Source organism: Eptesicus fuscus, chromosome 3 (assembly GCF_027574615.1).
Source record: "Eptesicus fuscus isolate TK198812 chromosome 3, DD_ASM_mEF_20220401, whole genome shotgun sequence".
Lineage (NCBI taxonomy): Eukaryota > Metazoa > Chordata > Mammalia > Chiroptera > Vespertilionidae > Eptesicus > Eptesicus fuscus.
Window position 1 is genome coordinate 27,542,973 of NC_072475.1, and position 72,089 is coordinate 27,615,061.

Consider the following 72,089-nt stretch of genomic DNA (forward strand, 5'->3'; position numbering starts at 1 on the left):
TTAGGATATAGAGATGCAACCAACACATTGTTTTGAAGATAGAGGGCCACAGGTACCTGTCCTCTTATATGGTACAAGTAGTTCTCCTCTAAACTGCTTTTAAAATCTGATGAGTAGGAATGCCTTAAATGGGAAAATGTCCCAAACTATTACCATTGAATTTCTTAAGATAGGGTTTCTGGGATCCAATCAAATTCACTAAAATTGACACCCTATGCATTGGACTGATACTAATAATGTGATACTTTACATTAGGACATTAAGACATAATAATTTAAAATTCTCTTCTTTCAAGAAATAGTGAAAGTTAAAGTAAAGTTTGAAAAGATAATTATAAGACATCATAGAAATGTTAGAATATTTCCCAGGTACTGAACAATATATTGAAATGTAATTCCATATAGCAGTGCTAAAGAATAATCAAGAAGCTTAGGTCTTCTGGAATTTAACACAATCTTTGGTAGCCTTAAATCTACTCTAAGAGAAATGAATAGCTACCTCTCTAACTGGCTTTAATGCCAGGTGGATTGAGAGAGAGAGAGGACATAGTACTTACTCTCTGTCTTTGAAATCTTCAAAAATCTAAAAGGAAAGAAGGAATAGTGTTCTGTTAGAATTCTCACTTCATATTTTGCACATGACTTCAAAGAGACAACTCCAAGGGAGATTATTAAAGTTTTATCTTTCATGGTTATGTGAAAATGTTAATTCACTTACCAAAGAGAATATTATACACACATTTGGTTTAAAATTGAAATGCCATAGCAGATGTTAGCATTTGTTTTTCACTCACTTATTACCTTGCACAAAGATAGTAACTTCAAAATTAGCATATTACAACATTGTAAAACAAAGATAGCACATTTCAACTAAAGAAAACCAGGAAAATATCTTTAAGAACAGTGGGAGAGGAAGAGTCCTTATGGACAAAAAAATGTTATTTTGTGCCTGGGGCTATAGACTAAAGACATTTGATGTGGTGAAAACCAAGTTTTGTTCCTCTCAAAACTCATATATTTCTTGGAATCATATTTTCTAGGGTCTGTTCCCAAAGGTCTTAATAGTATAATGAAAATTTGCATTACAGATATAAATGCAATTTTTTATATCACCAGTCACTTTTAGACCACAGCATATGGATCTGTGGCTATTCCTTTGCATTAAAGAAACAGAAAAAGAAAGAAGAGAAGAGAGAAGAGAAAAAGGAAAAGAAAAGGAATGTTATGTGCAAAATGAATCTGTCCATAACCATGTATCAGGAAAACAATATCACCATGAAAACTTAAATTTCATGTAGAAAAGAGGAAGAAAATATTATAGAATATGCAGATTATTTTCTGCCTAAGGTATAAAATATATTAGGGAAAAACTACCAAAAAGTTAGTAAAAACTCAACACCTCCTAAATTCAAGTTCTGCCATTCTCTTCATTAACTTGTTAAGAGAATTACTGTTCCTGAAGGATATCTGTGATAAGAAAAATATTTGTATTTTTTTGACATGGCAATAAAAAGTTGATAGAAATGTGTTTGGGTCCTAAGCACTTGAAGAAATCTTAGAGGTTGGTTTAGGCTGTTAAAGTAAAAATTGCAGTGAATAAAGTCAACAACCAGGAGACATTTTGTGCAAGACTACTACAATGGAGGATAGAAATTGAACTCCTCTGAAATAAAAGCTGAGGTGAGCTGGTAGAAAAGTACTGAAGGACATTGGGGAAGGGTTGACTAATAAATTGTGTTGAGCACACTGAGTTGTTGAAATGGCAAATGTTTTTCTTTATGATGAGGCCATATGTGTTTGGTAATTGGCTTCCATCAAAGTCAGGATCCTATCTGCCCAAGAGACTGGCCAATGAAGGCACTATCTTTTTTAATATTTAGATTCAAAGCAATCATTTCCAGGTGTTTGCAAAAGACATTTCCTGTCAAATAAATCTGGCAAGAGGTTGGGAGATTTACAGATATTTCAAGGGGCAGAGAAGGAATTAACGTTTGTAAGATTTCTAAAGTTAATGCTCTAAGAAATGGGAGGTCAAAGGCCTACAGTCAGGAAGACTTCTGTCCAAAGTTTTGTTATGCTATTGGAAGCATATATACTAATAAAAGGGTAATATACTAATTAGAATGGGAGACCTTCTGGACGTCCTTCAGGACAAAGCCATGGTGGCAGGGCAAAGGCAGATGGGGTTAGGGGCGATTAGGCTGGCAGGGGAGGCAGTTGGGGGTGATCAGGCTGGCAGGGGAGGGCAGTTGGAGGCGAGCAGGCTGGGAGGGGCGGCAGTTGGGGGTGAGCAGTCCAGCAGGGGGGGGCAATTAGGGGCGAGCACACTGGTGGGAGGGGCAGTTGGGGGCAAGCAGACCAGCATGGGGGTGCAGTTGAGGGCAAGCAGGCTGGCAGGGGAGGACAGCTGGGGGCGAAAAGGACAGTGGAGGGGGCAGTTCAGGGCAATCAGGCCAACAGGGGGGCAGGTGAGGGTGATCAGGCCGGGGGAGGAGGCCAAGTGGAGGTGAGCAGGCTAGCTGGGGGGGAAGTTGGGGGTGAGCAGGCAGGCAGGGGGGGCCTGTTGGGGACAAGCAGGCTGGTGGGGGGCAGTTGGGGGCGAGTAGGTTGGCAGGGTTGCATTTGGGGGCGATCAAGCCAGAAGGCAGAGTGGTTAGGGTTGATCAGACAGGCAGGCTGGTGAGCAGTTAGGAGCCAGCGGTCCTGGATTGCAATCCCTGTGGGATCTAGCCTAAATCGGCCGTCGGATATTCCCGGAGAGGTCCCAGATTGGATAGGGTGTAGGCCAGGCTGAGGGACACCACCCTGTGCATAAATTTTGTGTACCGGGCCACTAGTTAAGTTATCTTAGCCATGCCAATGACTTTGAATTTATATTCCAGGTTGAATTAGCTATACCATTAATATTTATCTCGTGTTTTTTTTCTTTCCTCTTTGATTAAAATTGAGAGTAGCTATTCTAGATAGATAATACATAGATAGATGGATGGATAGATAGATGATAGATTATATTTTTGGCATATTTATTTCAAGGATTTTAGAATTCTTAACAATATTATACATATTTTTATAATATACTAGAGGCCCGGTGCACGAAATTCGTGCACTGGGGGGAAGTGTGTCCCTCAGCCCAACCTGCACCCTCTCCAATCTGGGACCCCTTGGGAGATATCCGACTGCCTGTTTAGGCCCGATCCTCAGCTGTCCCCCCGCCAGCCTGCTTGCCCTCAACTGCACCCCCATGCTGGCCTGCTTGCCCCCAACTGCCCCTCCCACCAGCGTGCTCGCCCCTAATCCCCCCCCCCCCACTGCTGGACTGCTCACCCCCAACTGCCGCCCCTCCCAGCCTGCTGGCCTCCAACTGCCCTCCCCTGCCAGCCTGATCGCCCCCAACTGCCTCCCCTGCCAGCCTAATCGCCCCTAACCCCATCTGCCACAGTCAGATATCCCTTTCATAATTCAGGACTGCTGGCTCCCAACTGCTTGCCTGACTGCCTGATTGCCCTTAACCACTCCCCTGCCAGCCTTATTGACGCCTAACTGTTCCCCTGCCTGCCCGATCATCCCCAACTGCCCTCCTCTGACAGCCCGGTCACCCCCAAATGCCCTCCCCTGCATATTCCCTCTTTATTAGATAGGGTTTTTTCTTTAACGTATTGGACAGTGTACCTGCTGTGGTCTTGACAAACCAGTAAAAATGTAAACCCAAACTAAAGGTGTCATAAAATAAACTCCTTAAACAGGAATTTCATGAGACCTTGGAAAGGTGATATCATGTGGTTGTTGGGCACATATTTGAATAAGTAGAAGGTTTATAGGTGATTTCACACTTTTTCATATTTTCTAAAAGTTTCCTTTTCTTTTATAAACAATAGACATGCAATCAACTGTCCATCTTTCCCTCCAAAAATTATTTTGAAAGGGCAAAGTCAATTGGAGCCAAGTCTGTTAAGTAATGTAGGTGTCAAGATGGAAGGCTTTTTCACATAGAGGTCTACTAACACTGTACTTATCCATTTTCCCGCAAACTTTTGGCCCATTTTTTCCCTTCTGCTAGAAATACTCCTTCCAAGATGCCTTTCTTCTCCTCTTAATAATCTCAATCCTCTCTACCTATGAAAGTTCTACTGGGCCCTTTGAGGGTTGGCCAAGTCTCTGTGGCCCTCTCCCCATCCTTGCAGCCAGATCTGCTTGCTCCTTCCTCAGTGTTCCCACAGTGCCGTGGACACAGCTCCAGCACAGTCCACACATGCAACATGTTGTCACCATTTCCTAGGAATGTCCTGTCCTATTCTCTTCCCTTTTTAGGGGAATCAAGCTGGAGTTTTGCAGGTTGGGAAGAAACTGGCAGCGGCTGAAAGCGGAATGTGCCTAGAGGGGCGCAGACGCCTCCCAGCCAACAGGCCTAAGGCCGGGTCATGACTGGGAGTGGATCGCTTCGGAGAGGCGCACCCACAGCCCTGGCCACAGCTGGGAGCGGAACGTGCATGGGAGGTGCGGCTGCCTCTGAGGCCCACAGCCCTGGCCTAGGCTGGAAGCAAAACACGCTGAGAGTGGCACGGGCGCCTGCCAGGGCTGCAGCTGGGAGCAGATCGCGCCAGGGATGCACCGGCGGAGGCTAGTAGCAGATCGGTGCGGGGGCGTGGCCACCTCCCAGGCCTACAGCCTGGGCCGCACTGCTGGCTCTCATCGGCAGCTCTCCCTGGGACTGGGGGTCTCCGGCGGGCCTGAGAAGACTGGGTGCCGCCATCTTGTGTCTATGGGCACCACCATTTTTGTCATGGAGTGATGGTTAATTTGCATATTACTCTATTATTAGATAGGATTCTCCTGAGACTGGAAACCTCATAATTTGATTGACAATATTCCTCACTCAGTTACTAACAATATAATCAATTTATTATTTTTGTCTTCAATTAATTTGTAAATAAATTTTTTCCAATTGTAGCAGCACATGCCAATGACATATCAAAATGACTGTGTATTTTATATCACAACTGGCTTTAAAATGACTAATAACAATTTAATATTATTTTAGTAATTATATATTTATATACAATAAACATATATTTGTATTAATATCTACATTTATAAAATATATGTATATCTTACCTTAGTTTTTTTTATTATTTATTTATTTATTTATTTTTTAAAATATATTTTATTGATTTTTTACAGAGAGGAAGAGAGAGGGATAGAGAGTTAGAAACATCGATGAGAGAGAAACATCGATCAGCTGCCTCTTGCACACCTCCTACTGGGGATGTGCCCAAAACCAAGGTACATGCCCTTGACCGGAATTGAACCTGGGACCCTTGAGTCCACAGGTTGATGCTCTATCCACTGAGCCAAACCGATTTCAGCCTTAGTTTTTTTTTTTTTGTTTTTTTTTATAGGAAAGACACTTTATTTTATTTTTTTTTGTTTTTTAAACTGCTTTATTGAGATATACTTGACATTTAAAATGTTCAATTTGATAAGATTGACATATATATGTATATACATTTGTGAAATCATCATCACAATCAAAATAGTTTCCCACTATATCTTTATAATCCATTACTCCTAACCCCCATATGTTTTACAGATATATAAGGCATATAGATATATATTTTTAAAAAATTTAAATCACTTTGTTTAGGTACAATGACATACAAAAAGCTATAGATATTTAAGGTATACAACTTTATGAGTTGTTTTTAATGCTTTAATAGATGGCCATTATATGCCTACTAGAGGCCCGGTGCATGAAATTCATCCACCAGTAGGGTCCCTAGGTCTGGCCGGTATTCAGGGCCCATCGGGGCCTTCAGGCTGCTGGACTGGCCTCCCTTCCCCGGCTGCCAGCTGCCTGCTGGGCCTTCCTTCATTCCGCGCCTTCCTCTGGTGGTCAGTGCATGTCATAGCGAACTGCTGGTCTCCCGGTTGAACTCCCAATGGGACACTTTGCATATTAGCCTTATATATATATATAGATAATGCCTTTTTTAAATATGGCAAAATCTCTTTTTAACCCCCTCCTGTAATAATTCAGTAAATTTCTTAAGGTGATCTCTTGCTGCACATTAATAAACTCCTATATGTAAAAATGCATGTATTTGCATCTCTCTGTGTGCATGTCTGGGTGTATATGTTTAATTGTGGTGGTCTTTGTTTTATTCTTTGATAGTCTGAAAGTTCCACCAAGATTGTATTGGTAAACAGCACTATTGGTTTACCTTTAAATACCTTTAGTCAAAAAACTTTCATTTCCTATTTTTCTTACCATTCTAATTTTGAAACAAACTATAAAGAGAACACACAGCTACAACAGAACAATTTATTAACTGTTGAGTTTGACATCCTTTTCAGAAATCTTGGGAAGGTTCCAATTATTAGAATATTTTGCTAAAATGCCACAGCAGCAATTACGTTAAGATTTATCTGTGGAATTTAATTTCTGGGCCAGAAATTAATTACTTTGCCTTTAAAAATGATACCTTTCATATATCAGAGTATTCTACATCAAAAGGAGACTCAAGTGATTCCGAAAAATATAGTAGATCCTGAAGGAATGGCCCCTGAAATCCAGAAGGTGTAGGACGGAAGTGCTGATAATTCATCTATCATGTGTTTGCTTTTTTTCTTCACTTCAGGAAGAGGGAAGAAATGTCCATTTACAGCAGTACTGAAGTGATATCAAAACTGACTTGGCGTCCACTGTAAAATTCTAACAGCTAAAGCTGATAAAGTACCATGAACTTTGAGTGAGCATGGCAGACCCACACTAGCTCTAACCATGGACACACTTAGGAAAAATGAACAATGGGATATGCTTTAACCAACAGTATGCAGACCTGTAGACTCACTTTGTCCTATCTTGAGAGCTACTTTTCAATTCTTTTTGTTTGTTTGCTTTAAGATATTTTATTGATTTTTGGAGAGAGAAGAAGGGAGAGAGACACATCAATGTGAAAGTGAAACATCCATGGACTGCCTCCTGCATGCTCCCTATAGAGGATCAAGCCAGAAACCTGGACACGTGCCCTGACTGGGAACCAAACCAGAAACCTCACGGTGCACAGGATGATGCCCAACAACCGAGCCACACCCAGCCAGGGCTAGTTTTCAATTCTTAATTAACATAATCAACAAGTACTACCGTTTTCTGAAACTTCTCCCTTCCAACTCATCCCGTTTAGTGAATTACAGTAAATTTATTCATTAGATGTGGTCCTTGACCATGCAAGTTAGTACATGCAGCTTTGCAATTTTTAAGTTATAAAAATAATACAATTTGGCTGTTGAAAGTAGAAATATGTTTTTTTCCAATTGAACAATTTTCCTATGAAAAATGGACCATTTTTACTAATATTTCTGGGTCCAGCCAGGTTTTCTATCCCAGATGGTACATGATTTCTGACTGTAGACTTCTGCTCATCTACATTTTTTTTCTTTTTGGAGTTATAGGAAGAGTAATTTATATACATACATGTTTGGGGAGGTTAAAGGAGTGGGGATTTTCAAAAGAGCAAGAGTTGAAAGAATAAAGAATATAATTTGAGGATTCTAAGAATATATACTACTAAAATATAAAACAGACAAGTACTGCTTTTCTTTCTCTTAGTAGCAACATTTTATTTCTATCTAAGAGACCAAGCCTCTTATTTTAAGACTCCCTCCTGCTTTATGTTAAAAACAAAGGGATAGTTATTTTTGTTTCATTTTGTAACTCAGATTGACATTAAATTCATAAATTATTTAGGGGAAACAGTATTGTAAATTATAGTACCCAGTGTTTCAAGACCTCATTCATTCTAAAAAGGTACCCTTTTATGAGTGGTAAGGTAAAAAAATGCAACTCCAAACAGATACTTTTTAGAAAATAAACGTTAAAGTTTTTTGGAAAAGAAAAAGTTTGAAGCCACAAATCATTTAAATATGCATATAATTAATTGTCACACTTTATAGTGTGAGATTTAATTAAACAAGTTCTAGCCTTTTGGGTTTTGGAATGCTAGGTACAATGTTAAGTGATAGATGTGAGAAATCGATATTATCCTTCTGGCATTTTTGTTCAGCTATATAATAGCTTCTTACTAGGTGTGTAAGAGAGCTACTGGTATGTTTGCCTTGATTTACAGGAAAATGAACATTCTACAAAGGGTAAATCTATTAATTAGAGACCTGCACAGCTTTCTTTCTTGCTAGTGTAATCGTTAAATTGATTTTTCCAGTCCATCATGTAATTGTTCCAGCGATGGAATCCTGCTTTCCATTCTTGTTCTGCTTCATCAATATTTCCTGTAAAACAGGGAATAAATTGAATTAATGTAAATTTTATCTCTGTTTCTATTAATTGAAAAATAATTTTGATTGCAGTTGCCATTTTTTCCAAATACACTGTACAGCAATATTTTTATTCTTTGTTATTTATTATCAACTTTTCTTACTTCCCAAATAACTTTATTAAATTGTTATATATTATATAAAAATGCAAATAATACATTTGTTTAAAACATATACAAAATACAAATATTTATAATACATAAAATGCAAAAATGAATTTATATATTATATGCCAAATTATAATATATTACATATATTTGTTTTTGTTTCTAAAAAGATAAAGATAATATTCTTTTCTTGAGTCTCCTACTCATAACAAAATTTTTATTTAATGCATCTTACTTACATATGTAATTATACTTCAGAATATTATTCTTGATGAAAGTGTTTATATTACAATAACTATTACCATCAGATAACTTTGCAATTGGCATTCTATATAAATTTTGCACTCTTTCTATATTAATTATTTTAATTCCAAACAATTCTTCATTATTGAAAGCAGTTTATTAAAACTACTATAGGAAAGCAGTTTATTAGTCGCTTTGCAAATGAGAAAGACAACTAAGATAATTTATGCTTTCTAGTAATTTGCAAAGTGCATGTATGTGTCATGAAAGGGGTATTTAAGTAAAAAATGTGAGGCAATGAACCAAATTGGTCTTTCTATGTAGTACAAGAACCTTGAATTTTGATTTATTTGAAAGTGTATTAGATTAAAGAATAAAGTTTGTGAACAATAGAAACTCTTAAATTATAAACTTTTAAAATCATATATTGATGTTCCTAATATAAATAAATATGATAAGTCTAGAAGATGGTTTAAATCATTTAAATTTATAAGTATTATGTACATTTGTAGTTCTCTTATTGTTTTAAACTTCTAGTATGCCGAGTTGGTCATTGACTTAAACACAAAATTTTAAGTAATTTACATTTTCCTAAAAATAATAACTTAGAATTGTTAAAATATATAATTTTCAAGTAGGAATTTAAAATAACAATTATAACTTTGTAAAGTTTTAATTTAGAAAAGACAGTTCATGTGATCTCATACTATTTTATAATACACATGGAAAAGTGTCTTCCTTTTATTCATGCTATCAATAATGAAGCACATTCAATAATTCATTTTTAGTTTATATAAATATCAAAATATTTAAAACATTTGTACAGACATCAATATATTCTCTGGAATTTAGAGTAAATCTAGGTTTGAAATGTTCATACTGCTTGGAAAATGGACAAATATTTGAGAATTTATATTAAAAAGTCTCATTTTATATAAAAATGACTTAAAGGTCAATGACTATCATTTTTTGTGAATAATATAACTTTTCTATAGTCAAAAGCATTAGAGGTGAAAGAAAGATATTAAATATTATAACCAAATTATCATTCCTATGCTATTTTTATAACTAATGTTTTAAATATTACTTATATGAAATAAGGACCCTATAGTTCAGAAAGAACACAATTTTTGATATAACAAATATATCATTGGTAATTTAATATTTAGAACATAAATGCTAATACTTAGAGAAAATGTCCTAGCTATGATCTTCCTTTTTTGTTGTTGGAATAATTCCAAATCTATTGATTCATGTACATGCAAGTTTATTTCCTTATGTGACAAAATCAAACATGTATTGAAATACTTAAACTTTATATTGTACAAATGCTCTGCAAACCCAACTACATTTTTCATTTAGAAGTACTGAACATTGATTGAGACACTAAATTATAAAACATTTAATTATTTTTAACAGAATCCAGGCGAACTGAATACACCACAATAAGAAAATAACGCATTTTGAGTCCCATGACATGAATGAAAACCAAAATTAGAGCTTTATCTCTTCCTCCTGATTCACCTCAAAAAGGGGAAATTCTATTTAAACATCTATAGATTTACCATGTATGAGATGCTGATAACAAGATATTATGATGTAAAATAAAGAAAAGAACGCCAGTATAGATTTTGTAGTGACATGGATTGAAATCCCATCTTGACTACTTATTATATTAGTGACAGAAAAATTAATCACTTTTCAAATAAGTTTCCCACTATTTTGCAGTGTTACTGTGAAGAATAAATGAGATGATGTGTACATTATGAAATCAAACTCCACATACCTATTAGGAGCTACACTAATAAATTTAATGCCCTTGTCACAAAAATTTATTCCTAACTTTGGTCTTTATTGAATCTATGTACAGCTAGATCAATACCAGTAGTTCATAAACACATTGGCACATTTTTTTTCAGGACTTTTGTAATCTTTGTTTTGCCACATTGTTGTCTCACTAGGGAAAAAAAAAGTCAGTCTTTCTTACACAAAGAAGAAGAATAAAGCCATATTTTGTCTTGATTAAAAAACAGTAATATTTCACTGCAGCTAGTCTATTTAGTCAAGTCTGAGGAGTTAGGAGAGAACACCGAGTGGGAAGTCAACTCAGAATTGTTAATGAAGGTTAAGTCTGAAGAAGAGATTAAATTGATATTGAACTGTGCTGAGCATTATAATAAAAATATTTTATGTATTTTGAGAGTTCACTGAAACTCTCTTCTTACTACTTCCTTATTTCCATACTTGTCAACCAATTATTAAAATTTCAAAGAAATGCATGGCTTTTATGGAGTGTATCAGAACTTAATAGTTGTCCTGTTATAATTTTGAGTGTGTGATGAAATAGTAGAGTGAACAGGCTAGGTTTTGTGATGATTTCATGCTTTAAAAATTAAACTAAAAGATGATTTGACTTAATTAAAAGTTGCCCAAAGGTTTTTGTTGTAGTTGTTCCATATTTTGTTTTTCTTTTAATGGGAATAGAAAATCCAGAATATGAAAGTCGCAATTTTTTTTTTTCCTCCAAGCCAGTTTTCACTCTCATTTTTTTTTGGTTTCTATTCTTGCTAAATGATTACCAAATAGCAGTGTATAATTCTTCAGAGTGGTATCTCAGCTCTTAAATTTATATGTGGTCTTCTTTAGTTTGGGCAAGTAATGTGTCATGATTTATTTGAAGACCAAAGGAGGAACCACTGGATCTAATATTTGTTTTCTATTGGGAAGATATGGAAGTCTAATATGTTTTTTCTGTTAAATAAATGTACTCTTCCACTTTGGGTGAAAAATGTTGATATCTTATTGACATTGACTGGGTCATTTCTCTCATTGTTTTTTTCTTTTTCAAGTGATTCTGATATATTATACAGTTATATTCTTCATGAAAACTCTCAATTTGATAAAATTTGAAACCAATGTAGTACACTTTATTTCTTGCAGGTGCATGCAATAACAGCATAGGCAAGTACTAAATTATGGCTTGAAAGTTAAGTGCTAGAATTCATGTGTTTAAACAAGTCTTACAGGTTATTTTATTTAAGAACATCTATTTCTCAAACATAAACCATTGCCTTAGTGGTACTTATAAAGCTTATTGGGTTTCCATCTTGAGTGAAGTAAGCATTACATTTCTCCTTTTAAATAGTCCAGTCAGTAGTCCTTCTTTAAAATTTTCTTTTACTTGTAGAGCTGCATTTTAAAAAATAATATTTTCATAAAAAACTTCCACCCATGTCATCTGAAAAACTTCAATTTTCAAAACATCAAAAAATGAAATGTTTGACATTTTGCAACTTGAAAAACATAAGGTATGATAAGATCATGTACTTTTTTGTTACTATTTTTATTAATTTGAGTACATATATTTTATTTTTTCCCTTTATTGATTAAGGTATTACATATGTGTCCTTATCCCCCACATTGCCCCCCCTCCCCACGCATGCCCTCACCCCCTGGTGTCTGTGTCTATTGGTTAGGCTTATAGAACATGTGCTTTTAACCTTTTTAAACCATTCATTATTTATTATTTATAAAACTAAAATCATATAATTTTAAATTATTTTTGTGTGTTTAAATGTAATTTTTAAAGAAATTTAGAAATACATTGTTGATGTTCTAAAATCACATGGAACTATCCCAAGATCACATTACTAACCCAGAGCAGGTATGATATTTCCACACAGTGTTGCTCAAACTAGAAAGTTGTTCAGTACTGCATAGGAAGTGGCAGAAGCTAGCTAAAAATTTTGAAGTATTTTTTTTTATTAAATCTGCCTTATGGCAGTTGAGTATTTAGAGGTAGAGATTATGAAGTACATCTTCAGAAGTTGTGGATAGTCAAATTTTATTTTATCCACAAATAAATTGCAAGACACCATATGTGCCTGAATCAGAACGGTTCAGTTTGGCTTATAATAAATTCGTCATTTACAATCCCACCAACCCCCTCTTATTTTTTTCTCAAATTATGAACTTCTCATTTAAAAATATTTTAAGTAAAGATTAAGATTATGCAGTGAGTGGTATGTTAAATGGTACCTCTTCTGGTCTCTTGGCAGTTTAAACGTGTTACCTCATTGTTATTCACACCCAGAGGACACAAAGGCAGCACTGTATCTCTGCCAAGGAATGCAGAAGCCCATCTCTGGATATATATTATGTCACTGAACATTTGGTAATACACAGAGTGCTGGTATATCAGAAACATTTCCCAAACAGATGGAGCACATAATTATAATTTTGGTGAGTAATGTCTGATAATCAAAAGGCATATTAAACAATCAAATACAGCTCTGAGGTGCTCCTATTTGCATGAAACTGACCCCTTCCCACTCTAAATAAGAAACTAAAAATATATACTATATTGTGCTAGTTAATATGTAGTCTGAAAATTACAGTGTAATAGTGAACAGAATGGTAAAGTATAAAGGAACTGGCCAGCAATATGTCTGATTGTTGAAAGTCAATTACTTTTATTTGAGAAAATTAAGGTAGAAAATTGACTAGAAGAGCCACATGGGTTATAAACAGCTGAGCATTTTAAAGCCAGGCATTGAATGAGATATTCCATTTTTCTCACAAAAGATGTGGCCATTCAAGTAGGATTTTCAAGTTAATTTAAATAGTTTTTTTGCTCATGAATTTTGAAATAATATGATCACCTGAGCCAATTTTCTTAGTATTTCCTTATATAATCTAGATAAGAACTTCCAGAAGATTAGCTAACTAATTTAGTATCTGCTTATTGTATTAGGTAATATATGTACATGTGTTTAGATAAATATCTCCCTGTTCAGAATATTTAGAAATATTTGGATTGTGTTATTTTAAATGTAAACTTTTGAGTTTTTTCCTCTTTAGAAATCAAGAGTTGCACTACTTATCAATAAATTTGTTATTACCTATTTTTAGTATAAATTATATTTTGTTATATTTTTAGTTGTATGAATTATTTATTTTATGTATATATTTATTATCCATTGATTAATTCCAGGAAGATGCGTTGAATAGCAAGTAGTGCACTATTTTAGTTCTGCTACTGTTTTATTTGCGTCTAGGGAAAAATTCCAATTTTAGTTTTCTTTATTTAATTACTAAAATGATGTTCTTATAGTAATCCCTCAAAACATATCCAAACTTGCTGGAAGAAAATTGTTAATATATAGGACTCATCACAATCAAGTAATCATAAAGTCACAGATTAACACCATCTACATGCCTTGGATAGTCCAGCTTTTCCCCCTTTTACATAATCCACAAGCAATTATTTAACAAATTATTAAAAACACACACCTGTCATTTCCAAGACCTTGGGGAAAAACAGTGTCCAGAATCGGCATTGTTGAGCACGTAGTTTAGTATATATTTTTGGCGACTCGGTATTCAAGGTTAAATATTTCTGTTCAGTGCTTTTGAAGACAGGCCAACTTGTACTACTATTCTGGGTCCCATTTGGATTTCTAAAAAATTAAAGAAAGACATTATACCTCTACTGAAATCATTGCTACTTGACAATATTGTTCTCAAAAACCAATAAGCACTTTTTAAAAATTCAGGGAAAAAATGTGGATTTGTTTGATGATGTCAAGCATAAACAAGCTTGGTTGAATGTTTTCAGTATCTTGAAGAACTATGTTACTTAGAAATTGTTGGAAGTAAAGTTTGAAGAACTTTTTTACATACATTTCTGCATAACATACAAGGAGAAAAATACATTTTCTTTTCAATAATGCTGTGTTTTTTGTTTGTTTTTATAAAATATATTTTTTATTGATTTCAGAGAGAACGGGAGAGTGAGAGATAGAAACATCAACGATGAGAGAGAATCATTTACCAGCTGCCTCCTGCATGCCCCACACTGGGGATTGAGTCCTACAACTCAGGCATGTGCCCTGACTGGGAATCGAACTGTGACCTCCTGGTTCAGAGGTCAACGCTCAACCACTGAACCATGCCAGCCAGGCAATAATGCTGTTTTGTTTTGTTTTGTTTTGTTTTGTTTTAAAGATGTCTAAATGGTAGTGTCATTTTTGTTTCATCTTTTCCCCTTATCCCAGGCCTAATCTTTTCACAATTAACATTAATATCATCTATTTAATATCTGGTGCATCTATTTCATTCTATTTGTTATTCTTACTGACTGAGTCTGGGACCGATTACACATTTCCTTATTATGTAATAGCCTCCTTACTCTAGGAAACTGCCTTAAGTTTCACTTTTAAGCTGATCTTACCTTCTTGAAGACCTGTTCACTGCTTAAAATCATTTTAATAACTCCCAGTGGGTTTAGATAAAGGTTAATAAATATGATGCCACTCACATTTCCAAGCTTATTTTCAGTTATCTATTCATAAGCTAACCAACAGGAGTTAGGGATAGTCCCTTAGTAATATCCTCCTTTATTTTATTTCTTTGCCTTTGCCCCAGCTATTATTTCTGCTTGAAATCTTTTTATTCCTCAACATCATGTGTCTATGTTGATTAAGAACTTTCATATACTATTTTTGTACCAATATTTCTTACATCTTTCACTGGGGTTTCTTAATCAATAACATGACTTTTTTTAAAGAAATTTATAGTTTTGCATTCATTTACATCTTTGTGGCACTCAGTAATACATTATTACCTAGGTCAAACATTGCAAAAGTGACTCCAAGTAGAAAATCCATAGATTTTCCTTTAACATATTTTAAAGTTATAATTATGAGTCAGACATTGCTCTAGGCTCTAGAAATACAAATAATTATGAGAAACATAGTTTCCCACAGGGAATTTATAAACAAAAATATCCATGAAAAGAAGGAATCAACATTGTATGGTAGCCTAAACCAAATGTAAACAAAGGGACACAAATCATCATAGGATTGAGTAATCACTAAGTTTGAAAGGAAGTTACCTGAAGGAATGATACTGAAGTAAGGAGAGAAAATAAGGAACTGAACTAGAAAAAAAAGTTGGAAAACCTAAAGAGAGGAAACACTCAGATAGAGAGGAGGCAGGAGATTGAGCAAAAAAAGAAAAAGAAAAGAGAGCAATAACTCATGGACATGGACAACAGTGTGGTGATTGCAGGGGTGGGGGAGGAGAAGGAAGAGGAAACAGAATTAACATAAGCACAAATAATGAGTGTTCATCTTCGTTCAAAGGATTCTAGGGTAGAGGAGATCCTATTAGAGTTATAGCTTTAGGATATTAGTCTTATCACATTAAGACCCGACAGTCTAGAAAAATGGTTTGGACTTTAGCTTGTAGGTATTTACTATTCTTGAGGGATTTTTGACTAAATGTTTTACTGTGAACATAACGTTTTAGAATTTTTTATCTGCGTGTGATATCTAGAATAATCAAGAAACCTAGAAAGTAGTCACAGGTACTTTAATCATAAGCCGAAGACTAGAGTAATAAGGATTAGGGAGTCATTCCTTTCTCTTAGATTCATTCTGCCTTAAGCAAAATCATATAAGAAAAACTCCAGTGGAATGTGCCTAAAAGTAGAACACATAAAATTCTTCATTATTCAGTACCTTCTGTGAATTATTAATGGATAGAAAGTTGAGAGTAGTAATAGCAGATACAATATATATGCCTATGAACCCAGTAGATTTTGGAAAGACAAGCAAGCATTTGTCCAGCATGAATATTTAGCAGTAGATTTTGCCATCAAGAACTTGTATCAAATAAGCTCCATAAATTCATATTTTACCATAGAAGCCGACTATCCCACCACAAATTCAGAAGCTTTAGCAATAAATAACTTCTTGATGTAGTAGTTGATTTTATGTAGGAATTGGATGATTTAATAAGAACTATTAATAAGCAGAGGTATTCAACCTAAACCCATATCAAAACAGGATTGAAATCTCCTGCCTTAGGGTGTTTTTTGAGAGAGATCATGAAGAAAATTTCTCCAGCTCACAGATGGCACCCTTGTCTAGGTGAATTAAGGAGTCTTTTCCCTTTCCTTTAAAGCTTTGGAAACTAACAACTACAGCTGCTGGAGGCTGGATTTTAAACCAGAAGAACCGTTGGTCTGATTCGGTACAGCAATTCTTATGTCCCTAAATTGCTGGCTTTCCTTCTAATTCCACTCTAATTAACTTATGGCACCATTTTAACTGCACATTCATTTATGGCTTCTGCAAATGGTGACTTAAACAGAGCCGACTTGTTCTTGAGTTCAGGAGGGAGGCAGTAATGACACTGCCAGGGTTGATTTAACAAACTTTGTCCATGAAATAACTCATGACATTCCAAATTACAACTCAGCAATAATAAAATTCCTTTGCCTATGGATGCAGATGTAGTTTTCAAAAAGTGATTGAAATAGCTATTGAAGTGATGGAGCATTTTACTCTATAATTTGAAGAAATCTCCAAAGAAATTAAAACTTAACAAGGGATATAATGCTCTTCCTATCTGGATCAATTAAAAACTTTGTGAAAGACAACGCATTTTCCAGATATACAATTTTGAAACAGTATATAATTTTAATCTCAAAATTATAGATGCATTTAAATATCTTAACATCACAATTTTTCAAAAAAGTTATCTTCTTGTCACAAAAGAAAGGTTTTAAAGTGATGATACCTAAAATTTTTCATGAAGAGTAATTTTTGCTTTATTTTTACTATTATATTCATTTTGTACTTTGTGGTATATAAAAGTAGTATAAAGATTATCAATTATACTTTTCTTCTTATGTAGGTTTGACAAGTTTTAAGTTTTCTCTTGTTTAACCAAAAAAAAAAGGCAAATTATCTTTGAAATTCTGTGTTTCAGGAAATTACCTGCTTGTCATTGAAATGTAAGCCCAGATTTGAAAATTCACTTCATAAATAGATTTTTTAATGACATTAATTGACTCAGCATGCCTGATATGAAGTAGTATGTATTAAGCTCCATATATAAAGTGTTCTGAGTTTTATAAATCCTGATATTACCTACCAAAACTAACACTGAAATTAAGATTATTCTTGAATAAGAATTCAGAGACAACAATGTATAAGTAGGCTATACAGTTATTTTATTTTAAAGTGAATATATTTCAGTATGTTTTACAATCTAATAAAGTAAAGACATGATTAGTGGTTGTAAATTGAAAGACCACCTGGTATATTCTACTGTCATAAGAGGGCTAAGGAGTAAGAGTTTATATTGGATAATTTCTTAAAAATACAAATATCCATGGATTTATATTTTATGTCATATTACACTTCAATCAAATTGTATTTTAATTTAAAGAGTAGAATGTCTATAAGATAATCTGAATATAGAAAAAAATCATTCCTTAATTCAACAAATATTATTGAGTGCATACTATATCAGGCTTCTTTAAGTCACAGAAGACTTAACAAAGGCAAATTCAACAGAAATTTCTTACTATTGCAGTTTTCATTCTTTGAGGAAGATAGACAATAAACCAGATAAATGGGGGAAATATGTTAGACAGTAATAGCTGCTAGAGAAAATGAAGTGGAGAATAGGAATAATAGGAAATGACCAGTAAGTATCAGTGGGGATCGGCAATGGTGAGGGAGTGTGTAGTAATGAATTTGATTAGACACTATCCACAGTTCCTGTGAGCTAACATCTAAAACTTTGGAATTTCCCACCAATACTGATTATGTATGCTAACAAAGTGACTCAGGGTGGGCACCTGATGACTTTTGACAATGACATCATTCAAGGTGGGGCTACTCATGATTAGAATCTCAGGGAAGGAATGGCTATGGCTAAAAGACTGTGCATGTGATTAGAGAGGTTGAGACTTTGAACCACATATTAGCCTGACTTCCAGGAAAGGGAGGGGGCTGAAGATTGATTTCAACCACAGAGCCAGTAATTCAATCATTCATGCCTATATAATGAAACTCCAATAAAACCCTGAGCCTCAAGCTCAAATGAGCTTCCTGGGTTGGTGATACTCTAAGGGCACATTACCATGATTAATGGCATAAAGCAATGCATCTCCAAGTATACAGAAGCTTTGCTTTTGGAACCCTGTCCATACCAGGCCCTGTTCTATGTATCTCTTTCTTTGGTTCTGATGTATATCCTTTTGTTATATTAAAAATCATAATTATAATTATAGCACTTTCCTGAGTTCTGTGTGTCATTCTAACAAATTATCAAATATTATGGAGTCCACAAGGGCCCTAAATTTGTATCTGGCTTGTCTGAACTGAGGGTGGCCTGGGTACCCTACACATGCAACTGGTGCCAGAAATCTTGGGCCAACTTGGAAGTGTGAAGGACTGAGTCCTTAACGTTTACGTAAGCTAACTGGGTAAGAAAAGTCTGCAATATTTGGTAAGAAAGGGACTTTAAATGAAGACTTAAAAGAGTGGAGTGAGTCATGCAGTTTTTTTGGAGGAAGAGCATTTCAACAGAAGTAATAGAAAGCAAAGACTGTGAGACAGATGGTTGCCTGGAGTTTTCTAATAAAGAAGTAGAAGAGTGTGGCTAGAGTAGAGACAGCTAGGGAGGAAGTAGAGGTGAGGTTAGAGAGATGACAGGAGGGCCACATTATTTAGTGACCTGTAGGTCCTTATAAGCTTTTTACATCTACTCTCAGTGAAAGAAGCATTAATTGGAGGATTTGCACAAAGAAAGGACAAGGTCTCACATTTCTTAAAAGTTCATCTGGCTGCAGTTCTGGGAATAGACTACAAGGAATCCAAGGCCAGAAGCAGAGGCCCATTAGGAGATTACTGGAATAATCTAGGTTAGAGATGATAGTTGCTTGAACTAGGGAGGTAGATTTTGAAGATACAGCCCTTACAATCAATTGGCCAATAGATTGGACATAGAGAAAATGAGATTCTGGCCTGAAAAATTAGAAGGATGAATGGAGTTGTCATTTCCAAGATAGGAAATGCTGCAAGAAGTGCATGTTTGGAGGAAAATATCAAGCATTCAGCTCTTTATATGTTAATTTGAGATTCAAATAGAGACAGTAGGTAAGCAATTGGAATTTGGTGTTGGTTAATCTTTATTTAATTGAGGGAATCTATGCATTCTAAATGGATTCACAAGCTCTTTAATGCAGTATTCATCCACGAGCACTAAACATGTGATCAATTTATAAATGTCAATACATAAATGAAAATTAAAAATAATATAAATAATGCAATAAATTATTTTATCAGATATATAACACCTGTCCCCATCCAGATCGTAGCTCCTTGCCCTATGCTTTTCCTATCATATCTTCAAACAGGCCTTCTTGATGTCTCAGTTAAAATACTCAGTCTGTGTCCTCATATTAAAATTTATTTTAACTGTGCTTTTTTTCCTTCTCTTATTAGAGAGTGCTATGGTCTGAGCCCTCCCATTAGTTGATGGTAGTACAAGCTGAAACTTTTGGGAGATGTCTGAGTGCTGAGGGCAGAGCCCTTATAAATAGGATGAGTGCCTTTATAAAAGAGGTTCCGTAGGGATCCCTTGCCCCTTCTACCACATGAAGACAAAATGAGAAGAAACCAGCTATGAATCAAGATGGACCTCACAAGAAGGTGACGATGATAGGATCCTAATCTTGGACTTCCAGCCTCAGAACTGTGAGCAATAAATTGTGGTTGCTTATAAGCTACCAGGGCTGTGGTATTTTGTGATAGCAACCTGAATGGATTAAGACAGAGAGTAAGTTCCATGTAAACCATCATTTGATTGCTTTGTTTACAACCTGGTACTGTGTCTGATTTATAGTATTTTGCAAGAAATATGAATAAAAGAAATAAGAAATATCCTAACTGGTACTTCAAGTTATCTCATTTTCCATTATAGTAAATGTTCACATTTAAAAACTACCACCACATAGAAAATCATATTTCACAATCATTTATCCCATTTCAGGAAAATCAGCATTCTGAGTCAAATAATGTAAACTTTTGCTTAAAGTAGGTTTTTTTTTTTTTTTTTTTTTTTTTTTTTATGGCCATAAGACATTATGGGACAGTTTTAACATGTGCATTACATATAAACTATTTTTTAAAATTCATTTTTTTATTGATTAAGGTATTACATACAAGGTATTACATATAAACTCTTTTTTTTTACCATGTCAGTTTAAATGAAACTAATTGATAACATGACATATAACCTGTGCCTAAAGGATTCACACATTAAAAGTAAGATGTGCAGATTTAGTAACATTAGAAAACATTAGGAACAAATAGACCAAAAATGAGCAAAAAGAGAATAAAAAGGAGACATTGAGTTAATATCAGGAATAGTAGTAACAGCAATAAATGAAAAAAAATTCAAAAGTTACTTCTATTGTTTTGACATGTTTTAATAAAGACTAAACAAAGCAATTTGCAAATAGTAAACAAACTACTCTATATTTAAGTATGAGATAATGAACATGAATTCATAACATAATCTATCTTAAAAAATATGAAGACACAAGTAAAATAGTGACAATAATAAACAGCAAAAGATAAATAAGATAATATTTTCTCAAGGATCATTTTATCTGTTTCATTTTGAATACATGAAACTCCTTAGGATAAATACAGACATTAAACAGTGATGTTTTTATTGCTTCTAGAAGAATATTTTGTGACTGAAATATATTTATGAATTTGACCAAGTTCAATGACTGATTTTGTTTAATTGTGTCCTAAAATCTATGCAATCTTTAAAACTGACCTAAGAGAGCTTTCCTAAATTAAATTATTAATAAAAATATTTATTCTTACTTATATAACCAACCAAATTGTGTTTAATACCCATAGAACCCATGGAATTCTATTAAAGCAATTTAGTATTAATTCCTGAATGTATTTCCAATAATTTAATCATACTGGGTCCATTTTAATCTACAAGGCTAATCCTAGGTTTATTGATTAGTTCTATAAAACTTGTTATACAGAACTTCATGGCTTTTTACAGGCTTATAAGCTTGATTTTTAAAGATAAATGAAATAATTTAAATGGCTTTTCTTTGCAAACATACTCACAACTCATATACATACAATCATGCCCATTTCTGTTTATCTGGGTCTTGTATATTACATATCTGTATATAATGTGTATATACATGTATATGTATATATTTTGCAACTTGAATATTAAGGTAACCAAAAACATTTGAACAAATGTTATTTACATAAAAATTTAATTTGTCATAACATGCAATTGCAACTCATCATAAGGGTGCCAAATTGTATAAATAACTAGAAGCCCAGTGTTCAAATTTGTGCACGGGTGGGGTCCGGCTGGCCTGGCCCCAATCAGGGCAGATCGGGCCTGTCAGGAGGAGTAGATGGTGGGAGGTTGGCCAGCTGATCCACCCTGATTGGGGCCCAATCAGGGCCTGGCCTGCCAGGGGGGAAGGGCCAAGGGCAATTGGCCGGCAAGCCCACCCTTGATTAGGGTGGGGAGGGCCTATTGGGGGTAGGGTCAGCCATAGAGAGGGGCTGTAGGAGGGTGGGCCAGCTAGCCCTACCCACAATTGGTATGGGGGGGGGCCAATCCAGCTGGGGGGAGGGGCTGCGGGCAGTAGTCACCAGTCTTGCCCTGGATTGGAGTGGGGGAGGCCGATCAGGGATGGAACTGGCTAGAGGATAAAGCTGTGGGCCAATCAGGGTGGTGGGGGCTGACTGAGGGTAGGGCCCACCATGGGGAGGGGTTGTAGGTGGTGGGCTGGCTGGCCCCACCCCCTAATGGGGTGGAGGGGCTGATCAGGGGCCACAATCAGAGGGAAGGGCCATGGGTGGTTGGCCGGCTGGCCCCACCCCTGATTAGTGGGGGGGGGGGGCGATTGAGGGCAGGGCCAGCCAGGGGGAGGGGCCATGGGCCTATTGGAGTGGTGGGAGCCCATCAGGGGCTGGGCCAGCTAGGAGAAGGGGCCACAGGTGGTTGGCCAGCCAGCCCCACCCTGGGTTGGGGCCTAGTGGGGATGAAGGGCTGCAGGAGGTATGTCCCACCTTCTATTGGGGTAAGGGGGGCAATCATCGGGGGTGGGGCTGTGAGCTGATCATGGTGGTGTCCCATTAGGGGCAGGGCCAACTGGGGGGAAGGGCTGCAGGAGATTGGCTGGCCAGCCCCGCCCCCTATTGGGGTAGGGAGGGGTGGTTGGGGGTGGGGCCAGCTGGGATGAGGGGCCGTGGAAGGTTGGCCACCGGCCCCACCCATCATCAGGCTGGTTTGCTGGCCGAAGTGGGCGTCATAGCGACCAATCATTCCGTTCATGACCGCATTCCAGTCAGTGGCTTTTTATATATATAGATGACTACATTTTGAGCATTTTGCATGCCCAACATCCATTATAAGCCTAAAAAGAAAGTTCAGAAATGCTTGTTTAAATGAGAACTAAGTGAATAGCCTTCAGAACTTTGGATATATTTTGTATTAACTCAGTATCAGTTATAATATATTAATTTTCATAACATTAGAAGAGAGAAATTCACTTTATTCTCATATGATAAGATGGAAAGAATGTCTTGTAAACATGAATCTCCTAAGATTAAAAACTTGAAAACTCACATCAACTCTTCAAGTGCCTAAAGATATAATAATACTACATGTGACTTCAAAGCCCTATGTCAGCTGATGAGAAATAACACTATGCATAAGTTTCTCCCAAGCCTGTTCACGATTGAAACAGAGCTCTTTCCAAGGTTCACTTGTGCCCTCCATCTAGACTTGCTGTAGTTTGTTAGGAAGGTTTCTTGACTGTACTGTTTTCCCTCTGGATGTAACAAAGGCAAAAATATCAGTTACTAAAGCAATGTGGAGTGTATAATAATGTAGGTGTGCATTGAGAATTCTTTATAAATGGATTACTTGCAATCTATAATAATAAAAGGGTAATATGCTAATTAGACCAGACATCATTCCAGATGTCCTGTCCTGGGTGCCTGCAGACAGCCAGAGTGAAGCTCGGGTCCCGGGTGCCAGAGGGAAGCTGATGCCAGCAGCCGGGGGAAGGAAGGCCTATTCTTGCATGAATTTCGTGCATTGGGCCTCTAGTTTAGGTTATATTTAATGCAAATATCTAAATCTAGTTCATTTTTGTTACTTGCTTCCTCCCATCTCCTGACAGTTCCATTGCAAACTACAGAAATGAAGGAAGTAATTATTGAAGAACAATTCCCTAAACTCATTGTTTCCTCCTTACATCAACAGGTTTGTTTTTCTAAGAAGGAATCTGGGTACCTGAGGAGCAGGATTGTATTACTACACCAGGGACGTTTGCAATAATTCAGAAATTCTCTAACACTGAATTCTTAAATCTAAATATGCTATAGAAATAGAGTCCATGGTCATTTTGGTTATTAATCCTAACTAATAGCTTGGATACATTCTCAGCTTCTTCACAGAGAAATAAGAATATAGATCTTTATGACAGAAAGAGAAAGGAAGAGAAGGGAAGACCAGAATCCCAAAGGAAATATATAGACTGTATGATCCTGTTATCAAGTTTGCTCAAAAGGCAAAATACATCAATGGGCTAACCTTCTCAGGAAGAAAAAAAAGAGGAAGATTTATTTTCACTCAACGCTAATGAAAAAGAACAAATTACATTTTAGTTTAAAATATACCTTTAGAAAGATGAGTTATATTTAGCTGCATATCATCTTCCAACTGAAGAATAATTAGCAACTGTAGTAACTAGTGGCATACAGAATATGAGGTGAGATCTCTGCACTAGCAATAAGCTAAGGCCTATTGTAATATAGCTAGATATGTGCTATGAAACTGGATGCCTGGTAAGGTAGGAAGAAACATCCAGTCTGAGAATGATCTAGAAAGTAAAGCTACATATTTATAGCATACTAGAGGCCTGGTGCACAAAATTTGTGCACTCGGGAGGGGGGTCCCTCAGCCTGGCTTGCACCCTCTTGCAGTCTGGGAGCCCACAGAGAGTAGGCCTAAGCCATCAGTCAGACATCCTTAGTGCTGCCGCGGAGGCGGGAGAGGCTCCCACCACCGCCACTGTACTTGCCAGCCGTGAGCCTGGCTTCTGACAGAGCGGTTCTCCCCGCTGTGGGAACGCACTGACCACCAGGGGCAGCTCCTGCATTGAACGTCTGCCTCCTGGTGGTCAGTGTGCGTCATAGCAACCAGTCGTTCTGCCGTTTGGTCGATTTGCATATTAGCCTTTTATTATATAGGATAGCTTAAAGTGCTCCCTGGTATCATGAACTTGTCTAATCATTTAAAAAATTTTATTATGATCACCTAACAAAAAAAACCTGGCAAAAGTTGTCCGTCAGTGTTGTTAAATTCAATCATATTTAAAGGGAAAGTAAAAGGAATAAAAAAATGACTTACACAGACAGGATTTTCCTTTTAATCCAAATATAAATCTTCCAACACATTTTCACCTTTGCTGAGATGTGGTATTTCCCCCCCTAAATTTAGACCTAGAAATCAAATGCCATTTAAAACACTTCCCCCCACTATGTTTTATTAGAACATTTAAATCGTATTTAGTATGCAAAAGAGGTTTTTGTACTTAACCCACTCTCTTAAATACTTAATTCACTACAGTAGTTGGACAGAGCCATGCAAACAAGTTGAATCCCAGTGCACACATTTAGCAATTAAGTTGCATTGTACAACTTTAGTTGTTCATCAATTGAAAGGGCAAAAGGTTGCCAGACAAAAGATCTCAAAAGATCTTCACTATACAGTTGGTATGGTGGGTAAACAAAGCTTTCATGGTCTGGAAAATTATTCTTTCTTCTTTCCCCTGAATTTTTTTGGGGCAGAAGGGTTTGCTTAATTAGCTGGAGAATTAAAGAGGAATACTAGGTGATGTTTAACCTCCTCCAGCTCCCCAGAAAATGAACCGGCCTGAATATTAGATTTTACCAAAGAGAAGCAGGAACCTTTCTTCCCTCTCTGTCCCTCTCCCCCTCCCCCTCTCTCTTTCCCTTCCCTTCCTTCCTTCCTTCTTCCTTCCCTTCCTTCCTTCCTTCCTTCCTTCCTTCCTTCCTTCCTTCCTTCCTTCCTTCGTTTCATCTGTCCTTCCTAATGTGGGGTGTGGGGTGTCTGTGTGTTTGTGTAATTTCTTTTATATCCTCCCTCCTTGGCAACTTTCTTTCCTTCCATATTTTCTCTTTTATTATAAGTTTAGTAAGTGCATCCAAATATCTTGCCTAATTTCTAAATGTGAAGATGATTATGTTTATACCAATTTTTGTTTTCTAGTGACAAGAGAACTACTGCTATTGTTTTGTTTGTACCTAATTTTGTTTTCTTCATGTCTGTAGAGCAACTGATATCATTGGGATGCAATCACATGAATCCCAGAGGAGCTATAGCCCAAAGGTCTGTAGAAAGTTCAAATGCAGGTCCACATAATGATACCAGAGCACTTATGTTAATACGGGGACAGATAGCATTAGCTATGGACAGGAAAATAATCCCAAACTTGAAACAAATTAGTTTCTATTTTGAGTCCTCCAAATTTTATCAGTTTTGTTCTTATTCATGTCGATTTGTTCTAGTCTGTGCCATAAAGTTTATGGCAGCAAGCCCACAGTTTCAGGAATAAGCTTAGAAATGCCAAAAAAAAAAAAAAAAAAGTCCTAGAAACTTAGTTTATAGTAGCATGTAAGAGTCTTAAAATAGCTTGATTTTAAGGGAACACTTGAATATTACAAGGGATTTGGGAAATCAAATGCTCTAAGAAAATTATACAAAACCTTAAATTATTGCAACTTTTTTCTTCAATGGGTAGTTTGAGCTTATCAGATAGTTTTTCTTGAATTCAAAGTTATTTCTCTTCTATCACTGTTCTCTGGAGGTCCCTATAATTGACTTATCACCTCCATTAGACTGGAAAACTCCATGAGAGCAGAGATTATTTTTATTCCCACAACCTAGCACAGTCAGTGCTTAACAAAAGCTGTTTGGTAAAGGTTTTACCTACCAGGAGGGGCTTGCTGAAGTAAGGAAACCATTACACTGATGGTATTTGAACATAGTGTAGTTTAATTTATAAATATATAAATGCAAAAATCTTCAATGTGCGAAGAAAAGATTTAGCTAATACAATGAATATACTGCAAACTAAATTTTTAAGAATATCTATGCATATTTTATTTTAATATTTACAAAACACTACTTCTAGGGAAAGTAAGGTGAAAGAAACCAATGTGCCATATTAAGGAACATAGATAGCAATGACACTATTTTTGGAGGAACCTGTTAGCACAACAAGTATTTTAAATAACTTTTTTTGTAATACAAAGTAAAGCCCCAAATTGCACTTAGTAAATTTACCAAAGAGGGCTCCCAAGCATATTGTATCTCTTATCATTAAAATGGTTATCATAGCAAATAATCTTATTTCACTTTAATGATTAATTTTATATAATTTAACTAACTGATGGAAACCTCTGACCCAAGTGTTATTAAATCTACACTTATATTTGAGAGATAACAATAAATATGTTTGCTACTTACTACATAAAATACCATGTTGTTTTCCAATAGGTCTATTATATTACTTGACCAACATGTACTTAATTAAAAATTATCCTATATTTTTCATATTGAAAAATTATATGATGTTCCATTTAAGCCTTCAATTATTACTCATTGAAGCATCATATTTTGTTAGCATATAGTTGAAAATATTTTCTAATCAAATATTTCCATTCCTTACATTGTTTCAGTTAACTATTTTCTGGATTTTCTCCTAATTTTCCTACTATTATATAATTTTTTTAACGCAAAGATAAATATTATGTCCTTCAAATAAAGTTGAAGTTTTCTTAAAATAATATTGTCTAATCTCCTATTCAGTACTTTATTCTCTCTAGGGTATCTGCATAAAGCTATTCTAGCTTCTGATTGCTCACTTTCAATAATGGTATATGTGTCACATCTGGACAAGGTCATTACAATTTCAGACAACTTTATTCATTACTAACTCTAGTTGATAGAACAGATTTACATTCAGGTCCTACTAGAATTTTAGGCACTGGGGAAATTTTTTATTCTTTCTCAAAAGGAACTTTTTTATACTAAGCTAAAAAATGGTCTTTATATAACTGTTACCCAAAGGTTCTCTGCTTTATGCCCACATAGGATATGTAGGATATACTGTATATCTAACCTCTTTTATTACACACTTTTTGTTTCACTTGAATTGTACAAAGCTAGATATATTATCACCCTCACACAAGCACTTTTTTTTTTCTCCTTACAGACTAAAGATAACCTTTTCATTTGTAAGACAATGAGGTTATTCTATCTGGAGAGGTATCACATCCTAGCTAGTATTCTGTTGCATTGTTTTGAACCCATAGTAAAATGTTGAATGTATTTTTTCAGAAAGCTGTTTGTTATTCAGTCATTGAATTGTATTGTTTAGTGTGTACCAGGAACTCATCGATGGGCAAAGGATATGGCAGTGAAGAGAACTAATAAGGTCCCTGATCTCAGAGATCTGTCCATTTAATCTGTAGAGATAGAACAAATAAACAGTGTAATAAATATTTTAAAATTCAGATGGTAATATTGTTATGAAGGAAGACAAGACGTATAACCAAATATCTGTAAATAGCACATGATGATTCATAACTGACTGTTGAGTCAGAAAATGGCTGTGAGAGGAACTGAAGAGGGTGATGAAAGCAAGCCTGACTTCCTGCCCTGCATCTTGGCTACAGCTTTCTGGCTTTTACCAAGAATGAGAAATGTGAGAAGGAGGAACAGAGCGCACTTTGCGGTTCTCATAGATTCTAAATACAGGGCAGGCAATTTCTTCCAGACTTTTCTCTAGTGACAGTGATGCGTGTGACTTCCGAATGACTTATTAATTGCAGCTAAGTCAGTCACAGAATTTTACTTCTTATGTCCAGGGCAGATGCGCCATAATAAAAACTACAAAGATAAGTATTCACCACTGGGAAGTATGTTTTAATAACTTATGAATTTAAAGACAGTGTTCCCAGGAAACTATTTTATGGATTTTAGGCAAAAGTATATAAGGTGATGCTGAAGAATTAAAAGTATTGTTTTCATTAAATTGTATGCTGTTTTATGGTTAGAGCTACCTAAGTACTCATCTTGTTATGATCAGATATATTTTCACCATTTTAAATAAATATATAATTATGAAATTTAAAGTAGAATTCTGGAATATAATATATAAAATTAAGAAATATAATTTTTGAAATTACAAATCTGAAAATTTCCTCAATCTGATAAAGTAAAATAAAGTTTATTTTCTATACAGAGAATAGTAGTTGTATAAAGATTAGCAGTATTCCTACAGCATAGTCATTTTATGATTTAAAGTGTGTGTTTTTTCTGACACTAGGAGCTTGAAAGCATTACTTCAGGTACTGCAATTTAAAAACAATTTTAATATCAATAAATGAAGTAGGAAAAGTATTTATTAAAAATATTATTGGTTGCGTGACCGTGGGCAATTTGCCTAAAATCACCAATCATCAGTTTATTTGTAAAATAGGGATATTAATGCATTTTACATAGAGTGATTGTAAAGTACACATACAATATAAATGCAGAACATTTAGAGCCATGATGGATCTCACTGAAATATTTAATATATGGAAGCTATGAATATGAAGAGGATGACAGGGCAATAGTGAAGATTGTAAGGAGCAGTCCATTCTGGCTGTTGCTTGCAGGCTTTCCACAGTAGGATACATATCATTGGAAATGTTTTCCCAATAAAACTATGAGGTAGGTCTTATTAGAAATAGAGACACAGAGGAATTAATTACCTTGGCAACTACATGTAAACAGGGGCTTCAAAATTAAGTACATCTTCCTCTACTCGCCAGCCATGTTCTTTCTAATCCATAATAGCTTGTTGGAAGTTTAACAAAAAGTGTTTTGTGTGGTTTTATTTTGTTGTTGTTTTGTGGAGGTGAAAGAAAAACTTAGATACCCATATGTAAGTGTGTGCTTAGATGTTCAGTTTTTAATGTGATTTATTTCAATACTTTTAGGATTAAGAAGTAATTAAAATAAATTTTTATTTTATGTTTTAAAACTCTTTGTAATTTTAAAATCTTCATTCCAACTCTTTCTTCAAAGCATATTCCATTAAACATGTATTTACCAGTAGCTTATGTTATCTGTACAGTGGTGAGAATGTTATCCATGACATGGCTTTTAATTTAAGTATGTATTTATTTTTATGTTGTTGTTGTTGTTTTTTTGCTACTAGCATAATTTTCTCTTATATTATTAATCTACTCTTTTGTCTATGTAGTTTGAAAAAAATATTTTAGGTGCATTTCTGCTTCTTATATTACAAATCAGTAATCCTCAATGGGAAGGGGGAAAAAGAGGGAAGAACAAATGTTGCTGATAAGGAGACACATCTAATTAGGGGTCATACCATACTTATTTGTAAAACTTTAAAAAAATTACATGTGCCTAGCTAGAGATTTTGATAAAGATACCTGTCCTGTGTCCTATCTTTAAAATCCCTGTCATTGTGACCAGAAGTCCTTGCTATTCATATATTTGTAATAAACAAACAAACAAAAAATCAAACTGTCATTTAGATTCTGGTTTCCCAAGGCATCACCTTAACTCAAACTTTCTGCCTCTATCCTATCCCTTCATAAATGTATCCATTCTCATTTTTAATTATCCTTGTATGTGGTGGACTCATACGTCTCCACATTTCTTCCATCAATAACACCTTGCTGGGCTCTGGCTGTGAACACCTAACCACTGCGTACACACCTATATTAATCATTCTGCTTTCCCTCAACTCTATGGGACCACATCATATTTAACCTCCGCAAAGCACACACTTTCTGTGTTCTGTGATTCAGTTAATGTCCTCAAACTGCTGCCAATGTCACATTACATCCTGAGGGGCTGCAAAGTACATGGTTTGGAATCACAGGCTTTGCTACCAGACTCAACTACTAAAAATTGGTTGAACTTGCACAAAGGTATTCAACTTCTCAGAGCCCATTTATCCATATATTTTAAACTAGCGTTCCTGTTGCAGGAAAAATCCTGCAATAGGGTTTCCTGCTGCACTCTACCCCGCCCGCCTGCTCTCCTCCCTTCTCCCCCGGCCTGCCTTCTCCTCCAGCCCGCCTGCTTTTCTCCTTTCTATGCCAGGCCACCTGCTTTTCTCCCTTCTCCCCAGGCCCCGCCTGGGCTCCTCCCTTCTCCCCTGCCCGCCTTCTCCCCCAGCCCCACCTCCGCTCCTCCCTTCTCCCCTGCCCACCTTCTCCCCCGGCCCTGCCTCTGCTCCTCCCTTCTCCTCCCCCCCACCCCTGCTTGCTTGCTTCTCCGCAGCTTTGCTACCTTCTGCAGCTCTTGGCTTCTTTCTACGCTGTCTTGATATGCAAATTAGCCGCCATCTTGGTTGGGGTAATTTGCATACTCATCCTGATTGGCTGGTGGGCATGGCTTGGCTGGTGGGTGTGGCTCGGGCGTAGCGAAGGTGCGGTCAATTTGCATATTTTTCTATTATTAGGTAGGATAAGTGGTCTCAAGGAGACCAGCTTGGCTGGGGTATAGTAAAAGGGAGAGAATCTTAAAAGAAGTAGCCAAAGAACATGTCATATAGGCCCTTTTAGATAATGATGAGAAATCTGGATTTTATTCTAGAAAAAAATAAGTCACTGGAGAGCTATTATCTAGACAGTGATAAGATCTGGCCTACATTTTTAAAAGATAACTCCAACCACAGTGAGTTGAATAAACTTTAGAGACAACTGCGGTGGGATCAGGGAGACTGACTGGCTATTGTAGGAAATCAGAAAAGATACATTGGTGGATTGAATCTGAAGATAGTCTGATCTAAGTTATTTTTGGCTCTATTTTGAGGGTTGAGCTGAAAGAACTTGCTAATGTGGAATAGAGAAAGTACGGGTTTACATGTAAAAAAGTTTGCGCTTTGAGTAACTTGCAAAAGTAGGAAACATTCAGAAATATAAACAGAATTCATGGGCATATATAAGGTGTTTAATATCATAGAAATAGATGAGATTCCTTAGGGAAAATTGTAGGAGGACAATAGGGAAGAGATCTAAGAGCTAAGCTTTGGAGAGCTTTACTAGTAAAGGTAAGATGAGAAGAATAATTCAATTATTCATTTATTCACTTACTGAACAATCACTCATTGACTATTATGTGCCCAACAATATGGCAGGTATACAGTTCTAAATAAAATATATAAAAACCCCTCTTCTTCTTTTGGTGGGAGAGAGCGATGATGATCAACATCAATCTGCTAAATAATATGTGCAAAGAGGGCCAAAATAAGAAGAAAAAGAAAATGTCAAGTGTATAGAGTATTGAAAATGTAGCCAGGAGAGGCTCCAATGAGAAGGTGACTTACGAGTGACCTGAAGAAAATGAATGATCTATTCATGTAAATATCTGGAGAAGGAAGCAAAGAGACCAATGAGGGAGACCCATTGCAAAAGTTCTAATTATACTTAATATGGGAGTGTTATGATAAGTTCAATAAACAGCAAAGAAGGAAACTAGTGTAGCTGGTGTGGAATTGAGATGAAGACTAGTGAAAAAAAAAACAGATTGGAGATGATGGTGGTTTGAACTTAAATAGTAACAGTGGAAGTGGTAAAAAGGGTTAAATTCTGGATATTTTCTAATCCATTCTATTTATTTATTTGTCTTATGCTGTTGAGCAGACATCACATTCTTTCTTTTTTAATATGTTTTTTTTTTTATTGATTTCAGAGAGGAAAGGAGGGAGAGAGAGATAGAAGCATCAATAATGAGAGAATCATTGATCAGCTGCCTCCTGCACACCCCACACTGGGGATCAAACCCACAACCCAAGTATGTGCCCTGTCCAGGAATTGAACTGTGACCTCCTGGTTCATCCGTCAACACTCAACCACTGCGCATACTGGCTGGGTCAGACATCACATTCTTCACCTAAGCAATTTAGTATGCACTTCCCTCCACCTTAACAGGACATATTCTTACTTAGCCAAAACAACACTGTCATACCTAATAAATTTAACAATTATTTCTTAATATCTTCTAATGTCCAGACTATATTTACAACTGTTTTAGATGAAAAGATATGTAATAGACGTTAATAATTATAAGCAATGTGTACTCTTGAAGTGAGTCCTGGCTTGGTTATTTTTTTTAAAGGTCAAGCTGACATTATTTACTGACAAACTGGATGTGAGGAGTGATCAAAAGGGAGGCAGCATTGTTTATCCTTGAGGATTTTGGCATAAGCAAGTGGAAGAAGGCAGTGATTTTTAACTGAGATAGGGAAGCATGGGAGGAGAATATTAAAGAAAATTATGAATATTTTAAGTTTGTGATAGTTATTACATATTTAAGTGAATATGCACACAAGATCCAGGAGTTTATGGAGAGGTCTGAGCTACAGATAAAACTTTGGAAGCCATCAGAATGTAAATAGTAGTTAAAGGCATGAAACTGGATAGAATCACTTATGAAATGAATATGTATAAGAAAAGAGAACAGGCCCTAACCAGTTTGTCTCAGTGGATAGAGTGTCAGCCTGCAGATGGGTTCAATTCCAGTCAAAGGCACATACCTCAGTTGCAGACTCCTCCCAGAACCAGGCCTTGGTCAGGGCACATATAGGAGGCATCTAATCTATGTGTTTCTCTCACATTGATATTTCTATCTGTCTATCCCTCTCTCTTCCACTCTCTCTGAAAATCAATGGCAAAATATCTTTGGATGAGGATTTTAAAAAAAGAGAGAGAGAGAGAAAGAACATGCCCAAAGACTGAATTTTGGAACACTAAAACATTCAGAACTGAGAAAGAGAGGAGAAACACCAACACAAGACTAAAAGAGTAGGTTCACAAAGGTTAGAAACTACCTGGTGATTGCTGGGCTCCTAGGACCCAACAAAAGTAGATGCTTCAATGAGGAGAGAATGAACAAAGTTCAAACACAGGTTAAGTAAGATGATGGAGAAACGATTACATGATTTGATAATGTGGAAATTACTGTTGACAATTTTGAGAGCAGTCAACATGAGGTGAATGGGATAGTGGAATAATTTAAATATAAAATGAGAAAAGTAGGCAATTGGTAAAGGTAGCTCATTTAGGGTGTTTTGCTGTCAAAAATACTAGGAAAATGAAATGAGGAAGTAACCATTGAACAACGTGAGGTCTTTTTTTCAAGATTAGATATATTGCATATTAGTAAAATAATGGGAATGATCGAGAGAAAAATAATGAGGGAGGAGAGAAGAAAAAGAATTATAAAAGCCAAGTTTTTGCATAGTCATGAGTGAATGGACTCTGGAGAATCTAGATAGAGATGAGAGACAGAATACATTTCACAGAAGGAAGGTAGAGTTCTTTGGTGTAATTTTGATAGGTTGGTGGAAATGGTGAGCTGTTTAAGTCTGGGTGTATTGTTTTCAGTGCAAATGCAAGTTTATAACTGAATATAGGACTGGAGGAGGGATTTTTAAGCTTTGAGGAGAGACAAAATATAAATATTCTGTAGAAAATTTTGGGAAATTAATTAGGTAGGGACATTTATTACTAAGCTACATTAACGATCTTGAGTTTAAGGCCTTCAATTTATTAGTGCTCTCTCTCTCTCTCTCTCTCTCTCTCTCTCTCTCTCTGTCTCTCTCTGTGTGTGTGTGTGTGTGTGTGTGTGTGTGTGTGTGTGTGTGTGTTTATAGGCACATTGAACTATTTGATTGCAATTTATATTTAGACACAAGTAAGGCTGTAATTCCTGCAGGAGAGTAGATTGCAAGAAGAGTTAAATCATTGGGTAGACTATTAGTACAAACATTGAAATATTTTAAAATGATTACATGATTTATGATAGAGAGAAAGGGAAAGTAAGCTAGATGCTAAAAATCTCCAGTGAATGAGTAGGATTCACTTGTAGTGAAGCAGATGGCTACAGAAATATAGGAAAGTGGAATAGCATAGTATCATCTGACAGAGTCTGCTTCAGTGAATTGGATTATTCTGAGGGAGAAGGAAGAAATAATGTTTAAAATAGTAATGAGAACTCAGGAAGATATATACGTACATACAACTCTGTGGTACATGCATGGTGAAATAAAAGCAGTATTATTTGAATGAGCTGAAGGTGAAAAAGAATCGCCAGGACCCGCCACACATCTCATAAAGCCAAAGTGTGAAGAAAAATGACCAGAAGTTGAAACAGCAGTGAAGCTGGTTGTCAGTCTTGGAATCCCAGACGGAGCAGTTGAAGGGTATGGAAGTTTGGAAAGGTGGAAAGTTGGTTAGTGTTTATTTCAGCATAGTTTATTAAAGGAACACAAATATATTTCAAAAAAATTAAGCACAAGGTTATATTTATTAGTGCCATAAGATGTTTTATTACATATTTTGAATATTTATCTTGATGCATGCACACTTATATGTATATAGGCAGATGGAGAGAAGTTTATCTCTCTTTATATAATTTTGGAGATCTAAATACAGCACAGATGGATGACAAACAAGGACCTGAATCATTAAATACTAAAGGTCATGTGCTTTTTTAGTGCTTACTTTGTCAATATTTTACCTTTCTTTTTTACAAACTTACTTTTGCCACCTTCAAAAACATCACAGATTTCTCTTGTTTTCTTTTATTTTTCTCTTCTAATTTTCTAGGCACTTTTTCTTGCTCTGAATTTTAGGCACCTTTTCTTCCTTCCTGACACTGTATATTGATAGTTATACTAGGTCTGTATCTCTTGTCATTCTACATAAAATACTTTGTGATCATACCCAATCCAATTAATTAAATTACCATTTATATCCAAGTACCTACTCAACCTATCACCATAGATGTCTCCTATGTCCTTCACACATGTCACACTAACGCCATGTGTGAAGGACCGGACTCAAAAACTTAACCCTGTCCTCCACAAGTACCTAACTCAGCAAAAGGCTCTGGCTAGTCAAGTCAGAACCCTGGATAACATTTATTGATTTTCCCTTTCTTCTCATACACTTTCTATGTCTAATGAATCACCATATATATATGACTTATATCCATTGAATCTCTCAAATCCATTGTCAGCTTGGTCTTTTTATTCCCAGCATAACCTTGCTAATCTAGGTCATTGTTAATGCTGCCCTGGACCATTGCAACACACCTCCAAATCATTCTTCCTGTCAGTTTTATTGCTCACCTCTAAGCCATCCTCTCCCCTGCGGACAGGATGCTCTTACTAAAATTCAAATTTGATAGCATTCTCTGCTGATTTAAACAAGAAAACAAACAGAACAAAATGTTTCCACATGGAAATATAATCCCCAAATAGCTGAGTTTACAAAATTTATGACCTGTTTCTGCATACTTCTCCATATTCATGTCTCCTTACACCTGCCTTCTTACTTTCTCTTGCTATCTCTATGACATTTGGGTCTTTGCAAGCAATATTTTATCTTCCCAAAAGGCTCTGATTCATTGAGAAAGATGTCCTTCCATAAGACTCTAGGACTGGATTGCAGTTCTTCTATATTTTATTCCACAGAATTTAGCCATATTACAGTCCTTACCACTCTGTATGGTAATTGCTTATTTGTTTCTCTCTTCCAGCATTAGGTGGTAATCACCTTGATGAAAGATCTGTGTTTTATTCTGCACTGTTTTCCACAACATTTAGTATAGTGCCTGACACATGATTGGTTCTCAATATATTTATTTAATGAATAAAATTATAAAATATTATAGAGATGTGGAGTAAAATTTAATATAAAATATTTGTTTTTATAATCATTATTGATGTTCATAATATCAGACAAACCAAAAAAGGCCTAGAACTAGATGCCCAAATAAGGGTACAATAGCATCTTTATCATAGTTAATTATGTAGTTTATTTTAATCTGCCTGAATAATTGTCAGAATGATGAAATATTGTTCTTGTTGTTCTAATGACCAAATTGGGTTCTTTCCATCTGTTGATTATGAAAAACTCAGTTGTGAAATTAGAGAAAATAGCTTGACAAGAACACTATAATCTTAGAAACAACTATTAATAATGTTGCTATGTCTTTGGCAGGATAAGTTAAATACATTCTATCAAACCTTTACTTTAAAACAATATTGATACATCATATTTTCCTTAATAAGCCATGATTTTTTCCCATTTGGTTGATTAAATGGAGGTGAAAACTCAAGTAGTACGTAATTTCCATTTCTTTCTTATTTCTGAGGTAAATATTACAAAATAATAACAACAAAAAGTTTTGTTAGGTTCTTCGTTTTACTTTATGCGATTTTCCAGCATCTGGTATATTCTTATAAGTTTAGAAGAAGAATTCTTCAGATTTAGGTAAATTATAGTTGAATTATAATATTTATGTGTTTATATTTCTGACATCATATAACATTTGTTTTTCTTTTCCTTTTTTTTTTTTTTTTTTTGGCAGCAATCTCCATAATAAATACCATTTTAAAGTAAAGTAATATTTTCTAGAAACTTGTTGTCTAGTAAGTTTCCTAGGAAATATAATTGAAGTTCTCCCTATCTGATACACAATCATATTTAACACAAAAATATTTATAGTTGTTTTTTTTTAAAGTTATCACTGCACAGTACACTGAGATATTTATTTAAAATGATTAAGATAAAAATGATCGGGAATTTTAAAAAATTATTGATTTTTAGAGAGAGAAAGGAAGGAAAAAGAGAGAGAAACATTTATATGAGAGTGAAACATCCATCGGCTCCTTTCTGCACTCCTCCTACCCAGAACCAAGCCTGCAACCAGGGCAAGTGCCCTGATAGGGAATCAAATGGTAGCCTCCTGGTTCATGGGTTTATGCTCAACCACTGAGCCACACCGGCTGGGCAATCTATATTTCATAAGTTATTATAAAATTATTCCCTTTTATGATAAAAGAGTGTTATTTGGTATTTAGGTTGTAGAAGACCAAACTGTTATAAACTTCTTTTCCTATAGTGTAAAAATGTTTCACCTTTATTTTCTATAGGCTATTCAGGGGTTTGAATGCCTAACATAAAAGCAATATGATTGAAAATATTGCATTCCAGGTATAAAAATAGCAAAATCTAATTTCCATATGGTTTAAATTTTTAAAAGTTATGAAATATTAAACTTTTACATCAAGACCACACTACTGCCAAGTTTGAATGTCCATGGGTCTCTTATGTGCCATACTAAATAAAACTTAAATACTTAAAAAACACTTTTTATTCTTTACATTGTTATATAATAAAAATTTAGGATGGATAAGTTGATGTTAAAGATTTTTTTGACATGAAAGATGCTTTACAATATGTTGTTTCACATTATGTATGTGCCTGTATAATCTCACATGCGTAGTAACTATTTAGATCCACTGCTCATATTTAGAATGTTTATCAGTGGTATAAGGCAAATGTGTCTTACGTATATTCCCCTCTATCTTACACATATTAAAATATATTTTTTATAATCCAAGAGTAGCATTCTTTCATATTATAGTACCCCTTCCAAAGTAAAGTGCACAATGTGATACTATACACAGTTCTCCAAGAGAGGTGGTATGGTTTTTATGACTATCAAGTTTCTTATAATAATAAAAGTTGAATAAGCATGTCTAATAGAGAATAACCCTTATTTAAATTTCCTTAAACATCAAACTTTTAAAAAATAGCATTGTCAAGCTAAGCATTATTTTGTTATCATAACTTATTGAAAATGCCACTATTTTTTGGTCTGTCATAGAAGTCAGTAGAGTTTTACACATTATCAGAATGGTGTTTTATGTTTATGACTCCTAATAATATTAAAATTGTCATTCTTAATTATTATTGCTATGTTATAGACATTGTATTAACTGCTTTAAATACAATCTTGAGTGGGTGGAAGTGGAAGAGAGTATAGGGGGATAAATGGTGATGGGAAAAAAGAAATTAAATACAATTTAAATGTAAATAAATAAATACATTCTTTATTTTGACTCCAATTACAGAAGTTGAGATTTATTAAGGGGACAAAAATAGTATGTATAATGTAGGCTATATTCTTGTTTACTGAATTTTTAAAAATAAACATCTGACAGTAAGAATTAGTTTTATTATCTATAGTTGTACTCAATATGAGCTACAAATAATATTCTTCTGAGTTGTGGTTTTCTAGCAGCAGACACAAATTCACAGAGAAAGTTTCATGAAAGTTTTCCATATTGTCTCTACTAGGGATAATATGCCTAACAAAGTATTTTAATATACACTATATATAGTGTCCGGGAGAGTTTATTTCTAGTATATATACTTCCTTTATTTGAGTGCTAATATTGCATTTTAAGGGATTCACTGCAGACTTTGCATAGCTTTATCTATAACTAGCGTTCCTGTTGCAGGAAAAATCCTGCAATAGGATTTCCTGCTGCACTCTACCCCGCCTCTCCGCCCTTGTCACCCGCCCCGCCTTCTCCACCAGCCCGCCTGCTTTTCCGTTCGCCCCCGGCCCCGCATCCGCTCCGCCCTTGTCACCTGCCCCGCCTTCTCGGCCAGCCCGCCTACTTTTCCATTCGCCCCCGGCCCCGCCTCCACTTCGCCCTTGTCACCCGCCCTGCCTTCTCCTCCAGCCCGCCTGCTTTTCCCTTCACCCTGGCCCTGACTTCGCTCCTCCCTTCTCCTCCCCTCCCCCCCTCCCGGCTTGCTTGTTTCTTCGAATCTTTACTCCCTTCTGCAGCTCTTGGCTTCTTTCGACACTGTCTTGATATGCAAATTAGCCGCCATCTTTGTTGGGGTAATTTGCATACTCGTCCTGATTGGCTGGTGGGTGTGGTTTGGCTGGTGGGCGTGGTTTAGGTGTAGTGAAGGTGCGGTCAATTTGCATATTTGTCTATTATTAGATTAGATAATAAAAGCGTAATATGCAAATCGGCCGAAGGACTGAACAGCAGAATGATCATCTGGACGACCTTCCAGATGACCACACTATGACACGCACTGGTGCCAGGCCAGCCAAGGTGGGTGCAATGTGATTGGTTGGGGGGCCTTCAATCACCCCATGATCACTCCACAGAGGGAGGCCCAGGCCACTGGCCAGCAGGGTGATCAATCAGGGGGCTCCATGATCGTCCCCAAAGAGGAAGGCCCAGGCCACCCTCTGCTGGGCGATCATTGGGGGGCTCCATGGAACTGGGGAACCAGGGGTGTGTGGTGGCAGATGCAGGCAGCACCAGGCCAAGGAGGGTACAGGAGTGGGATGGGGCCGCGAGGCAGCTGGGGCTATGAAGGCCTACCCTTGCACAAATTTCGTGCATCGGGGCTCTGGTCACTTTATCATGTCTGTGCCCATTTTGTCCTGGGTGTGTTGTTTTGTTGTCAGCTTTCCACTTTGAGGCTTAATACTGGGACACCGAACACCACTAGACAAATTGCCCCTGGGAGTAAGGATGCATTGTGTCATCAGCTCTGCTTCAGTGGCCCATCTGGAAAATCAAGTTCTTCTGTTTAAAATTAGGAGTGAGTTTTAGATGTTGGTTTCCTTAGCAGTATTTGAAGCAAGCTGTTAGCTGTTATTCCTTTTATCTCTTAAAATGTTTTTTTTTTTTAGTTCTTTAGTATACCATTACATAAATAACTGGTGTGGTGCTTTTATATAAGACAAACTGTGCTAAGATCAGAGGATAAAACTGAGGTGGAATTTCTGGAAGAACAGAAACATCGGACACAAAGTTAACACATGGAAGCATGCAGTTAATGATGGTAGTGATGGTTTCCTCTGATTTTATTTTATTGTTTGTATTTTACTTGTTTTAGGTTAAATTGACTGAAATTTATTTCATGGCAATTATGAATTATGAATTACGAAGTGAAGCTGCTGCAGTACAATATCAATAGTTAAAATAAATACAATAAGTCTTTTATTTTTTTCAATCAGCCATGGAAACAGCAGCTATGTTAAATTTTAATCTGTGCAATATAATAACACAAGCAATGAAACAATCTTGCTCAAAAGTGGAAGACTTGCCCGGCTGGCATGGCTCAGTGGTTGAGCATAGACCTATGAACCAGGAGGTCACGGTTCGATTCCCAATCAAGGGCACATGCCTGGGTTGCAGGCTCCATCCCCTGTGTGGGGCATGCAGGAGGCAGCTGATCAATGATTATCTCTCATCATTGATATTTCTATGTCTCTCTTCCTCTTCCTTCCTCTCTGAATCATTGGCTATTTCAAAATTCACTTTGATTATATACCAATGAAATTTAAAAGATATATTAATATATAAGTAAAACCTTTTTGATGTTGAAATAATTTATTATATTCTTCTTTTGGATATTAAATTATCAAATATTTGCATTGATCATTTTACTATATTAACATTTAGATTAGCTCTTGCCCTTCTATTAATCTTTACTTTCCGCAGCTCACTTAACATTTAATGGAAACCCTAACATGCAAGCTGAGCTCTCCTAGCCCCAGCCCAGACCCAATCTTGAGAATTATAGCCAGGACATTAGAAATTCAGGGTATTCCTTGAAAACCCCCACTTTCCAATCCCTGATCCAGTTGTGAGAGCCAACCCAGGTGTATGTTCTTTCTTTTTCCTGCTCATCCCACCAATTGTGGGCCCTTCACTGAATGTTTCTAAGTTTCACTAAACCCTACTCCTAGGGGTTATTTTCAGTTCTATGTAGCACATCTGACTTGCAGTTGAATTACCAGATTTAGATAAATAAAAAAGCAAAAACACACCCAGTCAAATGAGAATTACAACTGAACAAGTAACTTTATTTAGTAAGTATGCTCCATGCAGATTTATGGGACATGCACTAAAATCCTATCTAATAAAGAGGGAATATGCTAATTGACCCCCATGCCATCGTAAAGATGGCGGTGACCACAGCCAATAAGGAGGGAATATGCTAATTGCTGCCCCACCCTCAAAGATGGCAGCGCCCACAGCCAATGAGGGAATATGCTAATTGACTGCCCCGCCCTCAAAGATGGTGGTGCCCACAGCCAATAAGGAAGGAATGTGCTAATTGACTGCCACGCCCTCAAATATGGCAGCGCCCACAGTCACAAGATGGGGGCACCCAGTCCCCTCAGCCCCACTGGGGCACCTGCCTCCGGAGTCCCCCAGTCCACTCAGCCCCCCAGCAGCCCAGGGCCAGCCTGAGGCACAGGCAAGCCTCAGATGGTGGCTGCCCAGCCACCCAAGGCCACCTGAGGCTCAGGTAACCAAGGCCGGCCGAGGTTTGTGCTGCTGGCAGTGGCAGCAGCAGAGGTGTGACAGGGGTGTCGCCTGCCCCTGATCACTGGGTCACCTCCCGCCCTGAGGGCTCCCGGACTGTGAGAGGTGGCAGGCTGGGCTGAAAGACACCCCCCCCCCCCATCCAGTGCATGAATTTTCATGCACCGGGCCTCTAGTAATTAATAATAATAATAATAATAATAATAATATAATAAAAATAATAATAACAATAATAAAATTTTGAGCTGATCTTCTAATTTAGTTGGATATTCTGTTCTTTATCTGGTAACCCTACTTTGGTATGTGTCTAGAAATATGTGATGTGTTTTACATATATTTTTTCAAATTTCCATGACAACTCAGGAAACAGGCTTTAGCACTCCTATACTAAAGATAAAGAAAAAGGAGATTTAATTATTATTTTCTTTCCTACGGGTACACAAAATTTTTAATATAAATGGAGCAAAGTACATGGAAGATGTACTGGTTTTCATCAGACCTCAGGGTTCAAATTGTATCTCTGGCTTCTACTAATAAATATCTGTGGAATTTTGAGCAGCTTAAGCTCTTTAAGCCTCAGTATCCTTGTCACCACCTGTTGATAAGGATCATATTTCCCTAGAGAGCTATCATAATGAAAGAGAAGTACTGAGCACAGAGCCAGTTCTTAGTGGTTAATAAATTTTAATTAATATTATTCACACAAACAACACAATAGGCTTAAAGTGATTAATCCAAAGGCTATTTGGTCAGTACTTTTTTTTTTTTAATCCTCATTCATGGATATGTTTTTATTGATTTGAGAAAGAGAGGAATGGAGAGAGAGAGAGAGAGAGAGAGAGAGAGAGAGAGAGAGAGAGAGAGATACATCTATGTGAAAGAGAAACACTGATCAGTTGCCTCCTTTACATGTCCCAGTGGGGGATTGAACCCACAACCTGTGTATATGCCCTGACCAGAATCAAACCAGCCACCTTCTGGTGTTTGGGATGACACTCCAACCAACTTAGCCACATCTGCCAGCCCTAGTCAGTACTTCCTTAGGCATATTCTGACCACACAACAATTCTAAATAATAATAATAATATTACATTGAAAAATTGTATTTGTTGGTTAAATACATATTTAATAATGACATTATTATTATTATATGCAAATAGTATTACTCAAGGGTTGTTATTTTATTATGACATCTTCACTTTATTTTAACAAATTAATTTTTCTGACATTGCATATTTCCCTGAATGCTAAAGGACACATAGAAGACACTACACAGCATGTTACCTGGTCTAAGAGTCAATATTTTGTTACTACTTTTACTGGCTCACATATCCGAGGTTTTTCCCCAAGCTGCTTGTCTTGCTGTTAGTCTCTGACCTCTGGGACTACTGTAAAATTACTTGCTTCCTGCCTTAGTTCTCAGAATATTGCTGCTTCTAATTTGTCTCTCATCTTCAAAAATAAAAGGTTAGTTCTTTAGAATTTAGGGCATATGACAAGTCAATAAGTTCCAAATGGTAAAATACAACCCTTTATGTGGAATAAATATAGGGTGGGCAAAAGTAGGTCTATAGTTGTCAGTACAGGAAACACAGTCTATTCCTGTATTATTATTTATTTATTATTATATTTATTATTATTAACCTGCCTTTGCCCACCCCTGTATCAAAAAATATCTCCTGAAAGCCTTTTTTGGTGTTCAAAATACGTGGGTTTTTGAATATTTTTATTTTTCCTTTGTTTCCCATCTCTGGATTTCCTCCATTTGTGCTCCACAAAATCCAAGTTACTAACAGCCTGCCTTCTAACCAAGTGGCTTGCATTGAATTTAGATGCACTGTTTTCTTAAAATAACATAAGCGATGGAAGAAAACAGATAGATAATTATAATGCTGACACAAAACCAAATTAGTCACATTAATCAATGTACCAGTCCCATCAGCCCAGAAACATATTGCAATATTTCCTCGTATAAAAGCAACAACAATCATTGCACTTCAGAGTAAAGCTCTTTGAGAAAGTTGATCCACACTGCCATTCTAATTCCTTGCCTCCCATTTTCTTTGGAATATCCATTAAGGTTTTTATTCCCACCCTTCCTTCAAAATATCACATCTTAGCCACCAATAACCTTCATATTTCCAAACCCACAGACCTGTATATATAATTTCATATAGTTTTCATTGTACTCATTCCATAATTGATATAGTTATTAGCTCCTTCCTTGAATGATTTCTTCATTTGGTCTCAGGGAGATATTTTGTCCTAGTTGTTCTTCCAATTATTATTATTTCTACTGGTTGCTCTTCTTCCTCCTGACATCTAACCTTGGAGTGCTCAGACACCTGCTCTGTCTACAACCTCCATAGATGATATAATCCTGTCTCCTGGCTCTACATACCATCTTCATGCTGTTAGGTATCAAATTTATCCCTAGTCCTTATCTCTCTCTCTCTTGAATTCCAGATGCCAGTGTGGAATAGCTAATGGAACACCTATTTTCTTTCTCTAAGTGTCTGCAAAGTAGGCACCTTCAACTTAAAGTGCAATTTTGACTACACAATCCCACCTCTATCTTCCTGAAGTCATTCTAATCCCAGAAAATGGCACCCCTGTTCCTCTGGTAGCTCAGGTCAAAACCCTTGGAAGCATCCTTGTCTCTACTTACTCTCTCATATCCCACATCCAATCTATCAGCAAATATTGTTAAATGATTCAAAGTATAGCCTGAATCTGACCATTTCTTTCCACTTAAACAAAATGCAAGACACAATTCTTTTTCACCTAGATTCCTTTATGGCCTCCTAGCTCTTCTCTCTTTTTCACATTATTTATCTACCTATCAGAGAGATGCTTATAAAATTTACTCTAATTGTGAATCTCAACTGCCCCAATTTTTTCATGGCTTACTATTTCACTTAGAGTAGATTCCAAGGACTTATTAAGCTTCAAATTATATATATCTTGGCCCTCTATACTTCTCTAACTTTATCTTCTACCACTCACTTCAACATCTTAAGGATTTAAGTCTGATGCATGTCCTTGATGCTTTCTCTTCTGAGAAAATGTCCCCAAGATATCCACATGATGGCTTTCTCCCAGATATCCAAATGTTTAAACAGTCACTCTGCTCTAATATAACTTTGTCAGAGACTTTTCATGACCACCCTACAAATGATATCATATTCCACTCACATCATCCTCTCCGCCCTTAACTACGCTTACTATTTTTAGAGCTATGATCATTATAAAATATATTATGTATATGTTTATTGCCTTTTTCCTGCTATTAGATTGTAAAGCCCAGGAAGGTAGAGATTTTCTCTGTGTTTCTCCTCAATGTTTTCCTTTTGTTTTTTTCTTTTCTCCATCTGTGTATATTTTCATTACTGCTGTATTCCTATCACCTAAGTAATGCTTGGTGCATATAGGTTTTCAATATATTTTTGAATGATTTAAATGGAAGGATGAATTATCAAACCACCATAATACATGACCCACCCACATTAAAAAAAAATAAAACTTGTGATTACCAAGTGCTATATAAAAATGTAGGTTTTTATTTTAAGGAGTTTGATCAAATATGTAATTTTTCATATATCCAGAAACATCAATATTATAGATGTAAGCAAAATGTGAAAACTAACACATGTGACAACATTAGGTATTATTTTGGTTTGTAATGGATTATTAGATAAAATATATTTTAATTAATATTTAACTCATAAAATAAATATTATTTTATATCAATTCTTTCAGACTGATACACCAACAATAATTAATTTAATTTGTATAAGATACTCACTTGCTTTACCATAACAGAGATCTGTGGACAAGTTAACATTAACATACCAACAGGTTAATAGTACTTTATCATAATAGGAAGAAGTCCAGGCAATATATTAACATATAGAAAATAAAAAGAGGGTGCAGTTATACCTTTTAGCATTCTGACCTCAAGTGTTATTGACTAGGAAGGCAAACTGAAGCAAAAATAATTTCTTGGAACTCTTCAATCTGACCAAACACATTTTAGTTTGGAACAATAAAAAACATGTTATTTGATACAGTAAAAATATTTAGTGAGTGCATTTTTTTCTTTGTGAAATTTGAAGTTATTACTTTGTTTCTGACAAGTCTTTTAAAGCATTACATTTTTACTATGCTTTTAATAAAAATAATTGATTAATTAATTCTAATGTCCAACTGAAGTTAAGATTTACAAATGTTATAGTTTTCCCAAATACAGAATGCACTTGGAAAAACACAGGGAACAGATCACATTATTTCCAAGTATATGGACCCAATAAGCAGGATTTTCCATTTTTTAATGAGCGCCCTTCTACTGCAGAAACATTAGTCGTCCCCCTCTTCACTGTGATAGAGTATTTTGAAGCACTTAGTCAAACATATTTTAGTTTTATAGCTATTTCATAGATGTAGCCCTTTGGGGATCTGGTTTCTTCTTCTCCTTCCACTGTCACTGATGGTAAAATATCGCTGCACTCTGAAATGGTTTTGCAAGTGATCTTATGTACACTTTAAATTGTCCCATAATGTAATTCTTCCTTTTCTAATAAATTACACTAATGCATATATGTTTTTTCACCTACATTTCTATTTTATCTGGTAAACTATAAGTACTTTAACAGGAACACTCAAGCTAACATTTATTGTTTCATTTCTTGTAACATAATTCCTCACCTATTTCCTAAGGGGGAATGAAAAGACTTGAAGTAATAGAACATTAATGTCATCGTGACAGCGATAAAATAAATCCAAAGGGATTTGAACCCTCGCCCTTTTGCAAAGTCATCAAAATGTCCCAGCTAGGTTAATTATGATAATGTACCACAATAATTATAGAACCAGAGGGCAAGAATTTTTTTCTTTACTCTAGAAACTACATGAACTATTAGTTGTCAGAAAATTTAATTATAAGCCTGATAAGAATTGGACTAGATGGGCCAGATAACAGACTTTCACATACTTAAACTTCTGTCGATATGTCATGATGTCTAATTTCAGTCTGTTCTCTATCCTTACCTCTGTAACATTACCCAGGCAGGTATCAGCGTGCTAACATGTTAAAATTATAAGTTTGCAACCAAGTGCATTTCCTAAGTATATTTAATGAGTGCTTTCGGTAATTCATAGTGAAAGCAGCCTGGTAAGTGGATAATACAAGGAAATGAAAGTTAATAATTTTGCGTCATAGTTAATCTTTGTTCTTTCACCTATTAGCTCCAATTCCCTTTTCTTCTATGGCCCGCACTTTTCTTCTCTAAAAAAAGTGTTACATAATATCATCATTTCAGCATTTTTTTTAATTCTAATAGAATCCATATATTTTGTACTTCATCAGTATAATGGTACCATTCATGTTAAAAATATCTTTAACTCCTATTTTTTGAGTATATTTAAGAAATCCCTTATTGAGAAATGTGTTGTCATGAAGTCCTAGAATATTATTCTTTAAGTTGAAAAATATAATAAAAATAGATTCAAGTGTAACTTGAGAATTAATTTATTGGTGAAGGGATTTGCATAAAATCTATATAATGATACAGGCACATGCAAAATTCCTATACAGATATTTAGCAAAAGAAGCCCTAGGTCTCCACTTTCTTTTTGAATTTTCTCAGTTTGTCTATTGCCTTTTGGAAACATAAAATAATTCCAGAAAAGAAAAATCAAGGAATATACAAAGAAAATACAAATAGATGATTTTAAAAATAAGTGGGGTTAAAATATTGTTTAATTGATTACTTTATTATTTGTGTCATATATAACTAAACAAGATAGAAGTGTACATATTAAAGATTAAATATAACTAAATCAACTTCACATTATACATATTAAAATTTGTTATTATTGATTACATTTCTAGTGGTATAATGAAGTTATGGTAATGTACATGAAACACCCATACCTCAGTGTGAGTGTATGTAAATATATCTCCCAAATAATTCAAATCAGAAAGTTCATTGCCCTAGAAATATGAAAAAATATGTAATTTTTAGTAATTATTAATTTACTATACAGAAAAATGCTTATTTTTAAATGGTCTCAATTATTTCAATAAAATCTTGTGCACTAAGAAATGATGACTTTGCATTTAATTTAATCACACCTGCTGACTGGTACAAAAATCAGGAACTGTTTTATTTTTTGGAACTGAAATCTTAATAATATATTTTTGTTTCCTTTTAATAAATTGTTTCTTTTGTGGTAAAGTTCATTTTAATGTAAATGAATAAATAAAAAATAAATTACATAAAAATAGCAGCAGGAATGATGCTGTAAAGTTACTTACAAGTACTTTAATTTTTTTGTTTTCAGATATCAAAGTAGTATAAAATAAAAGTGACGTGTCATAACATTTATTTCTGATCAAAGCATGTTAGGAAACATTAAACATTTTAGAGGGGCTCTGTAGAGATAAATTATCACCAGAAGAACAAACACAGAAGCATGTGAATTGGCTCAATTTTGCAGCTTAGTTCTATTTCTTTGAAAACGTAATTGTTTAATTTGTTAAGCCTGAAAGTTAAGCAATTGTACATTATGTGGTGAAAACCAAATTTAATGTTAGATAAAAATAGATTGAGGTAATTTGTACTTAGTAGAGGAAAAATTGAATATTTTTATGGAAAAAAGGAAACCAATTTCCTGTCATTAATAAGGTATATTTCAATATGTCAGTAAGGGGGGTATATTTATATCCCCATCCTACCTAATAATAGACAAATATGCAAATTGACCATACTTTCGCTATGCCCGCGATTGGCCAGGAGGCGCGGGGGGGCGGGACTCGGGGTGGCCGGCGTGGCTGATTGGTCCGGCGGGAAGCTGAGCTCGCAACACCAGCGGCAGCTCGAGCATGGCGGCTCGAGCTCAGCATCTGTGCCATGGCTGTGCTGCGGCACAGAAGGGGCCTCTGGGGCAGCGAGCTCACGTCCCACCGCGGATTATCAAAAGCGGGGGAGCTGGGTGCCTGTCCGCTCAGGCACCAGGCCTTTCAGAAGCTTCCGCTGCGCCGGAGGCTTCTGAAAGGCCTGGTGCACCAGCAGACAGGCACCCAGCACCCCCCCCCCCCAAACGTGCATGATTCAATCATGCACTGGGCCTCTAGTTTTACAGATAAGAAAAAATGTAGGAAATTTTAATAACTTTCCTAAAATTACCATAATAATAAAAGGCTAATATGCAAATGGTCATCACACTGTGACTCCATAACGACCCATCAGCAGGGACCTGAGGCTGCATGGTGCCGGGCTGGGGTGGGGGACCTAAGGCTGTGCCCCCTGCCCCAGCGGGGCTTGTCGGGGACCTGAGGCCGCACCCCCCGCCTGTGCCCTCCACCTGGAGGGGCTGGATGGGGTGGGACCAGCCAGGTCTTGGTCTCACCCAACAGGGGTGGGGCTGGCCGGGTCTCGGTCTGGCATGATTTCGAGGCACGCACGGGTGGGCAGGGACTTGACTCTGGGTCCCGTGGTGCACCCCAGACTCTGACAGGAGGGAGATTTTCATATACATTTTACTAATTTTCTTTCATCTCTGACACTTCTATTATAGAGAAAGGGCAAATAGCAATATTAAAATATTTCCTCTAATTAATCCCCTTTTAATGTGCACGAATTTCATGCACCGGGCCACTAGTATAACTATAGAAAGATTAACATTGGACATAAAATGGTAATTACATATGAGAGAAAGATTGTGTACTGTAAATGGCTACCCTTGAAGTAGTCCAAGAGGAGCTCTGAATAGAGCACTCAGAGAGGATAGAGCAAACAGAAGATGCTTGACAACAGTAGGAGATATTCAGAGGGGTCCTGGAATAATACCTTCCTCTATCTCACATGATGCTCTCATTGGATTTTGGCTTAATATCCGTCTTTAGCTGTTCTGGTTTCACTGATAAATCAAGTTTGATTTCATCAGTTTCTGTATCACTGAGGTAGCGCTGAAAGGATGTCATTAAGTGCTGCTAAATTGAATTTGACATTCACCAAATTATTGCTTGGATGAATAACTGATGGATATGTTATATTGATATTTCAACCTGTATTACTATAGGATATCGGAAGTAATGCACATATGGACCTGTGTGTTATTTGGGTAAGATTTTAAGTTCACTTTCTGAGATGGAATTGAGGTTAAAGCAGGAACAATCAAAATACATAGAGGTTCTAATTCTAATTAACAAATGTCTAACTTATATCACAGCTTCTGTTTTGTAAGTAATCTCCAATACTGCAACTAAAGATACCGAATTTGAACACCATTTAATGCTTCCACAGAATAATGTTCTCTTTACTTTTGTCAAGAAGTCAAGTTATAAGCGTTTTTAAATACAGTCAAACCTCGGTTTTCGCATGTCTCCCATATCGAACAATTCGGTTCTTTCTTGCTCAATATGTTCATGGAGATGGGCGGGGGTGTTTTGCTTGTCAAACAAAACTTCGGTTCTGGACCCTGCAACCCTTTTATATCAATACCTGTATGATCAGTCATGCCTCTCTCAGGTACAAACAAAGGAGAGAGCACGCCAAGTATTACTTTTCTGCTAAACTTCACATTGTTAACATCTCAGGAAATTGTGCTGTGAATATTTTTGTGTATTTTTTCTTTTGTTATTGCTTATTATTATTAAATACATACAGTAAGAAGGTTAGTGATAGTAGCATAATGGAACGTATGTTATATGCTTGACATTATTTAAGGAGAATAATTTATTAACACATTTTATAAACCATGAACTTGAAAACTAATTTTTCTGAATGATAATTGTAACTGCTGGTTCTACTTTTTTACTTTCTTAATGTATCATATTCGGTTAATGTGGAAGTAGAAATCTTCTTATTGACATTTGGAATGAATAATTCTTTGTTGTGGAGCTGTCCTATGCATTATAAGGTGTTGAGCAACTTCCCTGGTCTTCACCTTAGCAGCAACCACACTCCCAGTCATGACACTCAAAAACCACTCCAGACATTATTCTCTGGACTGAGAACCACAGAGTTAGATTTCTAAATCTAACACTTTTTAAGAATATATTTTTATTAATTTCAGAGAGAAAAGGGAGAGGGAGAGAGAGAGATAGAAAAATCAATGATGAGAGAGAACCATTGATCAGCTGCCTCCTGCACACCCCGTAATGGGGATCGAGCCCATAACCTGGGCATGTGCCCTTGACCTGAATCAAACCTGGGACCATTCAGTCTGCAGGCTAATGCTCTATCCATTGAACCAAACCAGCTAGGGCTTTAAATCTAACACTTAACTAACTTTGTTTCCATTGGAGTTTACTTAACTATTCTAGGCGTCTATATTTGTTATAAGTATGCTTTGATAAAAGATAATGCACACCAGGAGATTAACATTGTGTTTGCCATGATGTCAACTCTAAAGAAATATGAAGTATCTATGCTGAACTGTGTAAATATAGACTATAAAGAAACTCATCAACTAACATGACATCTTGTTATGGCTAAACTACCTATAAAGTTTACTTTAATCTTTTGGTTTATAATCTTGCTTATATGAACTTAGCATAATAATTAAAATGTGTCAACCTCCATTTATTTCCCATTAACATATGTTAATCATAGAAGGACATGAGGATTAAGCAATCTATTTTATTGTGTCAAAGAGTCTACTCTCTGATCTGTCGCTATCTGAGTGCCATAAACAAGACATTTTCCACATTTGATATGCAGTGTCCTCCATTCTGACATGAGAAAATATAAAGTCCTTAATGACTTCAACATGCAAAATATGAAGTCCTTTAGAAATTATAAGAATCAATAATTTTAAGAAATCCTCCTTAAATTATTTGTAACCTTTAAATTATAAGAAATAATTAAAAACATATTTAATGATGTTTTATAGAATATAGCCTTTAGGGAGAGAACTGAATAAGATATTAAGTAATTCTAATTCAGATCTAGAAATAAGATGATCCTTCTTAAAGAGAAATTTCAATTGATGTTGAGAAGGCATAAGATATTGCACATCAAGATATTGCACAACCTGCCTGGCCCAAGTGGCTCAGTGGTTGAGTGTAGACCTATGAACCAGGAAGTCATGGTTCCATTCCCAGTCAAGGCACATGCCAGGGTTGGGGGCCTGATCCCCAGTGTGGGGTGTGCAGGAGATGGACAATCAATTATTCTTGCTCATCATTGATGTTTCTATCTCTCTCTTAAATCAATAAAATACATTTTAAAAAGATATTGCACAACTTTAAATAGTATAATAGTCCGTGTACCTCATAAAAATTTTATATTTCTTATTCATACTAGCCTTTAGAGGTTCTCATTCAATCATTAACTACAAATTTGTTAAGTATATATACCCAAGTCAGTACTTTAATGAGTATCCAATATAACCACCTTTTTTTCCCAAGTAGCTGTTTAGTCTAGTTTAGGAGGTTCAGGATAAAATGAAAGATAGTAAATGGACAAGGCACAGTCAATAATTTCTGAGAGTGAAAAGGTAGTCTGAAGCAATTACAACTCAAGGAATTAAAGATCTGCTTAATGAAACATGTAGTTTCTGATGACCTTAAAAAATATAGTAGGGCTTGTGTCATTTAAAAGGGTAGGAGTAGATGTCCTGAACAAGGCATATAGCAAGAACAAGGCTAAGCTTGAAATCTTTGGCATTCATGAGATATCTGTCCTAGCAAGCAGCCAGGTATTGTTGGGGAAAATGATTGGCAGCAAGATTAGAGAGACCTCTAATGCCAGATGGAAGAATTTTAACTTTATACACAGTGGATTAGTATCATTGTTTTAGAATTACATCATACAAGTATTTTGTAACATGGAGTAAAATAAATTTCAAATGGGAATTGAAAAAGAAAACCAGAATGATATTTCTATCAACATTCCTTTTAATACGAGACAGTATCACAGATGGAATCAATGCATCAGTTAATTGGTAAGTTTCTATAAGCACTGCTTTTAAAATAGATTTCCAAATTTCTACCTTTTATCATTCTAATTCATATAAGGTATTCCACTGTATAAAATTCATTTTTGTTTTACAAATGCAGTTATAAAAAAAGCCTTATTTTCTATACACATACATTTTTTATATTTAGAAAATATATTAGAATATATATATTCAAATAGATTATTTTTTCCTGACTCTTGAAGACATATTACACTATTTGTAACATTTTAGGGAAAATATGTTATTTGGTAAGTTTTCTGATGATTTTAATCAGCCATACGACTACTCGAGTGGAAAACGGCTTAGATAAACATGAGGAGCTTTGTAGCTTCTGTCCAGTACATGTCACCTAAAAGTTCTGAGCAAACCTATTAGGGGAAAAATTCTATGAAATGGAAAACTGTACTCTAAGGATCAACCCCATCACCATCTTGCTTTTGGTTTCCCTGAGCAGGTGCGTGTGTTTTTTATGTTATCGGGTACCACTGTTCCCATGCTTAAGAGGGTGAAAAGTTACATTTCTATTCTTTTCTAAACCTGTGAGCATTAAGAACTTTCAGGTTAAAATACATGGTCACAGTAATTTTAGTTCTCAAGCTACACATATATTTCCATACAAACTCTGGCTGAGATTGCTAAAGTACTCTGTGGTATTTTGGAAACGTTATCAGAAAATATTTTTCATAAAAGTTCTTTGATGAGCTCTTTTAGGCATGCTCATGAAATGAATTGAAATTCACTACATAGTAAAACACAAAATCAGCTAAAGTACAAAAAGAATAAATATTTAAAATGTTTCTGTGCTTTTAATGAAGTCTACACCAAGCACCAAGCAAAGCTCAGCAAAACAAAACAAACAAAACAAAATAAGAACAATTACAACAATGGCCACTTACCCATATTTTGCAAAATTTGCCCAGTATTTCATTATGGATCTACTCAAAATTTCTTCAGCTTTTGTGTAATTTGCTCTTCTTTCCAGAGGTAAACCAAAGACAAATTCAATTTCATAACCATGCATCACTCCCATCCATTCAGGCCAAGGAAGTTTGGAGGATCGGTGTTCAAAATAGTAGAAAAAGGCTTTATTTCCCAAATCTGAGAACTTTTTGGTGAACTCCAAGGCAGGGCATATTAAATTGTAATCCCCAACCACATCATCCAAGGCCTCACGGTACTTTTCAGCTCTTTGATCATCTAACCAGTCCATGTAATGGAAAAGGATGGATTCCTTTCCAAATTCACTCACTCCTCGAAAAAATATTTTTAAACTTTCTTGAAATTCTTTTCTAGTAATGATACTGTTGTTATCTTTGCTGAAACCAGGGGCGCCGTATACTAAAAACGCCGTCCCTTCATCTTTATTAACACCCACCAAGATCTGGGTTTTTTTAAACTGTCCAAGTTGGAGTAGTGTGTCTGGCATGTCAGTGAGAAAATCACCATCCACAGTTGGGCCAAAATTTACTGACAAGAGAGTATCATAGGGGACAACAAATACTTCATTCAGAAGAATTTCCTGGGGGTCTTTATTTCGAAGGCATTTGATGATCTCGGTCTCATTTTCTCTAAAGCAACCAATAAATTTAGCTAAGGTCAATGTTCTGTTCTTAGCTTCATAAGGAGATGTTACTGCCCAAGGGGCATTAGAAGACCCACTTTGCAGAATTGCTCTGGTAAACAATGGGTGGCTTCCAGGGGAAAGTAGGTGAAGGCTAACTGAAGCTGCCCCTGCACTTTCTCCAAAGAGAGTTACACTTTTAGGATTTCCACCAAAGGCTGCTATATTTTTTTGGACCCACTGAAGTGCCAGCTGTTGGTCAAACAAGCCCATGTTCCCTGGTGCCTCTGAATTTCCTGGTAAAGCTAAAAATCCTAGAGCACCCACCCTATAGTTCATTGAAACAACAATAACTCTCTCAACTCGTGCCAGGAACTTGCCATCATAAACAGGTAAAGATGATGTTCCAGTTTGAAAACCACCCCCGTAAATCCATACCATTACAGTAGCGTTTTTTGGTTTAGGTACTGGAATCCATACGTTCAGATATAAACAGTCTTCGCTGAGGTCAGTATTTGGATTCCACATCTCTGATCCAAGGAAGCCTGGAAAACTTTGATCTGTGTTCTGATAGCAAGAATTTGCATATTTTGTGGCATTCCAAATATCGGACCACTTGGTCAAGGATTGTGGCTTTTTGAACCTAAGTCTACCAAGAGGTGGCTGTGCATAGGGAATTCCAAGAAAGGCTGTTACTGTGCCACCAAGAACTGGCAAGTTCATCCCTCTGACTTTACCATTCTTGGTTGTAATGATGATGTCTTCTTCAGTGTGTGATTTCCCAATAAGCACCCAGAGCAGAAGAAACAGCAAAAGAAGTTGGCTGCATACGATTGTACCCTTGCTCTGCATATTGGTTTCTGAAAGAGAGGTAAGTAGGAAGTTTTAACAGCCTTATGCATCTGGCATTATGTTTTATCCTACCTAATAATAGACAAATATGCAAATTGACCATACCTCTGCTACACCCAAGCCACGCCCACCAGCCCAAGCCACGCCCACCAGCCAATCAGGGCGAGTATGCAAATAAACCGAACCAAGATGGCTACAGCCACCGAGAGCAAGGTTTCCCAGGCAACAGAGGGAAACAAGCTTTCCGCCTGCCCTTGACAGGCATAAGCCTCCACTCAAGCTACAAAGTTTCAATTATAGAAGGTAAACAAATTCAAACAGAATGGCGGCAGCCACGGAGCTGGAGAGACCAGGCCAGGGTTGCCCGCGGTAATGGAGAAAGCAAAGCTTTCCGCATACCCTGGCCGGGCTCAGGCCTCTGCTTAAGGCTACAAAGTTTCAATTATAGAAGGTGAATTAACTCAAACAGAAATGGCTGCTGGCCATGGAGCATGCAGGAGGCTTGGATCCACTCCAAGCTACAAAGTTTCAATTGTAGAAGGTAAATAAATTCCAGATACCAGGGCCTCTGCTTGGGTCGCCAGGGGGCGTGGCTGGCCTGCAAACCACCACAGGCCCCTTGCTCGGGCTGCCCCATGCCCCAAGGGAACCCCCACCCTTATCTGGGACACCCTTCAGGGCAAACCAGCTGACCCCGACTCCTGCACCAGGCCTCTATCCTATCTAATAAAAGAGTAATATGCAGATTGACCACCACTCCAACACACAGTATGTCTGCCCCCATGTGGTCAAAGATCCTGTCCCCATGTGGACACAAGATGGCCACCACAAGATGGCCAGCAGGGGAGGGCAGTTGGGAGGCACCCGGCCTGCAAGGGAGGGAAGTTGGAGGCGATCAACCCTGCAGGGGAGGGCAGTTAGGGGTGACCGGGCCGGCAGAGGAGGGAAGTTGGGGGCAAACAGGCTGGCAGGGGAGCAATTAGGCATCAATCAGGCTGGCAGCAGAGTGGTTAGGGGGTGATCAGGCTGGCAGGCAGAAGTGGTTAGGGGCAATCAGGAAGGCAGGCAGGCAAGCAGTTGGGAGCCAGCAGTCCTGGATTGTGAGAAGGATAACCAACTGCCCATTTAGGCCCGATCCCACTGGGATCGGGCCTAAATGGGCAGTTGGACATCCCTCGAGGGGTCCCAGATTAGAGAGGGTACAGGCTGGGCTGAGGGACACCCCCCACTCTGTGCATGAATTTCATGCACCGGGTCTCTAGTTGATAATAACAAACTAAAATGTAGTAGTTTTAATTAATCATACAAGTAATGAAAACTAATAAATATTGGACCACTACAAAGGTTTATGTAAAAAAAAAAAAAACCCACATAGGAAACAGGTGGAAATATTTCAGTTTTCAATTTCAAAAACGAATAGTGGAATGAAAAGTAGACACTATTTCCTTTTGAAAAAATTCATTATCAAATGTTTGCAAGGAAGATTTAGTGTTTTATAGGGGATATTTATTTTAAGCATGTATGTATACTTCTTACCTTACACAGCCCCACCATAAGTGGCAGTCTATTTATTACAGATAAAATTTCTACCTTGTTAGAGGAGAAAATACAAGCCCATGTAGTCTCTGAAATATGTACATATTCATGCATGCTGGTTCTTGACAGAACTGTAAAGTAGGTTAAGAAGCTTTAAGGAACCTTAGTCTTTTATTGTCATTTTCAGTTTCCATGATCCCTTCTGTGGTCCTTTTTGCTTAGTAGGTTCTTCCTCCATTCAAGCTCAGTCTATGCTCAGAAGAGATTTTGGACAATCTATTCATTGACTGTTAAGTAACATAAAATAGTTGTCTTTTATACTATCTAGTATGAAAACTAACAAATCTGCTACCATTATACAACCTATACAAGAAAAATTGGAGGTGGAGTTCTATGGATATACTAGAGGCCTGGTGCACAAATTCGTGCACCAATAGGATCCCTTGGCCTGGCCTGCGGGATAGGGCTGAAGCTGGCTCTCCACCATCCCCCGAGGGGTCCCAGATTGTGAGAGGGTGCAGGCCAGGCCAAGGGACCCCACCAGTGCATGATCAGGGCTGGGGAAGGATGCAGGAGGTTGGTCAGCTAAGGAGGGACCATAGGAGGGCTCCAGGGCGTGTCCAGCCCATTTGCTCAGTCTCAATCATCCAGATCCCAGCAGCAAGCTAACCTACCAGTCGGAGCGTCTGCCCCCTGGTGGTCAGTGCACATCATAGTGAGTGGTTGAGGGGCCTTAGCATATTACACTTTGATTGGTTGAATGGACGACCAGATGACCAAACACTTAGCATATTAGGCTTTTATTATGTAGGATACCAGTTAATTTCTCTGATATTAAATAATCAGGAGGTCTTCTCTACCTGAATTATAATGTAAATGGAGAGAACCAGTTACTAATAATATAACTCATGGGAGAAGATGCTGATTTAGAAGGAATTTTATTCTCAGGGATTATTCAATGCATATATGTTAATTTGATTTATTAAAGTATGTATGACTAGTGAGGTTAAATGTGTTAGCATGGTCAATATAATTCTTATTCACCTTCAGGTTACCTGTTGGAGAGTGTTACATACTATATTCTTAAATCTAAATCTTAATACTAAAATATGCATTTGTCCACATATTCATTGTTAGTATAAGCAAATATTTTTATATATAGCTGCAGTAATTTATTTTAATAAGCATTATTTTGTCTTTTCATAATCTGTTATTCTCAAACTTAACTTGTTGCTCTGTAGTTTTACCGTTAAGAGATTCATATTTTTAATATATGCCATCACATGATTAAACATTCTAAAGAGAAATAATTGAAGGTGGCTATGAAAATGTTAGTCTATATATCTAAATCTTTATTAATAATTAAAATATTCAATAAAACATAATTGTTCTTCTCTTATTAATTCTGGTACAAATTGACTACTATCACATTAAATAACCACTTTGAACACTAAGAATATTTAACATGTTTATCATAAAAACTGGGGTGAATTTTCATGCTAAATACAACTAACTATCTGAATTTAGATCAGTTAACTTATTGTAATAATGTATAAAACTTGAAAGAAAGGCAGGAATTATTGTTTGGAACTACAAAAGAAAATGAATGATGGGAGTGAAAAGGAGAGGAAATCTGAAAGATAAATACATAGTATTCAAAGTTTACCAAATGCTCCAGGATATAAAAATCTACTGGAAATTTTGAGAAAACATTAAAAACTTTAAAAAAAAATAACTTTTAACAAAAAAAAGTAAAAAGAAATTTCCTTCATTTTGCATTTTTAATTCAATTTTGAAAGTAGTATCAGAATTCCTTGACCAATTTTCAAAAGAAAATTGTAATGTTATAATAGATGTGGGTGTTAGAAAATGTTTGCTATAAAGAGCAATATATTTACCCACATATGTTCCATAATTGAATATCAACCAAATTTTCAAAGTAATTGGCCAGCTAAGGACTTCTTAAAGAATGATCAAGCAAATATTGATAATAGTTTGTTCTGAGTATAATTTCCCATTATTTTAAATAGTTATAATAGAATATATATTTCTTTATAAAAATAATAGCTCTTAAAATAGTGGGAAAACAGCTACTTGGATAATATGATCTAGCACATGCACTGCTAAAATGAATTCGGTCAAGTTAAAACAACTAAGCCTTTATACCAAACCTAGAAGGCTCGTTTTGTTGAAGGCTAAGTGAAGTGGGGAACTGAGGAAGTCTATTTATAAATAGACTATACCACTGTCTTTCAGAGATTCTTCAGACACGCATGAGGTACTAAAAGTATGTATGCAGATAGAGGAATCTTGATTAGGTGTCAGCAACATAAGATCTGTCTCTGTCCTCAGTCAGGAAGAACATTCACAAAGTTTTCATTGTGTGACTAATTTGAACATTTAATATTAGAGAGATATCTTGAGTCTCTTTGAAAGGTAAATCTGTTTTTAGGTTGACATCTATTCAATTATAATTATCTTACAATTAAAGAAGCAGGACATTATAAACAAACAGTAACAACAAATCTAGGAGAATGAAACAGAACTTTGTAAATCTGATTAGAAATTTTATTTGGCATCCAAAAGGCCATGTTACTTCAAATTCACAGGGCTTCTAAAAATTTTCATTTGAAGGATAAAGCCACTCTCTAAAAGTTCATGCTCATCCTTAAAAAGGTAACTATTTATACAGGTGAACTACAGTTTATATTATGGAAGGCATTACACAGGCTAGTAATAGTAGATCCTAATTGAACTTATTATCATGCATTATATTCATAAGCATTTGGAAGGCATACTCTAAAATCTAAAAAAATAATAATACAAATAGAAACTCATAAACAATGAATTTTTTTCTCACATTTAGTTTGCTTTTAATCATTCATACAATTTATACTTAATCTTCTAGTGAAACAAGTACTGACATTTTCAAAATCAAGGTAAGTTTACAAGATTAGAATATGGGCAGAAGTCTATATTTGCTTAAAGTCTCTATAATAATCAAAATCATAGTAAATGTAAAATATTTTGCTATAATTTACACACATATTGAAAGAGGACAAACAAGAAAAAGGGGGCAAAATTTTGTAAATCAAATTAGGAAATAGATTTTCCTTTCACCTATAAGAAACTTAGAGCTTTCCTTTGCCAATTGATATCGTTAAAGTTTCAGATGGTAAAGTGTTGATTAAAAGTACCCTGTCATGCCAGACAATAAGAGAACTATTCTTTTCATGCAACTTAGAAAAATAGAGTAAAACTAGTCTAAGACCACCTTTATTTTTACTATTTTAAGGAGAAACTCACTGGACAGTGTATTTAAGGGTAAAATAGCATAAAACATTTTTGCTTGGGGAGTGCACTAAGAACCTACACAACAATGATTCCACAAGTGCTACGATTCTTTATACAAAGTTAAATAAACTCACTATTTCCTCAGCAGTTAAATGGACTCAGTCTGTGTTCCCTGAATAATATAAAGATTTGATGCAGGTGCCTGCTCACTTGCCTCATCTGTTTTTTGTGTTTTTTTTTGCAATGACTGACCCCCCACAGAGCACCCAAGAGGCACAGCAAACACGTGAAGGGATCAGGATCCTGCTACAGAATGAGTTTCACAGAAACTTGCGTCTCTCTACAAAGATGTAAATTCAGAGCAACTTACCCGACTCACTGCAACAAAAGATGATAAAGTTTGCAAGGCGTGGAAATCATGTATTACTTCAGGGAAATGCAGCAGGCAGCTGCTGCTCCAGCCTGTAAATTGGACTGCACTGACATTACAATCAACTGCTACTGACAAAGCTCGCGAGACTTGGCAGCAGCAACCAGCTCTGGAAGCAGCCAATCTTTACTTTCTGACATCTGTTCAGAGGCTAATGGTATGAATGCAATCGTGATCCATTTACAAAAATATTACCGGAATCATGGCTTAAGATTGCAGGCACTCATCTAAAGACGGAAGAAATAAAGAAATAGAAGCTTCTTTAAAAGAAGCTGAAATTGAACTGAAAATGAACGTATGTGTGTGTGTTTTAACACTACCAAAACTTTTAAAGATTTTTTCCCCTCTCTGATAGGTTATATATTTTTCTTATGCTCAGTTTAAGATTGAAACTTAAGATTTAAACATGTTGTTCTAAAAAACGCTGTTATTGACATCTTTGTACCTTCAATCTGTGCCAATCATAAAGGAATGTAAAAGATAAATTAGGAAACAACACAATTACTAGGCAGGTAAAGGTGTGAAAATCGAAAGATTAGCTACATTAACTGAATGAATTTCTCTTATATGTATGTCCTTTCAATCCTCACACCCCAACACTTATTTCAGTCTGAGTAATTTTCTTTTCAGTGGCCCTGCAGGCAGTCACATGTATTGAGAAGCCAGGGTTTTCTGGTCAAGACAAGAAAAATAACCAAAAACAATGCACCAAACTCTATGGAAAAGACACATTTGTCACCTGGAAGTGTGCAAGCTCTTAAGAATGTATTTGTGTCTTTCAGGCTTATTTTTCTCATTTAGAGCTTTGGAAAAATGAAAAACAAATTAACGGTTTAATGCCTGATTTTTCAATGCGGTTACATTCTTTATATTTTGCAAATACTAATTGCTTTAGCTTTTAACTCTCTCACTCATTCTTGGCTCACTATGGAGTAACCAGCAGACAGTAATTGTAGGTAAGCCCATTTTTGCTTTTTAATATTGTTTAAGATTTCAAATATGCAATATAAAAACTGTCATGTTATTAATTCTACCTTATGCCAGTCATTGTAATTGACAGTTCCATAAATATTTTACTCCAACAAATATATATGTTAAATATTATTAACCACAATATTAGTTGATGAAGTTCAGACTTATAAAGACCAGAAACTTGCTATATATTTTATCAATAGTAGCTGTTAGAATCAGAATGTTAACCTAGATTTGTCTGATGTTATTTCATGTTAACTGTTTCCAAGATAGCATCCATCTTGATCTCAAAGTTATCTATTTGAGGAAAATTGTTACTTAAGAGTTATCTGTTAGATAATAAAGTTCACACTTCATAATCATAATAATTTGTAATTTATTTGTAATATAGTTGATGAAATGACAACCTAGTCACACAAAAGTTGCAGAATGCATGGTCCAAAGAAGGGGAAAAAATTTAAATAGTACACTGACAATTACACATTGTTTTGTAAAGAGATGGCATTTTTGTTTAAAAGGTAGTCATTCTTTAAAAAAAAATAGGTTTTTATTGATTTCAGAGAGGAAGAGAGATAGAAACATCAAAGATGAGAGAGAATCATTGGTTGGCTGCCTCCTGCACGCCCCCTAATAGGGACTGAGCCTGCATCCCAGGCATGTGCCCTGACCAAGAATAGAACCGTGACCTCCTGGCTCATAGGTCTGTGCTCAACCACTGAGCCACACCGGCAAATGTAACCATTCTTATGGCCCACATGAAAAATAATTCATTAGTTTAATATATGTGATTTTTTTATCCAAATGTAAAAATTCCTCTCTCCAACACAGCTCCACGGCACTGATTTTTGGGTTAACATGTGATTGGTCTTTTTCTCAAATCCTGCAATTGTTGAGGGATATTTTAGATGTTAGCAAATTCAACAGAGCATTTGGTATGCTCCTAATTCCTAATATCCATGCACTATTGTGTAAAATACATCACATATGTACACATATTTTATTTTTATTTTAAACCAAAAGCTGAACAATAATCCGTTTAAGCAGATTTTTATTTTTAACACATTTCAACTGGATAACATCAACCGATTACAAAACCTGACAATTTTTCCTCTGCTCAAGTTTTGCATGGCTACTGTCCTTTTAGTTCATTTTCTCTCATGATTTTTTCGGTCGTGCCTCATTCTATGATGCTTTATTTCAGTGCATTATTTCTTTGTCTTATTTGAGGGTTTCTTTCTTTGTGGATGAACATACATCTGCTGTCTGCTTCTGTCCAATGTCATCATTTTTTCACTCATATCCAGCAGGAGGATGTAGATCACAGGCAGTGGGTCTCGTTTCAGGGTTAGTAGACAAGTGTTACCTGACAGCCTGGTGGTTAAATGATCATGCTGTTAGATGTTGAGTATGATCTTGTGAGTGACACTGCTGAAATACCACACCACTCAACACTGATTTAACTCTGCTCACATTTTGCAACAAAAAATGTTGAAGTTCAGGCAAGACAACCATGATGTCCTTGACCATGATTAGTTCCAGTTAGCCTATTACAGAGACTTTTTCCTTTTAAGGTTTAGTGTAACTTAATTACCACTGGACTGGTTGTTTTCTCAATAGTAGCATTCAAGGGAATTTGAGACGATATGGGAAATATTAATTTGTAATATATATATTAGTCATCCTTAGGCACACTGATGCCACAAAAATGCCCTAATGTTTTATTAGTAGACTTTTATAAGAGCAATGCCTCCTCTAAAAAAAAAAGGAATCACCAAAAAGTATGTTCCTACATTTTACATATTAGAGATAAAAATGATCATATGATATATTTCATTCTAGTTTTTAAATATATGTACATTGTGATAGTTACAGAGTTATATGTAGTGATAATCAAATAGGTTATCATAATTTTGTTTCCTGTTTTCAATGTATTTCATATGAATTTTATTTAACATTTTTAATGATTTAATGATATATTATCCATAAGTTTGCATCATTTTTTACTTATATGACAATCATAATTTTAACTGTTAACTACTTTGTGCACATGCTGTTCTAAATTCATATATATATGTATATATATATATATTCATGTCATATATAAACTCATTAATATATATATTCATATTAATGTCTTTATTAATTTTTCAGAGAGAAGGGGAAGGAGAGGGAGAGAGAGATAGAAACATTAATGAGAGAGAAACATTGATCAACTGCCTCCTGCATGTGCCCTGACCAGGAATCGCACCAGTGACCTCTTGGTGCATAGGACAATGTTCAGCTACTAAGCAACACCAGCTGGGCGAAACTCTTTGAATATATTTTAATATATTAACTTATTTAAAACTCAAAACCACCTTTTAAGTAAGTGCTACTGTTATTCCTATTTTATGGTTGCGGATATTTAGCCACAAAGGGTTTAAGTAACATGCGAAAAATCACACAGGTAATAAAACTATCTTCTAATATAATTTTATGGAAACACTATTACAATTGGCCTTATTGTATATGGATATTTCAGTGCAACTTTTTTTTATTTTCTTAATATGATTTTTCATAATAACTCAGTATGTCTAGAACAAAGTAGTGTAGGGGTTTCTGCAGTCTTCTAAGACCCCTCAAAACTGTCAAATAATCATACGTTTTCAACAGTTCCTGCAAAAAGAGACAATGTTCTTAATCAGAGTAAATCTGAATAAATCTCTGGAGTCAAGAGACTCGACAGTCATACCCAGATGTGGCAGGTTTTAAGGTAGATTTCTTGACAGATTTTTAGAGGTGAGCCCAGCTCTGCAGGCAATACAAGCATTTAATAGTATGGTGGTAGCTATTATGGAAGTGCCTACAGGCAGTGGCATCAGTAAGAGATAAAACAAAGATCATTTGGAGTTAAAGGAGAGTGAATGATGGGGAGTCTGAAGTAGCCTTGTGCTATTTATAGAGGGATAAAGGAAGATCATCTAAAGAAGTTCTGGAATGAGGTTTATGGAAATCAACAACTTAGTTAGAGTCTAGAACACTCGACTCTAAAAACAATAATACAATAAAAAATAAAGCCCCAGCTTCCGAGGAAACATGGTAATGCTGATTTCTGTCAAAGTTACAAGGTCAAGAGAATCAAAGTAAGGAAATAAACTCTGAAACTAAAGTATGCAGGGCTAGAGCAAAGAAAGAAAAACAAACTTTGTTTTTTTTTTAACAAGAATAAAGAGAGAAAGAGAAGCAGCACTCTTCTTTGCTTAGAAACTAATTTATTGAATTGGCTTAAATTTATTCTTGCCAAACACTTGATTAATCTTGGAGTTCTACCCTCAGAAAAATTATGTTAGCATGCCACCGAATCAATCCAATTGCTCTTTAGAAATCCAGATTTGGCCCACATCCTTGGGCTTGGGCTTTCACAGAGCTGGCCTCCTGTGTGCGATGAGTCAGGAACTTCACAGACTACAGTCTGAGAGGTAGAGTCCTGGGGCCTGGCTCCTCAGGAAACTGTTACTCCATCATGTATAAGGGTTATTTTTGTTCTCCTATTCAATCACACTGAATTACATCTTTTACTTTAAACTAATTTGGAAATATGTCAAATATAGTATTTTGTGGTCTACTTTCATATAATTGACATTGTCAAATATTTTCCTTTAATTTTATTGCCAGCACATTAATCAGTTTTATGGATGCTCTATAATTTACCTAACTCATTTTTGTTGTAAAGGTAGATTGTTTTAAATATGTCATGGAAATCTATACTAATAAAAGGGTAATATGCTAATTAGACCAGATAGACCGGATATCTTCTGGTCACCTGGTCCTCCTTCTGGACAAAGCCATGGTGGCGGGGGCCAAGGCAGATGTGGTTAGGGGTGATCAGGAAGGCAGGGGAGAAGTTAGGAGCAATCAGGCCAGCAGGGGAGAGCAGTTAGGGGTGATCAGGCTAGCAGGGTAAGGTAGGTAGGGGTGATCAGGCTGGCAGGGGAGGGCAGTTAGAGGCAATCAGGCAGAGAGGCAGGTGAGCAGTTAGGAACCAGCCATCCTAGATTGCGAGAGGGATGTCCTGGGTTGGAGAGGGTGCAGGCTGGGCTGAGACACCCTGCACCCCATGCCAGAATTTCATGCACCAGGCCTCTAGTAATAATATTAAAATGGACACAAGAGCCCTGGCACATGTTTCTCAGTGGTTAGAGCAACAGCCTGTGTACTGAAGGCTTTTGGGTTCGATTCTGCTCAAGGGTACATACCTGGATTGCAGGTTTAATCCTGGCCCCAGTTGGAACATGTGCAGGAGGCAACTAGTCAATATGTCTCTCTCACATTCTCTCTCTCTCTCTCCTCCCCTCCCTCCATTCTACTCTCTCTAAAAATCAATGGAAAAATAGCCTCAGGCAAGGATTAAGTTTAAGAAATAGACATGACAATTATAAATATATTAATATATTTCTTATTTTTCATGAAATAATTACTTAAATCAGAATTTTTCCAAAGATATGTACACTTTTATGGCTAAGATACATACGACTAACTACCAGCACAAAATATTATCAATTTATACTCCCACCAGCAGTCTAAAAAAATGTACATTTCCTTTATACTCAAAAGACAGACAACAGTATGATGGTTACCAGAGGATAAAGGGTGGGGGCTAGTAAAGGGTGCCAAATATATGGTGAAGGAAGAAGATTTGACTTTGTGTGATGGGTACAGAATGCAATATACACATGATAGCCCAGAATCGACCCATGGACCACAAGGTCACAGTTTGATTCCTGGTTAGGTCACATGCCTGGATTATAGGTTTGATCCCAGTAGTGGTGTGTAGGAGGCCCCCCATCAATGATTCTTTCTCATCATTGATGTTTCTATCTCTCTCTCTCTCCCTTCCTTTCTCTAAAATCAATAAATACATACTAAAATATGAAGATGATATATCATAGAATTGTACACTTGAAACATATAATTTTATCAATAAATGTTACACAATAGATTTAATGGGGGAAAGAGAGCTGTCAAGCCATGAAAAGGCATGGAGGAAACTGAAATGCATATCACTAAGTGCAAGAAGACTACAGACTCTAATGATTTCAACTATATGATATTCTGGAAAAGGCTCAACTAAGGATATAATTAAAAATGTCAGTAGTTACCAGGTATTGGATGGAGGGAGGGATACATAGGTGGAGCACAGAATATTTTTTAGGGCACTAATACTAGGATATAGGATCTATTCTGATGCTACTTTAATGGTAGTTACAAGTTATTATATATTTGTCCAAACACAGAGAATGTAGAGTACCAATAGTGAACCCTAATGTATACTATGAACTTTGGGTGATGATGTGTCAATATAGGTTCACCCATTGTAACAAGTGTATCATTGTGGTAGAGGAATGTTGGTAATGGGGAATGCTGTGCAAGTGTTGGGGCAGGAAAAATATGGGAAATTTCTGCACGTTACTCTCAATTTTGCTGTGAACCTAAAACTTCTCTGAAATATAAATTCTATTAAATAAAAAATACAATTTATTATTGTATATTTCCCATTTTTGTTTCATTTGGTAAACTATGACTTTACATTTAGTTCATTTGCTTATTACTATGAGCAATCATATTTTCATGTGTTTTTATTAGTTTCCAAAAGGGTAACTTTTTATTTAGATATATTGTTCAACTTATAGAAAAGTTTTAAAACAGTATAAAGAACTCTCATATGCCTTTATCCAGAGTTACTACCTGTAATATTTTGACCCCATATTCAATATCATGATATCTTTCTTTCTATATATGTATATGATAATATTTATGTATGTACATATATGTGCCTATTATTTTTTCTGAATTATTTTACTTTTATTTTCTAGCATCATACTCCTTTATTCCTAAATACTCCTCTAAGATCTATGGAAATCACCTGCTCTTTGGCTGTATATATAAAGGAATTCAATCAATAGTGTAATAAATAGAATACAAAATAAAATAGCTCTTTTACTGAGGGGCAACTCTAATTTAAAGACAATGACTAATGTATGTAGAAGGAATAATATGTTAGAAACAAAAAAATCACAAACCCTAATAAAAATATTAATTCAGACAAGAATTAACAATTGATATTAAAATATTTAGGTATATAATCGATGGAGAATTGGACATTCTATATTCTGAGACACCACACAGATTACATTCAGGATTTTGTAAGTTAAGCTAAGGGTAAAATGTAGCATCATGGATGATGGAATCAATGGAGTATTGGGCACATAACAGCACTTTGTCTACCTAAATTTTTAAATTGATCTTTTATCATCAAGCTTTAAGATATGACTTACACTTTATATAAAATAAAGAAAATAAATGAACAAAGTAAATTATATCACAATGAAGTAATTAGGAAACTCCTGAAAGTGGGACATTCTGACCTGGTCATTTCAACAACCGTGAAGCAAGGTTCTGTGCAAGACTAGACAACACGTAAGGTACCAAATCAGAGGCAGTGCATGGTGCAGACGAGAAATTGGTTTGAATGTCAGAAAGGATATTTTGGGGGTCAATTTTGGAAATATGAATAATTTCTGTATATTAGATTACATGAGAATAACTGTGGTGAAAATTCTTGATTAAAAGAATATTATGAAAATATCATTCCATTATGGTATGCACACACACACACACACACACACACACACACAAATTTAAAAGGACATGAATTAAGATACTAATGCCCTATAGTTTTCCAAGTACAGGTCTTTCACCCCTTTAGCTAATTTACTCATAGGTATCTTAAATTTTTGGTTGCAATGGTAAATGGAATTGTTCTTTTAGCTTCTCTTTCTGTGAGTTCATTATTGGTGTATAAAAAAGCCATAGATTTCTGGGTGATAGTTTTGTATCCTGCTATATTGCCAAATTAATTTATTAAGTCTAGTAGTTTTTTGATGGAGTCTTTAGGGTTTTCTATGTACAATATCATGTCATCTGCAAATGACAGTTTTACTTCTTCTTTTCCAATTTGGATGCCTTTTATTTCTTCTTCTTGTCTGATCGCTATAGCTAGCACTTCCAGTACTATGTTGAACAGGAGTGGTTAAAGTAGGTATCCCTGACCTGTTCCTGTTCTTAGGGGAAATGGTTTTAGTTTTTGCCCATTGAGTATGATATCAGTTGGGGGTGTGCAGGAGGCAGCTGATCAATGATTCTCTCTCACCCATGTTTCTAACTCTCTATCCCTTGCCCTTCCTCTCTGTAAAAAATCAATAAAATATATTTTAAAAAACAGACACTGACTAGCTGCAGCAATCCTGAGAAAGAAGAACAAAGTTGGAGGGATCACAATACCAGATATCAAGCTATACTGCAAAGCCATTGTTCTCAAAACTGCCTGGTACTGGCACAAGAACAAACATTCAGACTAATGGAACAGAACAGAGAACCCAGAAATCAACCAAAGCCTTTTTGCTCAATTAATATTTGAAAAAGAAGGCAAGAGCATACAATGAAGTCAAGACAGTTTCTTCAATAAATGGTGGGAAAATTGGACAGATACATGCAAAAAAAATGAAACTAAACCACCAATTTATGCCATTCACAAAAATAAACCCAAAATGGACAAAGGACTTAAACGTAAGACAGGAAACCATAAAAATCTTAGAAGAAGTCATAGGCAGCAAAATAGCAGACATTTGTCATAGCAATATCTTTACTAACACAGCTCCTAGGACAATGGAAACTAAGGTGAAAATAAATGAATGAGACTGCATCAAAACAAAAAGCTTCTGCACAGCAAAAGAAACCATCAACAAAACAATAAGAAAGCCCACTGCATGAGAGACCATACAGTATTTGCCAATGTTATATTCAACAAGGGTTTAATCTACAAAATTTATAGGGAACTCATACAACTTAACACAATGAAGATAAACGATCCAATAAAAAAATGGGCAAAGGACCTAAATAGACACTTTTTGAAAGAGGCCATACAGAAGGCCAAGAAACATATGAAAACATGCTCAAAGTCACTAATCATCCTAGAGATACAAATAAAAATGATAATGAGATACCATCTCACACCTGTCAAAATGGATATCAACAAATGACAAGTGCTAGCGAGGATGTGGAGAAAAAGGAACCCTCATGCACTGCTGGTGGGAATGCAGACTGGTGCAGCCACTGTAGAGAACAGTATGGAGTTTCCCCAAAAAACTAAAAAGGGAACTCCCATTTGACCCAGTAATTCCACTTCTAGGACTATATCCCAAGAAACCAGAAACACCAATCAGAAAGGATATATGCCCCCCTATGTTCATAGCAGCACAATTTACAGCCTAAGTGCCCATCAGCAGATAAGTGGATTAAAAACAGTGGTGCATCTACACAATGGAATACTATGCTGCTGTAAAAAAAAAAAAGAACTCTTACCATTTGCAACAGCATGGATGAACCTGGAGAGCATTATGCTAAGTGAAATAAGCCATTTGGAGACAGATAAATATCACATGATCTCACTTATTTGTGGAATACAATGAACAACATAAAATGAAAACAAAAATAGATCCAAAGACATAGAATCATCAAACAGACCTTCCAATCTCAGAGGGTAGGTGGGGAGAGGGAGGGTAAGAGAGCAACCAAAGGGCTTGTATGCATGCATATAAGCATAACCCATGGACACAGACACTAGGGGGGGATGGCATATGCTGGGGGGTGGGAGTGGCCTGGGAGAGGTCAATGGGGGAAAAGGAGACATATGTAATACTTTAAACAATAAAGAATTTTAAAAAAAGATATTAATGGTGGTTATTGCTTTTAGTGCGTATATAAAGTTTACTTGTAATTGTTTGGTTCTCTTTATCTTCTAATTTTTTGTACTGCAAATGCACTGTTCTTATAATTATTATTTATATATACCCAAATAGAAAGTAAAATTTAAGTATAAAACATTAAAAACTTGACCCTACACCTCAGATACTCAGATGATCTATGAGTTTAAATTTATCTTTATTGTTAAAAGTATTACAGATGTCTCTTTTTTTCCCCCATTGATCCCTTCTAGCTTGCTTCCACCCCCCATCCCAGGCCTTTACCACACTATTGCCTGTGTCCATGGGTTATGTGTATCCTATATAATAAAAGCCTAAAATGCAAATTGACCGAATGGTGAAACGACTGGAGGCTATGACACAGGGGGCAGATGCTCAATGCAGGAGCTGCCCCCTGGTTGTCAGTGTGCTCCCACAGGGGAGCGCCACTCATTCAGGAGCTGGGCTCACAGCTGGCAAGTGCAGCGGTGGTGGCGGGATCCTTTTGTGCCTCTGGAGCAGTGCTAAGGAGCAGTGAGCAGGCAGGCGGTAAGGGGTAAGGGTTCCCAGACTGCAAGAGGGTGAAGGCCTGGCTGAGGGACCCCTCTCCCAGTGCACGAATTTCGTGCACCTTGCCTCTAGTATGTATATAAATGCTTTGGTTAATCTCTTCCCTCCACCCACCCACCCACCCACCCACCCACCTACCCCTACCTTTCCTCTGAGTTTCCACAATCTAACCCATGTTTCTATGTCTCTGGATCTATTTTGTTCATCAGTTTACTTTGTTCTTTAGATTCTGCATATGAGTGAGATCATGTGATACTTGTCTTTCTCTGACTGGCTTATTTCTTTTAGCATAATACTAACAAGAGTTTTTATCTTGTGTTAATTATTTTAGATCTTGGAGATGAGGTAAAGCTGACCATTTGACATTATTGAAATGATATGAGCTTTATGGCAAAATAGGTTAAGGACAATAAAAAGAAAAAAAAGTTGCAGTTTGAAGATGCTGGAGCAAAGAGATTTTTTTTTTTTTTTTTGGCAGGGGGACAAGGTAAATAAGGTGACAGGCAAACAGTTTACAAGAAGGTAGTAATGTGGAGAGCTGCCATAAGAATGGAAATGTAATATCTTAATCAATAAAGAAATTTTAAAAATTTAAAAAAGAATGGAAATGCTGGGCCAGCTGGTTTTTCTCAGTGGATAGAGCATTGGCCTGTGGAGTGAAGGGTCCCAGGTTTGATTCTGGTCAAGGGCACATGCCCAGGTTGTGGGCCCGATCCCCAGTGGGGGGCATGCAGGAGGCAGTCAATTGATGATTCTCTGTCATCATTGATGTTTCTATCGCTCTCTTCCTCTCCCTTCCTCTCTGAAATCAATTAAAAAAAAAAAAAAAAGAATGGAAATGCTGGGGAGTCACATGCATAGGAATGACTTTTAGGAAGGCTCCATATTTGTGGTGAGGTGTAAATCCTTCCTGAGAATCCTTAGATTTGTTAGGAGAGACATTATTTTTCAACTAGTGACCCAGCACATAAAATTGCATGAGACCCAGACCCGTGGGAAATCGCACAAGACCCAGGACCCCAGACCCTGTGGCGCTGCGGGACTCCCCCGAGTGCCACCAGTGCCGCGGGACTCCTCCGAGTCCCACTGGTGCAGCGAGACCCAGAGTCAAGTCCCCACCCACCCGCATGCACCTCACTGTGCACGCAGCCCCACCCACCTACTTGCATCTCGCCATGCATGCAGCCTCCTGGTGACTGGTCTTTGGTTGTTATGGCATTACGACCAGTGGGTTTCTTATATAGATGATCTTCAGTGTGTGTGTGTGTGTGTGTGTGTGTGTGTGTGTGCACGTGCATACG

At 36.2% G+C, this 72,089-nt stretch overlaps 1 protein-coding gene across 1 annotated transcript; it reads right to left on the minus strand.

Annotated features, from left to right (window-relative positions):
• Window positions 1–8,157: 8,157 nt before the first annotated feature.
• On the minus strand, window positions 8,158–55,214 carry BCHE (butyrylcholinesterase). Its single transcript, XM_028146544.2, has 3 exons — window positions 53,690–55,214; window positions 13,970–14,136; window positions 8,158–8,282 (listed from the first exon to the last, which is right to left on the minus strand). The coding sequence occupies exons 1-3, from the start codon at window positions 55,204–55,206 to the stop codon at window positions 8,158–8,160; spliced, it is 1,809 nt and encodes a 602-aa protein (XP_028002345.2). The 5' UTR covers window positions 55,207–55,214.
• Between the last annotated feature and the right edge of the window lie 16,875 nt (window positions 55,215–72,089).

Coding starts and splice junctions, on each gene's coding strand:
- BCHE (XM_028146544.2), bottom strand. CDS start 55,206: ATGCAGAGCAAGGGTACAATCGTATGCAGCCAACTTCTTTTGCTGTTT. Junction 14,137..53,689: donor GCAAATTTTGCAAAATATGG/GTAAGTGGCCAT, acceptor TTAATTTTTTAG/AAATCCAAATGGGACCCAGA. Junction 8,283..13,969: donor CAAGGTCTTGGAAATGACAG/GTGTGTGTTTTT, acceptor CCTGTTTTACAG/GAAATATTGATGAAGCAGAA.